Raw genomic sequence first — 72,089 nt, 5'->3', positions numbered from 1 at the left:
TACTTGTTTGAAAGGTTTATATTTCATTTCAAATAAAAATATAGAGTCAAAAACATACCTTAAGGCTCTCCAGGGATCAGGCTCTAATTTTCTTACCTAGTCTTATCTTTCACTATTTTCAAACATATATTTTCCTACCTCTAGGCCTCTGCATTCTCATTCCCCGAGCTTAACTACTCCTCATTGCTCTTGGAATTCTACTTAGCCTGCATGCCAATCTTGGTTTAAGAATCATTTTCTAATTTCCCTGGATAGAAGTAGCTACCCAGCCTTAGAAATGTCAACAGCTTTTGTAAGCTGTCTCAGGACACTTATCACAAAGTGTCTTACATCATTTTATTGCTGTCTGGTCTTCATGTGTATGTTTTCCTTCATACTAGATGATTACCTTGAGAAAAGTAATGGTGTTCCCCAGTCAGCCAAGTACAAAATAAGTGCTCAGTATTTATTTATTGAACAAATAACTGGATATATGGGGGGAGGGGGAAGCCTGGAATGGAGCCTTTATTATATTTACCCAGAAAAACACACACAACTTCTCAGTAAGGCAGAGCTACATTCTCTTTATGCACTTTATGGGATGATTCTTTGTATATTTCTACTAGTTTAAGAGTTAGATATTATTTATCATTAAATGGCATTTAAGTATTTTGCAAGTTTGCATGATTTGAATAACTAATGTAGATCAAGTAAATGTTTATTTCCAATAATTAAATTATTAAAAATGTTTACTATATCCTTATGTAGGTTTATTCAATATTCCTAAATTATTTGATTATGGCTGTCATAATTGGTAGCTTTGATATTTATCTTTCTCATCATAGAATACAAACCAATTTATAAACTATAAAAATTCTATGATGGCAAAGATAGTTTTTGAACTCAATATATGCTGAATGGTTGTGAATATATATTAAATATATGTACTAGAAAATTTTATGAAGGAACTTAAATAATTTTGAAATGTGTATAATCTAAATCATCTCCAAGATTTACATGAATTGTGAAAGTATTTTCAGTAAATAGAATAATCTATAGCTCTGAACATAAAGTATCAAGAAATGTTTTGATAACTGCATGGATAATTGAGTCAAAATGGGCCATTAAAGTGTAAGCTTGGAAGGCTTATTATGCCTTTTAAATATTTTGAGACTGTTGTAATAAGCTAAGATTACTTGCCTGTAAATTATCTGTGATCATGGTTGAAGAAAGAATTTGAGATTCAATGGATTGCCCTGTCTGATTCAGAGGCATGTCTCCATTAAGAAAATATTTTAAAAGAAATTTCTATTAAACACCTTCCTTGAATTAGGTGACATGTGTTTAGTGAAATGGAAATGAATAATACATTGGATTTGACTTCTGGAAGCCTAAAGTACAGATGACACTTGAACAAGGAGACTAATTATTTCTTTAGAAGATACTCTTGCTTCATAATTTTTATCTATGTTCCTACTTTGCTTTTTCATTTCATTCACTACTACACAGGAAAATTACTCTAAAAGTGACACATTTATATTTCAAGTTTAAAAGAACACAAAATTTCTCACAAATGTGCATTCTGTAAGTTTGACATTTCCCCCCCAGTGGGCACCATGTAGGATCCAAATAATTAGGTACTAGAAGAAATGCTAATGAAGATGTAGGTACTTATTACATTTTATTCCTTGTTTTTCTTTTTCTTTCTTCTTCCTTTTTTTAAGTGATTGAAAATCTGACATAGCAAGGCATTGTAAGTACATGTCCTGTAGGGAATCTGTATCATCGCTGTGAGGGGTGATGATGTTCAGATGTTGATTGATTGACATTAATAAAGAGCGTGATCCCTTGGGAATAGATTTCTTCCCAACCCTTGGATGTGCCTCCCAGGAGTTCAACACTTGCTTGACAGACAAATATCAATTGTGAATAGACACATGTAACTGAAAACTCAGTGAGGAAGGAAGCTGTCTGCAATTCTGATACAGAAGATAGAAAAAGGAGAGGAGAGGGGAGAGGGAGGGGAGGGGAGGGGAGGGGAGGGGAGGGCAGGGGAGGGGAGAGAGGATTGTGTGAATTTCATATCTTTCACCATGGTGGATAGAACATGTGGTTTCTGAAAGAAGTCCTCAAAAAGATATTTTTTACTGCTTGTCATTTAGATTCCTTACCTATATGTTAACCCTTTCAAGTGTCATTAGAAATGAGCTTTGGTTATTATTATCCTGAGATAGGTATGCTTCTGAATTAAACTCAGATAGAGGTGTAAACAAATGATAACTGACTTTCTCCCAGGAGAAACTTTTGGCCACAGGAAGGGTAGAAAAGACATAAGAGAAACAAGGAATTTGAGAACAGAGGAAGCTGCAGGGCACAGACAGAAGGCAGAAAATGAACTGTGCGATATACAAGCCAATCCCTTCCTACTTACATTTTCTCAAGGCCCCAGAGCTCCAATCCATACATTATCATGAAATTGCAGGAGATGGAATCAGAGACTGAGGGGACTATGTGATTCAAGTGCTATGAGTGAGCTCTTGGAAAGGCTAGGTATTTTGCCTTAGGCTACATAACAGAGTGAAAGAGAGCAATTGGAGAACAGTATAAGAAAGTGAAGAAAGAAAAGACAAAGCAGATTCCTAATGGAGATTTAGGGACTTTGGAAAATGGACCACAGCCAATTTTTGAAAAATATGATGTAGGCATTTGGGTTAGACTTCCCAACTATCTCCTTTTTTTTTTCTTTTCTTTTTCTGTTGACTGTAGGTGAAATAAATATCATAATGATGGGACTCCAGTCTACATCTAGAGATAATTCTATGGCTAGCCAGATCCTAGTTAAAGTCAAATACTCATCTAATTATATTTCTTTCTATCACAATTGCTTTTTTCCTTTTTAAAGAACTCATTTCAGAATTTCTCTCTCTGCATATGTTACCTGTGCACATCATTTTGCAATATGCAAAATCCTATGATTTCATTTCTAGTCACTAGAAAAAATTTTGCTGATATATGTAACTTACAAAGTACCACATAAAATATTATACAGTTCAATTCTGATAGTTTCTATTTCAAACAAACAAAACACAAGGCTTTCTAGTTTTAGTAGAAAACATGAGATTAGCGCTGATTGCTGGTGTTGGTTTTAGTTATGACATACTATCAACTAGTGGAGATATTAATGAGAAGATGTTTTGAGGGAACCACTCTTAACAGTAAGTGATATTATGAGTTCTATAGTTTACATAGTACATTACACATATTAATATCTGACAATGTCTGCATGAGCAAATTCTGCAAAGAAATGAATAGTGCCTTTTCCTAACAATGACTGATGGTAAAAGCCTTCTCTTCAGTTACCTGCAGAACCTGGTCCATGGATCTTCCCAGGTGTGTAGACATTATTAGCCTGTCTGTGGGAAGTATTAGGCTGTTGCAGGAATATCAACTCTGTTAAATAATTCTTCACTTTATTTTTGTTTATAAACTTATTCATTAAAATTATTTCTTATTTTGGTACATTGAAACAGACAAGCTGAAATAGTAAAATATTTCCCATTAAGGTTATTAATACATGTGGATTCTCTGTGAAATGGTGCTAAGTGAAGAACAATGCTCTCACTCTTTTTCACAATCTCACTTTAAGATAAGTGTACCTACCTCTGTAGCTAGGTAACAGAGTTACTGTGTGGTGTGTCTGCCTGATGGGTCCTTAGTGGATTAGGAGTGCCTGTAGGGATGCTTTTGATCAATCTGTCAGCAGGATTCCTTACTGTTCTCTAAATGTACCATGCTCCCTACTGTGGGTAATGATTAGAAAATGAATGTGGAGAGTAGGAGGGTCTAAGATCTAACAGGACTCCTATTAAACGTCCCCCTCCATTGTTAAACTTTCTGATCATTCCGACCCCCTGATCTCTCCATTCTCTGACACCTATAATACTTATTATCACATTCTTTCATTATGGTTTTTAATCTTGTGCTGTCTCTGTCATTTTCTAAGCGTTTCTGGCAACCTATGTTACAGTGTCACTCCAGTAGGAAAAATTGCCCCTTTAACAATTACCCCTGCATAAGGTCTACCAAAGGGCCATTCCATTATTTCAATAAGTTCTAGCCATGTTGAATAAATGAAGTGTAACCACTATTAAAGATTTAAACAGTTCAAAAGTAATGTAAGATTTTAATGAGCAAAATGGTCAAATGCACTAATTATTATTAAACATCTGATAAAATGGATAAATGAGTTATAACAAAGGCAGCACTTCAAATTTTAAGAACATATGAAAGAATACATATTGTTAAAATATAGTGAATTTTGTCTGGTTCAATTGGAAAAGCTGGTTTTAAATGTTACTTTCTTCTCCAGCTGTGCTTCTTTGAAATATTTGAAAACAATTACTGCCTGTCAGTTACACAAGAAAACTGTAAATTGATAGAGCCAGTACCTTGAGAAGTGGTGGACTATTTATGCCTCCTCAATGATATCTTCCTATTTGTGCAGAAGACTGAAACAATTTATAAAAGTGGAGAGTTAGATTCTAGTTTTAGCTATTAGAAGAAAAGGGAAGCATAAAATATGGGGGCAATAGAATCATTATACTTCTTGACTGGAAACTGGAGGGGGAATATTTATGTACTTGCCAGCCAGCCTTCAGTATCAGGACATGGCAGTAAATGCAGAGGAATTCTCTAGCGCATTAGCATTGACATATATTAGCTTTGTCTGGACACTTCAACTTTCTCAGTTTTAAGACAGAGTCAGTGCATCCTATTTTGTACTTACTCATTCACTAAAACATATTTTTCCTGCCTTACTAAGTGCCCAGACCCTTTCTAGGGTTCTGGCAGGAGACAAATGAGATAAAAGCTCTGCTTTCCTGAATCTTACAGTCTAGTGAATTTTTGTGTAATTGTGTGCTGCGGGAGTGGTAAGGCAAGGTGTGCAAACAACCTAGTATACGGACATTCAATAATAACATCTGTCGTTTATCAAGGTGCTATGCATCAAGAATTTTACATACATTATTTCTCATAACATGATAGTCCATATGTTAAACATGAGAAATTTGATTTGATGAGAAATTGATTTGGTAAGAACTAAATGATTTTCAGTAACTCTTAATTCATACAGCCTGGATTAAGTATTCACCTTCCTATATTTACCTTCTCTTTCTCTTGGCATTGCCATTTATGACATATAATTTTATCAGACATATGACAGGTATAGTATATTTAGAAATATAATCATGTACCAAACATTAATTTTGCTCCATTTTGTGGGAGATCATTCATACATCTTGCTTGATCTATCTCCTGTCTCTAACAGGGGTGCCTAAACTCAAAATTATTTCATCATAAATGAATGAATGAATGTATATGTTGGAGGTTCTTTTATCTTACTGTTTACTTTTTATTATTCAAGGAATACTATCTCCTTTACTAATTCAGTCTTTTAGGGAGTGGGTTTAAGCCTCAGCAGAACTGAGGTCTCTGCCACACAAGTCTTATAAAAGTCATGTTTTACTGCCTAAACTCAAATGATGTATTTTCAGCAGGGATACCAGAGGACTTCAGGCTGGCAGCATGTAGTGGGCATGGGTTGCAAGACTGCTCTGCTTCCTCAAAGGATCTGCGCTCTGTTGGGTAATGGTGTTCAGCCTGGCCTGGAGGAGGGCCTTTCAAATCTATAGAGCCTCTAAGTAGGTCCTCCCCATGTATGTCTTTTACTTTCTGATACCACTGCATAACTGAAAAAGATACTTCCAGTTTCTCTGTTTATCCAGTTCCAAGAGTAATTTGTTTCTGACACTTGCACTTTCTTGTTACATTATCCATGAGTCATGTGCCAATGACTAGGCAATTCACGTACACTGTGGGTTTGAAAGTATGACCAGTCTGTACACATGTGCTGTCAGCAAATTTCCCCTCTGTATAAAATCCTGTGGGAACTCAGTGCAGCAAGTTGCAGAGGGCCTCAGCAGAATAAACTTTACTTTATTTACTACTCAGACAACCCCTATTGATAATCATCAATTGCCTAATTGACAGTCTGATGCATGACAGGCAGCAAAATTATGGGCTCAGAAAAAGATGTATTGAGCTCCTACTAAGGTGCGAGGTATTTTGCTAGGCACCTACTGCATAGATGCAGGATTTAGGCCCAAACACTTGAAAAGTTAAAAAAGTTAGATCGAATACTCAGTGCTTTATGAGTCAGAAATCTCTTAGGATGTAGCGTGTGGTAAGGTTTTGATATATTTTAGTGAAACAAATAAAACATAGCATTAGAATTCAAATCTGTGAATTTCAATTGAGTGGATCTTGATCAGTTCTCTAGAACTTTAATACTATCTGTCTGTCTATCTAACTATCTATCTATCTTATCTATCTATCTATCCATCATCATCATCATCATCATCTATCTATATGTCACCTATTTATCTTCTTCATCATCATCAGTCTATCTATCTATCTATCTATCTATCTATCTATCTATCTTTACTTGAATTTTGCAAAATACTTTATCCTTACACAATTTTATTTTGATCTTATTTACATTTCTGGGAGATATGTGGTGAGACAAATAATCTAATTTTGTAGGCAAATCTCAAATGACAACAAGAGTTTAATGTGACTTTGCTCAGCAAAGTTGGGACTCTGCATCAGTTCTTGTTATTCCCAGTCTAGTCCTCCTTCCTGCATAGTACAGTGTCAACTTCCACTTTAGCAGAAACACTGCTACCAACTATAGCAGAATTTCATTAAATTGATGTAGATGCTCTAAAGCTGTCTTCATTTGCTGAACTAGAATCTGGAGTAACATCATTTCAATCATTCTCTCAGTCTTTCAGGTAGGTATCTCTAAACACTGGATATTTATGTCTTTAAAAAAAAATCAGTGTTAATCAATGACAATAATTGAGGAATCTGAATGGGTTTTTCTAGACACTATGGGTCTTTAGATTCAGTGTTTGTGGAATCAGTGAACAGGGAACTAGGTGACGGTGAAAGGCAGGGTAAGCATGCAAAAACAGACAGGAGATAGTGTAAATGACAGCCATCCATCCATAAATAATTCTTGGGCAGTGATTGCATAAACCACACTGAAGGGCATGCAGCCTGCCCTGGTTAGCCTGCCAATAAAAACTGTGTTTTAGTCCATGAGGTAGAGCACACACATTTGTGGCAAGAGTGCTTCCTAAATAGCAGCCCCATTTTAGGGGCCTGGAACAGATTTCACAGATGATAACCTGCCTCGTACCCCAGGGCAGATGTATTATTCTGCAACAAGAAGTTGATGCTTAACCTCTGCCCGGCCTCAGAAACCATTCAGTGGTAGAAGCCAAGCAATTTCTGAGATTTCAACCTAATGTACCTTCAAGCCCCAAGGCTGCCTTGCTCTATCTGTTGAATATCATCTCTTTTGTGCAAAATCAAATCCCTTAATAGTGTGGCAAAGATGCTGTAAGGAAGTGGGCTGATAGAACTCTGCCATTCCTTTTAGGGGAATCACTCTGCTCCCCTGCAAGCTGCCCGGACAGGACTGAGAGGGCTGTGCATGTCTTCGGCTCCCACTAGCCCTGGAGTAACTGTCTGATTGCTCTGCAGTGTTTGTGATTTGTTTGTGCTCCTCTAACAAAGCAAATTTGCATAACTTTGGTTTGGCTATGAAACTTGGAATTTTCAACAAGAAAGATAATGATTGGGAGAGATGGATGGTTCTTTGCATTAGACTCAAAGGTCTACTTAAGCAAAATGAAAAACATCTCTAAAGTATCTAACTTTTTCTCTCCTGTTCTTGTCCGATATCTCTATTGAACTCATCACGAGTTTCTTGAGATATATTCCTAGAAGTGGGATCACTGGGTCAAATAGGAGTTCCATTTTCAGTTTTTTGAGAAAACTCCATACTGTTCTCCACAATAGCTGCACCAGTTTGCATTCCCACCAGCAGTGCACAAGGGTTCCTTTTTCTCTGCATCCTGGCCAGCACTTGTCATTTGTTGATTTGTTGATGGTAGCCATTCTGACAGGTGTGAGATGGTACCACATTGTTGTTTTGATTTGCATCTCTCGGAAGATTAGTGACTTTGAGCATGTTTTCATGCTCTTGGCCTTCCTTATATCTTCTTTCGAAAAGTATCTATTTAGGTCTGTTGCCCATTTTTTGATTGGACTGTTTATCTTCCTTTGTTAAGTTGCATGAATTCCCTATAAGTATTGGAAATTAAACCCTTATTGGTGATAACATTGGCAAATATGTTCCCCCATGTAGTGAGATTTCTTGTTGTTTTATTGATGGTTTATTTTGCTGTACAAAAGCTTTTTAATTTGATTTAATCCCATTTGCTTATTTTCCCTTTAGTTTCCATTGCCCTAAGAATTGTATAGGTGAAAATATTGTTTTGGCATATGGCTGAGATTTTGCTGCCTGTGGATTCCTCTAATATTTCTTTTTAAATCAATCTTTATTGTTCATATTATTACAAAGGTTCCTCATTTCTTCCCCCCTCCACCAGGTTCCCACCCCTCCCTCCGCCCCCTCCCCATCCCCATTGTCCTCATCCATAGGTGTAGTTTATGTTCAGTCTCTTCCTCCCTCCCTTTCCCCGATAGTAAATCCCTTTTCAGATAGTAAATCAGTTACTTAGCATTTTCTCATATCAATAATACCTCCACATGCCCAATGATACATTTCACACAAAAGACATTTCCAAATAGGCCAACCAGCCTCATCCAGGCCCCACCCAAGGCACTCACAGATCAACACCCCAGCCCTATACTAACTCAACACATCCAGATCTAAGCCTTTATCACTTGATTCAGTAGACCCTCAAGTTCCCACAAAAGTTTCCAGCCATGTCTGAGAGGCAGCCGTGGGGCAGGGGCAGGTGAGGAGCGAGCTGTTCCGGGCCTGGCTACTCCGGGCCTGGCCTCTGTTGCTCTGGTTCATTCCACAACCAGCTGCTCCGGGTCTGGTCACTGCCACTCCCGACCTAGTTTCTCTGGACTTGGCTGCTGCTGCTCCGGGCCTGGCCGCACCCGACCCGGCTGCTCTGGGCCCAGCTGCTATGGGCCCGGCCGCTCCGGGCCTGGCCGCTCCCAGCCTGGCAGCTGCTGCTCCGGGCCTGGCGGATTCCTCTAATATTTTTATGGTATTAAATTATTATTTTAGATAAATTCTGCTTCACTTGGTAAACTTTAATTGAAATATTTGGGGGGAGGAATTATTTAGGAGAAGCAGGTAAGATTCCTGTGTTATTGGCCAAACATTATAAACCTTAAACCAGCAAGGTTGATTGAAGCTTAATGTTGAATATCTGATTCTATTTGTCATTATGCCTAAAGCAGTGTGAAAGAAAAAAGCCACATGCTAACCTGACAAGCTCAGGGAAGGCCTGCGTGGCAGTCTTGCAAACCCAGAGACCTAAGATAACCACAAAAGATGGTTTGAAAATTAAATATCTAACAGGTTATAGTAGGTAGTCATGTCCCAGATATTTTCCCAGACAAAGATCAACTTTGATCTTTATACTGAGCCTGTTTGCCTTTTTGCCTCTAGGATAACATATCTGTGAGATGTCTGGGTAACTTGTAACTTCCCTTTTTCCGGAGCCCCTGGGGCACAACCAAATGTGGTGGGTGCCACTAAAATTCCTTCTTTATCATGTTAATTGTTCCTGCACTCACCTGAGTACACGTCCATCATTTTACTTTTTATCCAATCCCAGGAGTTTCCCACCACTTTGCTTTCTCCCACCTCCTTACTCCATCACCAATGAATTTCATGTAACCCACCTATGTCCCTCCTTTGATTTCAGTGTATAAATAGAGAAATGTAATCCACCATTCTTTGGAGCATTATCTCAATCCCTTGAGGTTCTGCTTCCCGGCAATTGTCGACAGTTTTGGCTCAAATAAACTCATTAAAAAATTCTTTACAGGTTTCAATGTTTTTTTCGTTAACAGCAGGAACTCTCTGGTGAAGTTTATATATATATATATATATATATATATATATATATATATATATATATATATTTATAAATTTTTTATTTAGGATAATTTAACATTTTAATACTGAGAGATTTTAGAGTTGACTTTGTTTTCTATTTAGTGATATCACACTAGTTAGTAGATAACTTATAATTTGTTATCCTTGTATTTAACAGTTCTATTCATAGGACTCTCATTTTCAGGAAAATGTGTGTGTGGTTGTTTTTTTTTTTTGTTATTGTTGTTGTTTGTTTTTTAATCTGGAATGTGCAGGTTTACAGGATGATTCTGAGCAGAATTCCAGGAAGCCCATATTTTAGGAATTATTTCCTTAGTGGCTAGTATGGGTAACTTTCCACAGTTCTGGATTCCCATTGCTGTAGGCTTTGATAATGTGCATGTCTATAGTGTCTATGTAAGGCACACACTCCCCTACTCAAAGCTGGTGCTGAATGTCCTGGTTAATCAAAGTGAAATATTTCAGAATTTTCTTGTAGCCCAAGTTATTCATATTTACTAGGCAAACAGTGCTTTGAAAGAAAGGATCATAGTTCACTCACTTCTAAAAAATATATAGACCCTGGTCTGTGCTTTTAGGACTGGAATAGTTCTGGGATGCAGGGCATAAGAGGATATTCATCCTAGTAAGTTGCTACACCTAATGTTTTCTTCAAGGCCTAGAACCTGTTGGTTCTAACATATTCAGACAAGCTTTGGGGAATTTTCATTGAATTAGATTCTTCCTGGTCCCTCTAAAACAGGTGAATCCTGGAATTTTATCTCCATCTGGTAGAGTAATCCAGTATTAAATTATGGTGTAAATATATATATATGCAGGTTTTTTGAACTTTAACCTGTTGAGTTCTTAGCCTTGGTCTCTGGAGTTGATGTGAACTTATGAAGACATGGGATATTGTGCTAGGAGTACAACCCACCATTGTGCATGGAACTGTAGAAGGATTAGTCCCAAGTTAAGTTATTTGGAAGTAGATGCTAAGATAGAATTTATGGTGCAAATGTTTATTAGGATTCTCAACTTCTGAAAGAAAGTAAAAGAATGGAACATAATGGGATTCAGAAAGATGAACTTTGAGGGAGGACTAACGAAGCTCTAGCCTATCCAGTGGGGAATTCTGGAAGGTGTATCACCATGAGACTGTTGATATATTGGGCCATCACTCCTCTTCATCACTGGATATGGACTGCCCTATGGAGGGTTTGACCTTGAGCAAAGTGACTCTGTAGAAACTAGATGGATCCAAGTTCTGGAACTTAAAGGGATCTGTTAACCATGAGTGTCTGCTGACACCATTCTCCACAACTGGGCAATGATGGTCATGTATCTAAGTTTATCTTTCTTTGATATAAATTTTCATGAATAAGATCTACCTAATTATTGGAAATTCTGCCAAACTTTTGCTCTACCTTACAGAACTCTGAGGGTTTTATTGTTTAGAAATTGAGAAGCTGACCATAAATCACAGTATTTTAGAAGCAGAATTATGATCTTAGTATAACTTGCTCATTTTACAGAAACAAAGAAAAGTCCAGAGTGATTGTATGGTTTGGTTCACATCAAATATGTTGTTAAGCATAGGACAAGGATTAGATTTAAGAAGAGTTAGGTTACAATTCAAACTGTACTCTCACTGTATCTTAAAAGTATTTATTCTTAAAACTATTTTTTTTTCTATTTTGATCATTATTGTGAAAGATAATTATTATAATTTGAAGTGATGCCCTTGAGTATTACCCAAGTTGCTGTTTATTTCAATGATGGAGGGAGTGGTGACCTCTGGAAAAGTGACTAAGAGCTGTACAGGCTTGAAATATTCACTTGAGGTGTTTCTCACCTGAAAAAATATCCTCTAAATAAAAAGCCATTTTAGCAATTAGTGTCCAATGTACAAGAGGACATTCTTAACAACAGGAAGTTATAACACATATTATAGTAACATATCAAAGTATCACAAATGGTTTCTTCAAAAGTATAACACCCACAGGTAGGCAGGAACTATTAGCAATGAGGTCACACTTAGGTTAATAGTGTATTTGAATTACAGTTTGGGGCTTTGAAAAGAGATGCATTTCTCAGGACTAGGTTGACCAATCTCACTCAAATACAAAGGAAATAAAACTCTGCTTTTCTGCTCCAGACAATCGCCTTTCTCCATGTGAGTCAAGTCCTAATGAAAAACTAGTTCCGATAAAATGTCCTTGTCATTTTCAGTGCTTGCTACTGCGTTGTGATTTATTTGGGGGTTGTTAGATCCTGGAAGGAGGAACGCAGGAGGCCAGAGTGGTGAGGGTTGAATGCCAGGTGGCTGAGCCTGGATGGCTCCAGCACCCAGTGACAGGAGTCAGTGGCTTTTAAAGGACTTCTGGCTGGCTTCTTTCTGGGCAGAGACTTCTTTATGCATACCCAGAGGGGAGATAATGGAATGTGGTTGCAGCAAAGGGAATGTCTAGAGTGAAATGACCTGAAAAGCCAGTTTTCAGGCGAGGGGTATCAATTCAATTACTCGATCAAACCTAACAGGGGCAGTTGGTCTTTTTGATAAAATAATTTGATAAAATACTTTGTTATTAAAAGATTGTAATGATGTTCAATCTCACATCTCAGAATATGAATGAACATAGGTCTTCATTACTTAGTTTTACTTTACGTATTAAGGAAACAGAAGATTGCTTTAAATGTAATGAAGTTTGATTTAATTTTTTAAATTAAATTAATATACATTTCAGCAATCTTTTTATAACTTTATACTCTATGTGTTATTAAAATCATTCTTTTAAGAATGAAATCACTACATTTCTAGGTCATTTTCTATAAGAAATTTCAGCAACATCCTAAGTCCCCACCCCCAGATATTTATGGTAGCTATACTGTTTGCAAGCATAGACATTTTATCCTATATAATAAAGAGATAATATGCAAATTGACCATCATGCTCTCAAACAAGATGGCTACCCCCTTGTGGTAACAAGATGGCTGTCCCCATGTGGTTATAAGATGGCCAACCCAAGAAGGCTGGCAGGGGAGGGCAGTTAGGGGTGATCAGGCTGGCAGAGAAGGGCAGTTGGGGGTGACTGGGCTGGCAAGGGAAGGCAATTGGGGATGACCAGGCCTGCAGGGGAGGAAGAGCAATTAGGGGGGACCAGGCATGCAGAGAAGGGCACTTAGGGGCAACCAGACCTGCAGGGGAGAGCATTTGGGAGTGACCAGGCATGCAGGGGAGTGTGTATGGGGGAAACCAAGCCTGCAGGCAAGGCAGTTGGGGGCCATCAGGCTGGCAGGGGAGGGTAGTTGGGCATCCATCAGGCCGGCAGGGGAGCAGTTAGGTGGCGATCATGCTGGCAGGCAAGCAAGCAGTTAGGAGCCAGCAGTTCTGGATTGTGAGAAGGATGTCTGACTGCCAGTTTAGGAACCATCATTAAGAGATGGTTCCTAAACTGGCAGTTGCACATCTCCCAAAGGGTCTTAGATTAGAGAGGGTGCAGGTTGGGTTGAGGAACAACCCCCCTACCCTCAGTGCATGAATTTCATGCACTGGGCCTCTAGTAATGTTTATAAACATAAACAATCTTCCCTAGCTGGGTTGGCTCAGTGGATAAAGCATCGGCCTGAGAACTGAAGGTTCCTGGATTCAATTCTGCTCAAGGGTACATATCCAGTCCTCAGTGGGGGATATGTAGGAGGCAGTCAATAAATAAAAATATATAAAAACAAGCAAACAAAGCAAAACAAAACAAAATATAAATAATCTATGAACATTTGAGAATGCTTGCCTGTTCCACAAGGTTGTCCTGGCAGCTTCTCCTTACCTAATACATCCATTGCCTCAACTCTACCTGCCCAGCACTTCTCGATTGGCTTTCAATGGTCTTCTTTATGGTCCTTCATTCTAAAAATAGACTCAGTTTTCAATTCCCAATAGTGAAAGCAGAGAATAAATTATACTTTTTTAAATTATGAAGAATATATAGATCCTTAGAAAAATTACAATAGGTTAAGTTACTCTATTCAAGGTCAAATCTAGGCTCATCTTTGGGATACTTGTGAAATGTTCTTTCATCTTTGCTTTTGACCTAATATCAATTAGGGGAGCCAGTTGACCTACTTTCCTCTAATGAGAGTTTACTTTACCATGTCTGTGCTACTGTGATTTTAGGCATCATCTAATCACAAGACTCCAGACTGAGAGAGGATGCTCTACTGTTACATTAATTAGGAGAACTATTTTCTAAATCTTTATTTCCATTCTTGGATTGACATAATCTTAGTAATATTAATCATATTTCCATTGATTTAAATGAGACTGTACCCATGTGTTGTGGCCTTGCCCTGTAGCTATAAAACAAAATGACTATATACTAGTCCACTTTGTGTAAGTCTTAGATAACATTGTACTTAAGATAACAATTCATGTTTCACTGTCAAATTCAATTCAATGCCTTTTTACATTAGTGATCTAGCTGCCTTTAAGTCTTCCCCATCTCAGTTCTGAGCGTCCTGTAAACTACCACTTAGAGAAATACGTACATACATCTTTATGAACAAATACATTTTATGTGTATATATCATTAACTAGCTTACTGACAAAGCATTATTTTTCCCAATGAACAGTTTTCAGAGTCAATACTCTGTTAAAATTTATACCCAAAAGAAATAATCAGCAAAACTGCTACCTTTCTTAATATGAAGTATATGAATTCAAGTTATTTCCCTTCTTTCAGGTCTCCTTCATAAACAGGAAACAAAACAAAAACAATACCTGAACTTTTTAAATAATAGCTTTTGCAGTCTACTAATTAAAGTTATATGAATGTCTATTTTTGAATTCATTGTTGTTCTGGCTGCCTACTTAGATAACTCTCAAAAAGTAACTATAATAATAAAAGCATAGTATGCTAATTAGATTGGACGTGCTTCCAGAAGACCTTCTGGATGAAGCTGGTGCTGAGAGGAAAGCCTGGGTCCTAGGTGACAGAGGGAAGCTGGTACCAGCAGCTGGGGAAGGAAGGCCTACTCTTGCATGAATTTTGTGCATTGGGCCTCTTGTATATTAATATTTTGATGATTAAAATATTTGTTGAAACTTGCATAGCTATATTACTTCTAAAATTGTGCATATTTCAAATACAGACTTTTAAGATCCTCATACCAAAATAACATTAGTATATCAAAAATTCACAAATTGTTTTTTAAAAAGCATAACACCTTTAAGTAGGCAATAAAATTGTGCACATTTCAAATACAGACTTTCAAAATCCTCATACCAAAAGAACATTGCATTTTGACCTCTTTATTATATGGAAGGGGAGAAAATACCTTTATAAATTACTACAAAATTCATGAAGTTTTATTTGCATTGAACTAATGTCACTTATATAGGCCTTTGAAGTTATAGAGCAATTAGAGCTAGATAGAATAATGTACAAGCATCTGGAACTTTACAAAACTCAATAGGTTTTCGAAACTCATTTAATCTATGTATTGGTTAACTTTTTCTGTGTAACAGAACATCCTAAATTGTAGTGTTTGAAAAATACAGTAATTTACTTCGTGATTCTGTTAGTTGATAATTTGTGCTGGGCTCAGCTGGTTCTGTTAATGTGGACAGGCCCAGTTGATTTCTGCTTGGCTTTCTTGTGTATTAGCTGGTAGATTGCCTGGTAGATTGCAAGGTATAGGAAAACTTGGCTGGGACAATTCATCTCTGTTCTATGTAGTCTTTCATCATCCATCAGGCTACTCTAGTCTTGTTCACATGGTGATGGTAACAGGTTTTCCAACAGCAGGGAGAGAATAATTACTAATTCACAACTACTTTTCAAGCTTCTGCTTGTGTCATGTTTGCTAGCATCCCATTGGTCAAAACAAATCACATGGTCATGCTCAGAATGAGAGTGGCAGGACAAGGTGTCATGGATAAGGGGAAGGGGATTTTTGTAATCATTCTATATAGTTCACCCTAAATGACACATTGCTTAAAATATAAAATTATGTTCATTGCTCATTACACCTAAATAGTTATACTCAATTATTCTACCTAGTAAGATGCTAAATACATCATTAAACCTTCTTGATTCAAATTATTTGATTAGTTAGCCCTGATGATTAAAACCCAATCTAAAATTTTCTTTGTGACTTTTAGATTATGCATTTCTTGAAGAGCACAGGAAAATCCTATATCTGTAGTCCAATTCACATATTCATACTTTTATTATTTGTATTTTCACTTAAAAACTTATAAGTAGATGACTAAAAATATAGTACCTTAAAATTATTGTTCACCCACTATGTTGGCAAGAATGGGCAGCTGGAGAGAATTCTGCTCCATGCTAATAATGGTAATTTCAGAGTGTATCACCTTCTAATAAAACTATTTGATAGCTTAACATCTTTGTGTTTCTTATCTGTAGAGTTGCCAATAATTGTGATAGAAACCCTATAAATAACAAATTATTTCTCTTCCCAGTGTTACTTAGATGGGTATGATTTTATGTCATTTATATTTCCTCCCAATTAGTTATGATTTCTTAATTTTGGAGATTATTTGGAATTGCAATGTGATGGTATGTTTCTAGGATATTTAATCATCACATAAAAAAAGAAAATAAACAACCTCACTCATGAAAGTGATTTCTATATATTGTGATAATTACAGAAATTTCAGCTGCCATGTAAAAAAAGTTTCATTAAGAAGAAACTTGATACCTGTGACAGGATGACTTTATGTTACTATTTAAATTTGTATTAAATTTTGTTTAAGTGAGCTATATTTTTATTTGCTTTGGTTTCAATATGGAAAAGATGATATAAAGTAAAAGAACATGTTTACCTTAACTTTTGTTAAAAGTAGTTAACGTTTTTTAATCAGACTTAATTTAAATGTAAAAATTATGAAAATACATGCTTGTGTACATATATGTACTTGTGTATCTATGTCTGTCTATCAGTCTAATATCTACTTATTATCTATCTATCTACAATATCTATCTATCTAATCTTCTATCTATCTTGACTACTTAATCTATATTGATTACTTTCTCAGTTTGTCCTGTATTCAGATGGACTATAGTCAAATGAGGAGGCTATTTTCAGGATGTGATGTGGTGAAAGTTTGTCCTTTTTTTTTTTTTTTTTGTAATAGTATGCCAAGGAAAATAAAATTAAACTTATATATATAATACTTGAAAATATCAAAGTTTCAAAGTTGGTTATACTGAACTGTGACTTGCCCTATATTTATTTACTCATTCATAAAATTTAGATGCTATGTGCTAGGCACTATGGTAAGCATTGAGAAATCACAGTGCTTGCCCACGTACAGAGTGGCATGCTTCTAATGATCTGAGCCCTCCAATCAACTCTGCCTGTGTCCTTTAGAAAGGAGTTCATGGCCATGTAATAATAACCACATAAATTGGTTCTTGAAAGTGTAATTTTCAAAGAGAATTACATATATCTATTTGAGAGGCTTAAACATTTTATAATTTTAGCCATATCCTATATAATAAAAGAGTAATATGCAAATTGACCATTACTCCAACACACAAGGTGGCTGTCCCCATGTGATCAAAGATGGCTGTGCCATGTGTACACAAGATGGCCACCACAAGATGACCATCAGGGGAGGGCAGTTTGGAAGGACCAGGCCTACAAAGGAAGGCAGTTGGGGGCAATCAGGCTGGCAGGGGAGCAGTTAGGCATCAATCAGGCTGGCAGGGGAGTGGTTAGGGGGTAATCAGGCTGGCAGGCAGGCAAGCAGTTGGGAGCCAGCAGTCCTGGATTGTGAGAGGAATGTATGACTACGCGTGTAGGCCCGATCCTACCAGGATTGGTCCCAAACGGGCAGTTGGACATCCCTTGAGGGGTCCCAGATTGGAGAGAGTGCAGGCTGGGCTGAGGGACACCCCCATGCATGAATTTCATGCACCATGTATATATATGTATATATATGTATATATTAGTATATATCATATCATATCAAATTGATATTGTACATTAAAGAAGTATAAAACCAAAGAAAAATATCAGGTATACTTTTTTTTACATGAGCTTTTGCAATTCAGGTATGTGGAGTGTATTTATCCACTCTTCAAACTTACAATGGCTTTTCTTTGCCTCAGAATAAAGTCTTAAGCAAATACCAAATCAGTAAAGATTTTCTCTGAACTAATCTCAAACTTTTCATTCTGTTCTTCTACATCATTTTATAAACCTTAAACACATTCATATTAAAATTCCCTACTTATCACATGATTTTCCTACTCTTCAATTTTGACTGTGTTCTCCACTCAGCATGGTCTTTCTTCTAATTTTCTACCTGTCAGTCTCCTGTTTATGATTAAAAGCATAGTTCACCTGAATAAAAATTCTTTGCTTAGTTCACCTTCATAGAGTTTCTCTCACATAGTAGGTGTTCATTAAATATTAGCTCAATGAGTTAATTATGCTAAATTTTAACTTAGTACTTATTTAATTTTGGGTTATATTATAGATAACTACTGCATCTTCCTCTTAGTCATTAGTTTGCAAGTTCTATGAGAGATAGGAGCATGCATTAATCATGTTTTTGCAAAGATCTAGCACAATATCCCCCTCAATACAAGGTTAAGAACTAAAATGAACTTGGGGGAATTCCTAAAATTAAAGTATTGATAAAGTAGCATCATGTGACTTGATAAAGGCAAGGGAAATTCGGATACCAAGACAGAAGGCATTCTACTCTATTAGGACGATTTTACTTTTCCTTCAATAAAAAATACATTTCTGGATGGCCTAAAACATTTACTTTGGGTCTCTGTTGAATTCTCTCTCTTCATCTGTGAAATCGATTTGAAACATGATCCATAAGCTAGTCACAGTTTTTCCTTCTGTACATATGGATGATAATGTTCACTTTGATGACCCCACTGGTTAGCTCTGAGGATCAAATAGAACAGAATACTCACAAATATTTATAGATACAAACAAAACTGAATTATCTCAAATCTCCTTAGAGCTGACTTTAACTTTTCCAAGGTTATAGCAAGAAACCTGGGTTTTAACATATTTTTTTTTTAAAAGGTAACTTGGAGGAGGGGGAGAAAGTTCTCCTCTGAGAGGGCTCTCCTTATCTGCTTACTTGGATTCCTGCCTTTTCCTGTTTTTGTGATGCACCCTTTTTTCTTCATAGAAATGATCATCAATAGATTTACTTGTATACTTACTCATTTTATATTTTACAAGTCTATAGGACGATGAGAGTAAAATTGCCTGTGACTCTCACTATTGAATAAATAGTATCTGTGAGCCTAAAAGGTGAGTACCTAATACATTCTTGTGGAATGATAAAATAACCCTGGACCAGTGGGTCTCCTATTTCAAAGTGAAGAAGAATCATAGAATCTGCTAAAAAAAAAAAAAAAAAAAAAAAAAAATTTAGAATCTGAATTTTAACTTGGGAGATTTTGATTTTATGGTCTTGTCTGGGGCCTGGAAATCTGCATTTGCCAATCCTCTTGCTCCCCTCTGTGGCTCTAATGTGAATGATGGACAGATCTCCCCTTGGTAAATAATGACACGGTGGTACATTTCATGCATTTTGTGTGATAGTCACTGCTGCCTTCAGTGACTTGGAAAGAATTAGAGCTAGTTTCTTGATATAACCAGAGGATCCATTCTGAAAATGTACACTGTGAGAAGAAGGCAGGTTAGACTTTAATTTGTCTCAGAAAATGGCAATTACAATTCATACTTTTGAAAGAATAGAAACTAAGGCTACTTCAAGTCTCAATTTGATAGACCACAGCAATGCTGTGTCTTTGGGCATTGGATGCCTGCCTAACACACTAGCCCAGCTCTAATTAGAGAGCACCTGACCTTTTATCCATCGTCTGTTTAGCAGCACAGAAAACTTGAATACCTCGATGAATGGTTTGCACTCTTTCCAGCAGCTCCAGGAGAGAGGAAATTCCTTTTATTAAATTGGGCTATTATTTTTCATTTTAAGCTTCAATAGAGACCCCAAAACAGGTTCCAGATTCTCTTCTTCCCTAGGCCTAAAGAAACCAGAATAACTGCTACTGAGCAAAGAAAGCAGATAAGGCCTCAGCAGCACTGCTATTAACTTGCTTCTACCAGAAGCAGACGTTAGTGACTAAACAGTACAGCCCCAAACTGAAAACAGCTTAATCACTGTTGTGGCTTTTGTTGATTACTTGTTAATCCTTTCTGCTGGTTCTTGTGTCTGGAAATCTCTCTGTATTTCCATGTCTGTATCTCTCTCTCTCTCTCTCTCTCTCTCTCTCTCTCTCTCTCTCTCTCTCTCTCCACATGCATGACTATATATCTATACCTACCGGTACTATTTCTACTGCTTTAACAGTTGGGTTTGTTTACTTTTAAAATTATTGACATTACCTCATTAGAGATGATCCTGCACAGGGCATTTTGCTTTCCCAAGGCCATGGTTGGCAACAGAGGTACTGCAACCACTCATCCAGAGGTCTTATCATTTCCTAGTACGAGGCATGGCTCTATATTCCCATCTCCACCCAAGGTTTTCAAGGATAATTTTTCCAAAGCAAGACACAACAAAATAAAAAATTCAGGCATTTACCTGAATAATCTGCTTTAAAATTTGTTTTATTCTATAAAAGGAAGATTTTTGTTTTTACAACTTAAGTTGGATTGCTTAAATTTCTACAGTCTGAGTAAGGAGACCATTAGAGAAAACTGGGAACTGCAATTAAATGGATGGTTGAAATGTTCTGTGGAACTAGAAACATACCCTGCCTTTGATTTGTACTCTGGAATGGATGAATGGGTTAATGGCCATAAAATAGGAGACTGTTAAGGGTAATAATAACCTGAAGTTGGAAAGTGAAAGGTCTGAGTGGGCCAGGTTTGTGCACCTATGACATGAGGCCATAATGTATCCAAAGAGATTTTATTACAGACACCTGAGTGCAGGTGAGCTGAGTCTGACAAAATGGAGTCAGCAAAGAGAGCAGGGAGAGATAGGTTTTTATTAATTTTTGCTAGCTGTAAGCCACTTTGCTGACATAAGGATCTGGTCTGTCCTTGGTTCCTCCCAGCGTCAGATAGCTAGTGGTTATCTGGGCTACATGGTGCTCAAGGTTGCAAGCTTCCTGAAAGATATCTGCTAAGCACAATAAGTTTTTTCTCTGCCCCATGTTATTCTCTTTAACCCTTTCAGAAAGTATTTTAAGATATGTGAGAATAATAATACTGAGACTGAAGGTAAACTGTTGAAGAAGGTAAAACAACTCCCAAATTATAAATAACCAAGGATGGTTGGATTGACTTTCTCAGTGGGAATGTTCTAGGGAAATAGTTTTCTTTTGGCTCAAAAAATTTATCCTGATTTTCAAAAAACAGGGGAGGTAAGCTCAAATTCCTATGGGGCCAAGGAATGATAAATATAAATAGGCAAAGTAGCCTGCATATAACCAATATTTCTGGAATCATTTGCCCTTTTTTGACTAAATTTTCTCTTCTTACTTTTGCTAGAAATATGGACACAAAAATATTTTACTTTTTCATAATATATATATATATATATATATATTTTTTTTTTCCTTTTCTTTTCTTTTTAAAGAGGTAATATGCAAATTAGTCTGGGACGCCGTAATAGTCATGACCAGTTAGGAGGAGGCTGTGTGCAGGTGAGGCCCAGAGCAGAGTCGGAGACAGAGATGGGGGGCTTGCCTGAGCCGGTGGGTGGTGCCAGAGCAGGTGGCTTGGAGCAGACACAGGCAGAGCTGCACAGGAAACACCTTTTTTGACTGCTGGTTGGCTAAGCAGTACACCACTCACAGTGTTCTTGGTAACTAGGGTAATAAGAATACAAGAAGGTTATCTAGGGTTTTTCCACCACACTCCTAGAGGAAAAAATGAAGGTCTACTGCTAGAGGGGCTAAGAAATGTCATATCCTGTCCTAGCCAGTTTGATTCAGTGGATAGAGCTCGGCCTGCAAACCACAGGGTCCGGGTTTGATTCTGATCAAGGGCATGTACCTAGATTCCAGGCTCCTCCTGGCCGAAGCCCAGGTCAGGGCTCATGTAGGAAGCAACCAATCGAAGTGTCCCTCTCATATCGATGTTTCTCCCTATCTTTCCCTTTCTCTTACACACTCTCTAAAAACCAATGGAAAAATATCCTCAGATGAGGATAAAACAAAAAAAGAAATGTCATATCCTATGAAAGAGACATCTTGAAAATGCCTAAAAAAAATTGTCAATTTTTCATGGTGAAGGGATTAAAGTCCATGTTGATGAAAACACCTTGGTGGCTGTAGCTGCTGGCAGTGGCAGCAGCAGCAGGGTGATGGGGTGGCGCCTTCCCCTGATCATTCTGGTCGCCTCCTGCAGAGGAAGGCCAGACTGTGGCTTAGGCCCCTCCACACAGGGAGTGGGCCTAAGCCATCAGTAAGACATCCTCTGAGAGCTCCCAAACTGTGAAAGAGGGCAGGCTGGGCTGAGGGCCACCCCCCTCCACGCACAAATTTCATGCACCGGGCCCCTAGTTTAACCATAAGAAAATAAATGGTCTAAGTGAGATGACAGATGGAAATTGAACATTCATTCCTGGGGAGCCCAAGCAGATAAAGGTGGGGACTGGAGTTCCTAGGTCCCTTCTAAATAGGCACTCTGCTGCCTAGCTAGAGGTTGCCATGTGGGAATGTGGGCACAGGCCTGCCAGTTATTGTCTTTTTAAGAGAAGCTAGAGAACTGAATTTTTAGATGGAAGCTCCCAATTTTTAAATTGTGGCTGCTAATTCAACTTTTCATGCAATATTTTTCTCATATAGATATTTATCACTTCAATAGTTACATAGCTATCTCAGCATCCTCTGTTTTTAGCCTAGAGCAAGCTTTCCAGAGGCAGAGAGTAGGGTGTGATTTATGTTGCCTTATGCCCTGGAAGAAAGTTTCCTAGTGAGTTGATAAACTCTGTTTTCTTTTACCTAGAGCTTAATTATTTTTCCTTTGCAATTGGCTTTTGAAAATTTCCCTCATATGCATCATTTGAGGAATGCAAGAAGCATAGCAGTAAGGCTTATTACAAGTAGATTTCAATATCCCTGTGTCACTTCACTGTCCCCCAAACATAAAATGTATGTGACAATAAGTGACCACTAGTCATGCACAGCGATACTTTTTAGAAAAGAGTTCTGCTCTGGTGACATGTTTCTGAAATATTTGGAAGATTTTCAACACTGTAATTATGGAGCAAAATAGGAATTATAAGGATGATAATCTTTTACCAAACCACCATTTATAAAATTGAAGAAAACTTGAATAAACCAAACACAAAATGAAATAACAACAACAAAAAACAAACAAATAAGCAATTCACAAATATTCTCAAAAAAGACTAAATGGCAGTGGGGCAAGCCATGGTGTCATGGTTCTGAAGGTTATTTGGGTGTATAATCAAGAGTCATATTTTATAATAAAAACAGTGTGTTCTTGAGGAAAATACAGAATTTAAAAAAATAATGTATAATGATATTTAGGAAAGTCTCAAACAGCTTTAGATTCTATTTTGGTATTTAGGAAAAACTTTCAAATTTCAACAGTTTCTTTGAGGGAGAGTAAGATTTCATATTTTATGGTTACTTTTTCTGTATTCAGAACATAACTTTCTTCTGTTACTGATAAAATTTAGTGATGGCAAAGTAGTTTTATGCTATGAATCTTATTTATGGTATATCCCCAACAGGTTAATAAGGATCTTTCCTAAAATGTTGCTGCTTTCAAGAATGATCAAAATCTATTCTTTACCTTCTGGATTAGAAATATGATTATCATCTGATTTAGTGAAACATGCAATCCTCCTCCTCCACCTGTGCTATCATCTCTCCACCTAACCAAAAGAAGTAGCCCATCTGCTCCTCACCCATCGGGGCCCTTTCACAAATCGCCTATGTTCCAGTTATTTATGGCTGCATACAAACTATCCCAAACCTAGTGGTTTAAAGCGATAAGACATATTTATTTTTCTTATGAATCTGTATTGTTCATTGCTCTAAAGAGATAGCTCATCTCTGCTCCATGAAGGATTTCTTGGAGGCATATACGAGGGTTGAGGGTCCACCTTCAAGTGACTCTTTTATATGGTTGGGAACATTATGCTCATTATTGGCTGGAGCTCAGCCTGGATTTCCTGTTATAAGATTGGGTTTCCTTGTAGCATGTGCTATAGACAGTGATCAGCAAACCATGGCTCACAAGCCACATGCTGCTCATGAGTCCCGGTTTGCTGCTCTGTTGACTAATGAGTTTGCCAGCCACTGCTCTAGGAGCAGACAGACACAGGGAGTTCAAGATACCAATGTAAGCTCTGGCCTTGTGTTCTGTTGGTCATGTAGTCACAAAAGGAGGGTATATAGACTGCACCTCTTGGTGAGAGTTAAAGAAATCAAATGTGTATGTTTGCCTATCTTTTTTATTTGATCTTCTGTAACTATCATCCCTCACCATTTCTACTCCCAGACCCCAAATTCCAAACACATAACAATCCTGGATTGCAACCACAATAGACAAATTTAATTTTACCAAGCAAGATAAAACAGAATAAGAAATTAATATTTACATGATTAATTGGCTTGAAATTTTATTTTATCAAGTAACAGAAAGATATTTATTTTCATTACTGAAGTTGGATTGCTGTCCTCCTTTTTTGGCTCTTATATGTAGACGTCTTGGACTGCTCTTTCTTTCCCAACCTGAGCCCAGAATGCCATTCACCTGGTAAAATGTAATCATATTTCATGAATTAACTAATGTATCTTTTTCCTCTATGAGGTCTTTCCCAACTCACCCCAGGGAATAACTACATTTGGCACTCTTTACCTATAGATTTCCAAAGAGCCACCAGTTGTAAATTTTTTGGGGAAAAAATGTTATGTTGCTGATGTGTACAATATAGTTAAGCCTAAATGGTTGTGTCTGTACTGAACATCTACAGACTTTTTCTTGTCATTATTTTCTAAAGAATGTAGTAAAACAACTGTTTACATAGGATTTGCATTGTATCTAGACTAATACAAGAGAAACATGCAAATTGACCGTTCCTCTGCTATACCCACTAGCCAATCAGATCTAGTATGCAAATTAACCCAACAAAGATGTCACTGAGTGAAGACTGGAGACAGTATAGAAGGAAGCCAAGTGCTGTAGAAGGGAATGAGCTGAGGCACTTGGCAGTGGAGATGGGAACTGAGCCAAGGCAGTGGATACAGGAGGGGAGCTTAGGCAGCAAAGCTGAGGCAGCAGAGACAGGAGCAGAGCCAAGGCATTGGAGACAGGAGTGAAGCCCTCCTCAGAAGGCTTTTCTCCCTTCTCTGATTCGCTCCAGCTGCAGGAAGCCCTATTCTTGCACGAGTATTTCTGCAATGGGCCTCTGGTATATATATATATATATATATATATATATATATATATATATATATACCCTAATATGCAAATAAATTGAATGGCAAAACAACTGAACACCAGTTGCTATGATGTGTACTGACCACCAGGGGATGCATGCAGAAGATGGCAGGCATTGGCAGCAGGCAGCAGAGCTCGGGTCATGGTGGACATCGGCCATGGAGGGATTGTGGAGCAGGTGAATGGAGGTGCCAGACCAAGTCAGGGTGCCTGTCACTGTCATTGGGGTGAGCCTCTAGTGGTTACTAAAAATCCTTTGCTCCCACATGTTGCAGCCCCTGCCAGTCCCAGCCCCACTAGCACCTGCTGCTGGCACCAGAGCCACTGCTCACACTTGCTGTCAGTGCCTAGAACTGGCCCTGGTCTCTCAGCACCATCAGTGGGTGTGAGAGGTGGCTGCCAGGCCCAATTGCCCCTCAGGCTTCTCAACCACCTCTAGCTCCCAAAGGGTGATTGAGGCTATCAGCTGCTGCTTGCACCCACTGCTGATGACGGCCCTACTCATACCTGCTGCCGGTGCGGAGCCAATGCTCACACCTGCTGCTGGCACCCAGTGCAAGTCCCAATTGCTCAGTGCTGTCAGTGGGTACAAGCAGCTGCTGCTGGCCCCGATTGCCCTGGAGGGTTTCTCCACCTCCCCCTGCTCCTGAGGGGCAATCGGGGCAGCAGATGCTGCTTATACCACTGACAGCACTGTTCCCTTTCTCACCTGCTGCTGGCACTGGCCCCAATTGCTCCATGCTATTCAGTAAGTGCAAGCGGGGCCAGTGCTGCCAGTGCATAAGAGCAGTGGCAGCAGGAGTGGGGCTTCCAGTAGAGAAGAGACCTGAGGCATTAGCAGGAAGGGCTGGATGAGGGTGTAGAGTAGGGGTGTCGAACTCAATCAGAGGAGGGGCCAAAATCTAAAATCCAGCCAAAATCGCGGGCCGAATGGTTTACTGAACAGTCATAAACTGACAATGTCATAAACTGACAGCAGAGTGTAGTGATGACAGCGCGGTGCGGGCCACATTGCAAGGCCTGGCAGGCTGGATTTGGCCCACGGGCCTTGTGTTTGACACATGTGGTGGAGGATGGCCAGAGACCCGCCAAACAACTGAACATTCTCGCCACCCACAGTCCCTTTCAAGGTGCACGAATTCATGCACTGGATTCCTAGTTACACATAAAAGCACTTTAAATATACAGAACACTTGTGAAATGCATAATTTTAAAAATCAATTAAGTATTTATTAAAAGCCTATTTTACTATATGGAAGAATTGAGCCAATGGGATAAATATGACTTCTGCATCCCTTTTTGTCCAAGTAGTTATTGATTTAAGAGCATTTTTTTTTTTGCAAGTTGCCATGGTGCTGAGTGATTTTAGCCCCCTTCCCCAGCTTTTTTGAGATATAATAGGCATATAACATATCTAAGTTTAAGATATACGATGTGACATCTGCTACACATATGCAGTATATTGAGTAATGATTGCCTCAATAAAGCTAGTTAATACCTCTATCACTTCACAAAATTACTTTTGTGTGTGTAGTGATAACAGTTAAGATCTACTCACTAAGCAACTTTTAGTACGTAATACAGTATTGTTAACTATAGACACCATGTTATACATTAGATTCCAAGAAGTTATTTATCTTATAACTGGAAGTTTGTTTTCTTTAGCCAGTATTTCCCCATTTCCTGCACTCCTTTACCCCTGGCAACCATTCTACTCTCCATTTCTGTGAATCCAGCTTTCTTACTCTCCATGTATAAGTGAGAACATACAGTATTTGACTTTTTTTTTCTTACAAAATACACATTGAAAGTTACCATCAATAGAAAGCTAATTCACTTCTTGTAGAATGCTTCCTCAAACTGTCAAGTGCTGATCTGAAGACAAGTATTATTCAAGGAGATAAATTTTTATATTGTTTCACTCCCCATTTTACTGAGGTTTTGGAGTTTTAAAATACCTCCCACAGAAGCAAACATTTGAAAAAGTAATTAAAATCCAGATTCTTAAATTTCTCCTGTTGTACAGTTATCATAAGAAAGCAGAGCCCTGACTAGATGGTTCAGTTGGATGGAGTGTCATCCCACATGCCAAAAGGGTCATGGGTTAAATTCCTAGTCAGGACACATACCTGGGATATGGGTTTGATCCCAAGTTGGGGCACTTACAGTGGTTGGGGGGCGGGGGGCAGTTGAGGGTGGCCAATCCATGTTTTTCTATCACATGAATATTTCTCTCTCTCCTTCACCCCTTTCAAAAATGAATGAAAAGATATCCTCAGCCGAAACCGGTTTGGCTCAGTGGATAGAGCGTTGGCCTGTGGACTGAAAGGTCCCAGGTTCTGGTCAAGGGCATGTACCTTGGTTGCGGGCACATCCCCATCTCTCATCGATTTTTCTAATTCTCTATCCTTCTCCCTTCTCTCTGTGAAAAATCAGTCAGTTATATTAAAATAAAAAAAGCAGAGCATGCTGTGCTATTGTAAACCTATAGTTGTTCCCTACATTTATAGGAGAACAATTGGTTTTCCCAGTTCTGAAATGTCCACAGAAAGAAGTTTAATATACATTTGTCATGTAATTTGAGAAGAATATTTGAAAATATCTATTCTTTTGATGGTCTTTCTGGTGATATTGAACATACAGGCCAGTTTTCTAAGTCTAAGGTGATGTTGCTTTATTCAAAGGTTAAGTAGCTTCTTTTCTTATGTGGAAAAAAAAAGGGAAATATTTTTAGAGAAATAAAAGACCTGACTGGCCTGGGGGCTAAGGTTAGGGGAGGAAAGTGCCAACACAGATAGCCTGCCACAGACTAAAGATGTTTTGCTGCCAAGGGAGGCAAATCCATAAAGAAAAGCTCAGAGCTCAGAATGCACAAGCACAACATAAGGAGACATACAGTAATTTAATTCTGTGAGAGAACATCTAAGTGAGAGGGTGTTTGCAGTAAGTGCAGGGGGAAGCTCTGATAATAAAGCTAGGCAGTTTCAGACAGTGTTATGTGTTGGTGTGCAGTATACAGGAGTGGAAGAGAGTTCAGGCATTGTGGTGTGACACTGCTAAAAAAAGGAAAGGTGATTCTGTAAGAGGGTACAATCAGGGCTGTGAAGTCCTAGTTATAGAACAAAGGGGAAATGCATAAATCCAAAAGGAATGAATAAATTCTCAGCAATATTCATGCAAAAAAATAGTAAAAGAATCCTATATAATAAAAAGGTAATATGCAAATTGACTATCATTCCAACACACAAGGTGGCCACCCTCATGTGGTCAAAGAAGACTGCCCCCATGTGGACACAAGATGGCCACCACAAGATGCCTGGAAGAAGAGGGCAGCTGTGGATGATCAGGTCCGCAGAGGAGGGCCATTAAGGGGAACCAGGCCTGCAAGGGAGGGCAGTTAGGGGCAATTGGGCTGGCAGGGGAGTAGTTACGAAGTGACTAGGCTGGTAGGCAGAAGCAGTTAAGGGCAATCAAGCAGGCAGGCAGGTGAGTGGTTGGGAGTCCTGGATTGTGAGAGGGATGTCCAACTGCCATTTAGGCCTGGTGGGACCCTCAACGGGCAGTAGACACCCATTAAGGGGTTCAGGATTGGAGAGGGTGCAGGCTGGGTTCTGGGATATATTATCCCCCCCAGCACAAATTTTGTGCACCGGGACCTCTAGTCCTATCTAATAAAAACCTAATATTCAAATTGTCCCCTTGGGCAGTTGTTTGAATGGAAGTTTAACAGCTCACTATGACATGTGCTGACCATCAGGGAGTCGTGTGGAACATAGCCGGTGTCAGCAATGCAGTGGTAGCAGTGTGTGGCAGTGAAGGCACTGCTGGCCCTAATGGGCCCCAATGAGAGCAGGACTGCAGCAGGATGGTGGAGCAGGTGAGTGGGAGGCACCAGTCCAAGGTTAGTGTGAGTGGAGGCCCAATTGCACCACCAATAGCCCTACAGATGGTGACCAGTTGTTGTGGTGGGCAGCCTGGCCTTGACCAATCACCTCATAAGCAGGATGGTGGAGCAGGTGAGGGGGAAGCTTCAGGCCAAGGCAGAATATCAGGTGCAGCTGCAAGGCTGCGAGGCTGGGGGTGTGAGCCACCCCAAAGGACCCCACCCATGCACAGTTCATTCACTGGGCCTCTAGTGAATATCTGTAACAAGAAAAGGATAACATGCTAATTAGACTGGACAGCTGAATGACCTTCCAGACGTTCCTTTCGGATGTTCTTCTGGATGACCTCGCAGTCAGGGCTGCGAGGGCCAAGTCCCTTGTGTGAATTTTATGCTCCGGGCCTCTAGTATAAAGAATAAAGATTATAGTTCTTTGACGTGGTCAAAAGACTTCTTCTTTATGAAGGGAATATTGTTTTGAGTATCCCTTATATCTATGACAATTAATACATATCAAAGACATTTCTTACATTAAAGTCTGTTTTAAACTCACAATATAATTGTGTTTGGGGAACTTGTTATTTTTTTAAGTCAAAAATTTACTAATTCGCCAAAACAGGTTTGGCTCAGTGGATAGAGCGTCGGACTGCAGACTGAAAGGTTTGAGGTGCAGGAAACTAACCACCAAGACATATTAAAGTTTATTCCCCAGTAATGAGTGGGACTCATTACGGAGGTAGAGAAATCAGAATTGAAGGAGATTTCTAGAGAGAAAACCAAGATGGCGGCATAGGTAAACGCCTAACTGCAGCCTCACACAACAATTTCAAAAAATACAACTAAAATATAAAGTGGACATTATCCAGAACTACAGGAAAGTTGACTGACTGGAAATTCTACAACTAGAAGAAAAGAGAAAACCAGAAGGAAAATCAGAGGAGCTGTAAAAGCCTCAGGTACGGAGACACGGTGCGCATGTAGGGAGAGGACGGAGCCAGAGAGGAGGGGGCAGCTGAGTTCCTGGCTGGCGTTCCCTATCGGGAAGAAGATAAAAGCTCCGGACTGTGCTGACTGCACTGAACCCCAGTTCTGGGCGAGACCCTGGAGTCCCAGGCTCATACAGAGAAATTCTAGGCTGTAAGGCGGAAACTCAGAATTGAAGGAGTGGGGAGAGGATAAAGGACCCAGCCGGGCTGCCTCCACAGATGGACAAGGAGAGAAGCAACACATGGCAGGTCTGGGGAGTCTTTTTTGAGGGAAAGAACAGGAAAGGGTTGGACCCAGGGCAGAACAGGAAGGGGTGGGCTCCAGGGCACTTCAACATGAGCTGATTGGTGGTTTAATGTCTTGGGGATGTCTCTGTGGCAGACACCTATAATGTCATAATTCTGCCCACCAGTTGGTGGGAGGAAGATCTCACATTCCAGACTCTTTGATATATTATATTTTAAAAATTGAGTGTCTGGGCAGAGGTTCAGGGGCTATATTTAAAAAATTGAGAGTCCAGGCAGGAGGTTAGGGACTGGAGGTCTATCTTTGGTAACTGCTTCCAGCTGAGAAGGGGTGTCGTCTTTAGAGGCATCTACCCAGGGTCTCAAAGATTCTGGTGTTCGGTTCTGAATTCAGTGGCAGATAGATCTCTCCCACCTTCTGGTTGGCGAACGCCTGCATTCTGTTCTGCAACAGACTAGTAAAACAGTGCATGAGACAGGTCCCAAAGAGCAAAATTAAGAGTATAAATACCAGTGAGCCTAATAGTGAGCAAAAAACAGGTAGTTTTTCCATGCTGGTCAAGGGGTGTGCAGCAGCATGATTTCTCCAAGAGACTGGTTGGTGAAGTCTTTTTTTTTTTTTTTTTTAATATTTTATTGATGTTCCACAGAGAGGAAGGGAGAAGGATAGAGAGCTAGAAACATTGATGAGAGAGAAACATCGACCAGCTGCCTCCTGCACACCCCCTACCGGGACCGGGGATGTGCCCGCAACCAACGTACATGCCCTTGACCGGAATCGAACCTGGGACCCTCCAGTCCACAGACTGATGCTCTATCCACTGAGCCAAATTGGTTTTGGCTGGTTGGTGAAGTCTTGAGAGCGATCCTGGTAAGTCACTTGGGAGGTAAAGGCTAGTCCTGAGGCTGTAACAGTATTACTTGCCTAGTTTTGCTGTTTTTCTGGACCTGGAGCTGAAATACAACTTGGGGGGTAAGATTTTTGGGGAGGTAAAAAGGTGGGGCTCCTTGGTGTAGCCAGAATTCCGGTCAGGACCATGGGCAGAAGGTCTGGCTAGGAGCTGCGGATTTCTGCCCGTCCTGCCTTGGGAGGTGTCCCCTTCATTTGATGGGTAAGAAAGTTGGGGTGCATTCCTCCCTGGGGTGAGGCAGCTGCACACGTAGAGCATGAAGAGCAGGCACTCGTGACTGCCTCTCTCTCGCAGTGTGGGTGAGGTGAAGAGGGATGAAGGCCATCTCCAGGGTCTGCTCAAGTGTTGCAAGATATTGAAAACATACTGAAAGAAATAGTGTCATAGGAGGCTTTTCGATGTTCCTGGGGGTTTATATACAAGCTTCCATCCACAGAGTTAAATCAGGATTAGAGAGAGGAATCTGAGAGTCCCACCCGAGGTTGAGTGAGGGCCTCTGACGACCTTGAGCAGGAATGTTTTGCTGCAGTTTGGGTGGAGGCAGCAGGAAGGAGAGTGGCTGGGTTCAGGGCTGGGGACTGGGTCAGGGAGATGTCAGAACTCTCAAGGACTAGGAAATGGAGTTCCTGCATGTGAGAGGGGGCAAGGAGAGATCAGGATCGGTGTGACAGAAGATCCTGTGGTCTATGGATGGAGAAGACCTATAAGGGTTGCTGGAAGCAGATCTTCTGGGCCTCCTTGATGAGAACAGCACCTGCAGCCAGAGCCCAAAGGCAGGGCTGCAGCCCCCAAACTATGTAATCAAGCTGTCAGCTGTCAGGTAGGCTATGTGGGTGAAGGCTGGTCCCAGGGGCTGGGTGAGGACCGCCATGGCTATTCCCTGTCTTTCATCAGTAAGTAGTTGGAAAGGCTTAGAGATGTCTGGAAGAGAAAGAGAAAGAAAGAGAGAGAGAGAGAGAGAGAGAGAGCAGAAGAGTGCCCTGGAGTTAGAAAAAGCTTCGTAAATGAGAGAGGGTGAGGCAACCTGGTATAAGGGCTTAGCTAGGAGAGAAAATTTGGGACCCAATGATGGAAAAATCCTACCAGCGTAGGCCAGCTGTATGCCTCTGAGATGTGTAGTGCTGGGTTCTAACAAGCATTGTTGGAGGTCTCTGGGTAAGGCCTGGCCAAACAGATGACTGTCTCTGAACCCCTAGGGCAGAACTGTCCAGGTGAGTTGGCGGGATACCTGCTCATCTGGGTCCTCCCAAGTAAATGCAAACAGATGGTAAGAGTCTGGATCCAGAGGAAGTAGGCGTCCTTGAGGTTGAGGACAGAAAAGTGGGTGGTACCAGATGGGATGCAGGAAAGGAGAGTGTAAGGTTTGGGGACCGGGTGAATGGGGACCACTGCTTCATTGATTAGTCAGAGGTCCTGCATCAGCCGATAGGTCCCATCTGCCTTCCTAACAGGAAGGATGGGGCTGTTTCAGGGAGAGTCGAAGGGTATGAGGAGACCCTGCCCAGAAGCCAAGTAATGAGAGGTTTGAGACCTCGGCGATGAGTTAGGGAGATAGGAAACTGGAGACGGGAGAGAGACGAGGTGGGGTCCTTAAGTCTGATCCTCACTGGGGTATGGTGCCTAATAACCACCCGGTTAGAGGTGTCCCATACTTTTGGGTTGACAAGGGATGCAGACAGTGGGGAATCAGTGTTCCCATGAAGGGAGGGAGCCAGGAGCGGAAGAAGCAGGGAGGCTGAAGGACTTTGAGTGAGCTGCAGAGTGGCCCCTAGTTTGATGAGGATATCTCGTCCTAAAAGGGGTATGGGGCATGAAGGCATGACTAGGAACAGTGGGTTATAGAGCTATTGTCTGGTGGCCAGTGGGCAGGTGGATTTGCTGTCAATACCCATGACCGAGATCATGGAAGGGAACAGTGGCCCAGAAAAAGAGGGCAGAACAGAAACGGTAGCCCCCGTATCTATCAAAAAGGAAATCTGCTTACCCGCTACCTTGAGCTTTACCCGGGGCTTAGCCAAGGTGATGGGGGTGGTCGAGTCCGGGCATCTTCAGTCTTCAGCCAGTCTCAGCATGGCCAGCAGTGGGTCATGACCTGGAAGGACGGTCCCTCCAAGCTGAGACTCAGAGGGCCTGTCACTTTTCCAGTGGCCGCTTTGACCACACACCTGGCAAGGCTTGGTTGGAGCCTGGAGTTGTGGGCATTGTTTAGCCCAATGGACTTCATTTCCGCACTTGAAGCATCTTCTAGGTGGTGTTCATCCTTTTGTTGCACCCCCATCACGCACAGCCCTCCTTGGACCATGCGTGGCTGCTGGCCTTAGGGCTGCTACCAAGGTGAGTTTGCAGGTTCACCTTTTGTCGAAGGCGGGCCTCCCGATCTGATTCTGCCTGCTCCTTACAGGCACTGAAAACCTTAAATGCCATATTCACCAGATCCTGAACAGGAGTCTGAGGGCCATCTTCTTCCTTTTTTAACTTTTTCAAATATCGGGCTGACTGCAAAATTAAGTGAGTGGCTAGAACAGTTGCTCCAGCCGGGGACCCAGGGTCCAGATGAGTATATAAAGTCAGAGCCTCAGTCAGCCTGTTAAGGAAGACCGGGGGGTTCTCATCTGGTCCCTGAGTAACTTCCCTCAGCTTGTCAAAATTAACTCCCTTGTGGGAGATGGCCTGTAGGCTGGCTATTGGCATTGGAGCACCTGGTATTGACATCGGTGCCCGTCTCGCCCTTCAGGGTATCTAGTTGGTACTCCCAGCCTGGTTCCTAATGAGGAACGGCCTGGGCCCCCACTGGCATGGAGGCATCCGTAAGGTGGATCTGATCTGTGTGGTCCCTCACTGCTCCTAAGACACTTTCCCTTTCATCTGATGTTAGAGTGGAAGAGAGAATGACTTGGAAGTCATTCCAGGTGAGGTCCTAGGCCTGAGAAAGGTATTGGAATTCCTTGATGAACATGGTGGGGTTGGTGGAAAAGGACCCCAGCCGCTTCTGCTTCTCAATCTGGGAGAGATCTGACAGAGAGAAGGGAACATGAACCCTGACCATTCCCTCAGCCCCCCCCCCCCCCCCCTGCACCTTCCCAGAGGAGGCAGAGGAGAGGAGGAGCCCAGGAGCAGGTGGGGTGTGCCTGCTGACTGGAGAAGCAGGCAGGGTGGGGGAGGGGAAGGTCAGCAGGTAAAGGAGAAGGCTCTGGGGGAGGGGACGGCGGAGGGAGGTCTGGGAGTGAGGATGAAGGAAGAGAGGGAACTGACTGCGGGGCAGAAGGAGGCAGGGCAATAGGAGCCTGGTCATAGGGAGGCGGGGGAGAAGGCTGGGAGCAAGGAAACGGGTGAGTCAGAAGGAAGAAAGATTCTCAAGGGGTTTAGATAAGACAGAAAGTGGAGGGGTGTCAGTAGGCAAGGGGAGTTTCTCATGAGCTAGGAGAACCTGGGCAGTGGAACTAGAGGAGAAGAGGGAGGGACAGGAGGACAGATAGAAAAAGGCCTGGACATATGGAACCTTCAGCCACTTCCCTGCTCATTGGCAGAAATTGTTGAGGTCAATCTGAATGTTAAAATTGAAAGTCCCATGTTCAGGCCATTTGGACCTGTTGTCCAATTCATACTGAGGCTATGCCACGTTACAGAAGTAAATGAGGCGTTTAGGACGCAGATCCTGGGACAGGCCTACCTTAGCCAGATTGGTGACAAGATACCCCAGTGGCATTGTTAGATCTAATTTGGTTTTTTGGTTTCCCATTTTGACACCTATGGTCAGTAGCAGAGGCCCAAGGACTGGTGTCCCAATCGTTGATCCAAGGCTATGGACTGGGGACCCGAGGGATGGCAGGGGACATCTCCCTCACCTCCTGTGTTCTGGAGTGAGGCCAAAAGTCCAGAGAGCCAAGGGGAATAGGAAAGTCTTCACTACCTCCTCAGTCTGGGAACCTTCCTGGAAGGTGCGGAGGGCTATGCCCGGAAGGCAGTCTCTGAAGTGGGCCACTGTTTAGAGACAGAGATGCTGGAAGAACGATCACTAGGAATCAATAGGGACTGGGACTCACCCACTGACTCTGATGCTGCAGAGCTGGAGAGAAGCCTGAGGGGCACCCCAGACCAGGAAAGGTCACACAGAGCATACACCCTGTGCCCTGGTTTCGCACCAAGGTGTAAGGTTCCAGCTGAGAGGTTTGTGACGCAGAAGCAAGACAGAGTCCAGGCGATTAAAAGTGGGTGAGGTTTTAATCTTGTGCTCCCGGGCGAAGCTCGTTGGTCCCACAGTGGGCCAGGGACGTTCTGAACTCCTATATGGGAGACCCTTCTTGCTCAACCATCGTCTCCCTACTGACCTTACTCTACTGACTACTTATCTTCCATACCTGTCTCTGCTCAGGTAGCTGCTCCAGGAACATGCTGACAGGTTTCTGCCCAGGCCAGAACCAGCTGACCAAGGCTCCTCCAGCCCGGGAACTCAGATCTCCTTAAGAATCTACATCCCAAAGCCTTAGAACCCAGGTGGACGGGACATCACACAGTCATCCTCACAACCCCCACCGCGGCCAAACTACTTGGCGATCCATCGTGCCATCACCTCTCCAGACTCAAGAGGACCCCGGAGCAGCATGACTTCTATAAATGTGAGGTGTTGGGCCCCACTACGGTCCGCCTTAGTCGCTCTCCCCCTCCTCCTTCTGCTCCCAGCCCTGGGTAGCCTACACCCACCCCCTCCTGCTTATGTGTGGAGGTTCAAGGTGCGTGAAACCTATGACCAGGACAGCACACAAGTCACCCGGCAGGTAGGATCTCAGGACTGCCCTCTGGCCGGATGCCAGGCGGAGATCCTGATTGCTGTTCACCTCCGGTCAGTGTCCAACAGTGGCCGACCATATGCCTGCTTTGCTTACGACCAGCGGAACCCAGATAGGTGTAATCGAGATGTCAACACCTATGGGGGTTGCCGCTGGTCAGGTTGTGTCATCCATGATGCCTACAATGAAGTCAGGTCTGGCCCCTTTTTCTGGAAAGACGGGACCTTCAACATCAGGGTCCGGGACCCCTGGAACCAGCGATGGGTTGCGGGCGTTATGGGAAAACTGTATTGGAATCGTTGGAGCTCGACCCCTTCAGGGACCATCTACATTTCCCGGGAATATGTCCTGGCCCAGGAGGCCCAAATCCAGGTATCCAATAGCATCCTACAGGCCGAACAGTCCCTTAAAGGGCAGCTGCCTCATTCCTCCCAGGTAGAAGTCCTGTCTTCTTGGCTCCAACTTATCCAACACACTCTACTATTTCTTAACGAGACCCACACCCTGCCCAATGTCTCGCACTGCTTTTTATGTGTCTCTCTCCGAAGACCTTTGCTGGCTGCTGTCCCACTCATGACTCCTCCAGGAACCCAAGGACATGGTGAGTGTCAGCCTCCCCTGGCTGGCATTCCCCTTTGGGAACCCGAAACTCCACAACCCAGTTTGCCCCCGCGGATATGTTACCAGACTAGCAACCCAGTAACTGTGGAACGGGTCACTTGGAACTGTACCCAAAACTACACCGCAGCCAGTCCCACCAAGGCCAGCCCGGGTACCTTCTTTTGGTGCAATGGCACCTTAAGCAACTGCATAAACTCCTCTGACCCCGGGCCTTGCTTCGTGGTCACAGTAGTTCCCCAACTAACCTTGTATGGAGAGTCTGAGCTCGCCTGGCTGCTCCCTTCATCCCACCCCCGGACCCGCCGGGGCGTCTTCCTTCCTATCATGTTGGGGGTAAGTATCGCTGCCTCAATAGCCCTAGCTGGGGGGGCCCTGGGTAACAGCATAATCTCTGCTCAGGATTTCAATGACAAACTCCAGATTGCCCTGGAGTCTACCACTAACTCCTTAGCTTCCCTGCAGCGGCAAGTAACATTAGTGGCCCAAATAGCCCTGCAGAACCGAAGGGCCCTAGACCTTCTTACTGCGGAAAGAGGAGGAACCTGCATGTTCCTTCAAGAAGAATGCTGCTACTACATCAACGAGTCAGGAGTGGTGGAACAGAACGTGCAGACCCTGGCTAAGCTGAGCGAAGAATTACGTGCAAGACACTCCCAGGACAATTCTCTTTTCGGCTGGCTCCAAAGCCCTTCAGCTACCTGGATCCTACCCCTGATAGGGCCCCTAATTCTCATCTGTGTCTTTTTTTCCCTAGCTCCCTGCCTCCTCAAATTCATCCGCTCCAGGATCGCTGAAATGTTTCGGGTGACTGTAAATCAGCTCCTGCTCCATCCCTACACTCGGCTGCCCTTCAACTCATCTCTGCCTGACCCTGGCCTTTAACATCCCCCACCCTCTTCGCCCCTGGTCAGCAGGAAGTAGCCAGGATGATTTCGGCGCCCCCTATCACCAAAAGGCTGGGATGTTAGGTCGAGGCAGGAGGGAAGCCCAGAGCTGATGCAAGCATCTGCAAGGTAGATGGTGACAAAGATAGCTGGCTAGCTGGTGCCTTCCTAGGGCCTTCCTAGATGGCCATAGGCAGGAATTCCACACCTCTCATGCCATCCAACCTTCCCTCACTAAACAGCTGTATAAAAGAAGTACCTATGCCGCTTTTTGGCTTGAACTTCCCTGGCCCACCCCGGGACCAGCGAGCTTTGCCCAGGAGCACAAGATTAACCCCCCCCATCCCCACCCTTTGTAAAACTTTCTGTGTGACTTCATTCAGAGATTGGAAAGAGACATCTCCTTCTGGGCTTTGAGCACTACTCCTAATTAATTGGGTCATTAAAGCATCTTGTTTAAACCACCTGGACTCTGTGTCTTGCTTCTGTGTCACAAACCTCTCAGCTGGAACCTTACAGGTCCCAGGTTCAATTCTGGTGAAGGACATGTACATTAGTTGCTGGCACATCCCTGGTAGGGGGTGTGCAGGAGACAGCTGGTCCATGTTTCTCTTTCATCTATGTTTCTAGCTCTCTATCCCTCTCCCTTCCTCTCTGTAAAAAAAAAAAAATCAATAAAATATATTTAAAAAATTACTATCAATAATTCAATAGAACCATGGTAGGGCAGACACACTCACTGCACATTCATTTATTTTATTTTCCTCACATGGAAATCACCCTTAAATTTCATAGGTGAAGATCCAAAGGAGATAAGCAAAGATGATGTGATTGACAGTGATGAGAAATCACCTAAAATCAGTTTGCCCATCTGAGCTAAGCCTCTCACTCAACTTGATCACTCAATTGGCACGAGGAAGGAGACTAAAGGCAGAGCTGATAGGTCTATGTATAGTGCCTCTCAGGCCCTGCCTGCTGCCCATCGCCACGTTATAGGATTGATGCTATTTATCGAGGTTCTCCTATTGAAGCATAGTAACTTCCATCTTGTATAAAAAACTGCTGTTTGAAACTCTCTGCTATTGTTAGATAGTTCCTAGTCCTGTAAACTCTGTCATTGTAAACTCTGTCACTTTAAGACAGTCTCTTATTCTATAAAATGACTTTGTTTTTAGTTCAAATAATACAAAAATGATAAACTTGATTGTCTAACCTTGAAAGTTAGCCACCTAACATAATGGACTAATACTGATAATAATTCCCATATTTCATGCCAAATGTTTGTTCTCTATGTATCTAAGATTACAAACTGTAACAATTACTCATACAGAGCCCTTTGTAAAACCTGCAGACAAAGAAGTTCAAAAGGTATAAATATGAAAAACTTCCTGTGTGACTTCACTCAGAGATTGGAAAGAGACACCTCGTTCTGGGCTTCGAGCACTACTCCTAATTAATTGGGTCATTAAGGTGTCTTGTTTAAATCATTGTTTAAAGATACATGCATATAAGTACAACCAATGGACACAAAACTCTGGGGAGGGAGGGCATGTATGGGGGGGCAATGGTATATGTACAAAGATAATAATTTAATAAGAAAATAAAAATCAATAAATAAATAAAGATACAGCACTAGACTCTTACTTTGCATTTCCCCGTGTGTCAGCTTCCTCAGCACCAAACTGTCCTGAAATAGTCTTCAAGTGAAAGACTACCTGGAGATGAGTACGGTTCTCAACAACCTTAAACAATTTTTCAAAAGACTTCCATGGAATAATCGGGGAAATAATAAGGTTCTCAAAAGCCTTTTCAATTCTTTTTTTGAAATAAGAGTAGAACTTTCCTTTTTGTTTCTCCTTAAAATTTCAATGATATTGAGAAAGAGATTGAAAATTGTTTTATATTTCTGATTTGACTGTAAGATCTTCTCTTGATTTTGTCTGTGGCAAGTGTTGTTCAAATCCACTTATGTATGCTTATGAAACATCTTATAAAATACAAAGGATGTTGAATTATGTTATACTTATTTCAAGTTTTCTTGAATCAGACTTTCCATTTCTGTTTGATACTACTCCTTGGAAGTTCTATTTTATAAAAAAAAAAAAAAAAAAGAGTTTCTGATATAAGAGACAATTTTAGTACATCACCATTAAAGTTAAGTGAAAAGGAATCAGAAATTTGTTTTTTTTCATCTATTACCTACCTCATTCTTTGAATACTTTTTCTGTTATTGATTGAATTACCTTAGAAATTCATTGATTCATACAAATACAGTATTCTCAGATTCCTATGTCCTTGAGCAAATTGAATTAAATCTTAACAACATTAGTCTCCAAAGTCATGTGCACTCACCCATGATACAGTGGGAAGTGAATGAAGCCACTATAACTTATTTTTATATTGTTCTGTAATTCTCAAAAAGTTTTGTATATATTTAATATTATATCATATCAATACAATTACTTTTATAAAATGCATGGACAAATATATTCATTATTTATATTTAAAATATGTATTGGATAAATATATTTTATATTTAACATATATACATATAAAGAGAACATATATTCTATGAATCTATGAATATAAGGTATATATATATTAGAGCTACATCATCCATTAAAGTAGCCTTCAGCCAGAGATGCTGTTGAATACTTAAAATGTAGCTTTATGACATGTTAAAATGAAAATATTATGTATGTATTTGGTTACATTGAATATATTATTAAAACCTATTTATTTTTACTTTAAAGATGTGTGCTATACAATTTAAAATAATATATATTTATAAAATATTTTTATTGGAAAGGGCTTTTAAAAATACTTTTTAGACAGATATTCTCTATATTACAAATATATAAAATACACACTGGGGAGATATAATAGTTTAAAAATTTTATAGAAATATTCCTACATGATATAATCACTATTCTGCAGTACTATAAAATGTAGTCTATTAAAATAATAAAAATAGTTTATTAATTGAAGATGATTTAGTCATTAATTAGAAATAGTGTGTTAATTAACCTATGTATTTACTAGAGGCCCAGGACACAAAATTTGTGCATTGGGGGTCCCCTCAGCCCTGCCTGCACCTCTCCAATTCAGGACCCCTCAGGAGATGTCCCACAGGGATTGGGCCTAAACCGGCAGTCGGATATCCCTCTCACAATCTGGGACCACTGTCTCCTAAATGCTCACCTGCCCGCCTGCCTGATCATCCCTAACTGCCCCCCAATGGCCTGGTCACTGTCATCTGCCCCCCCCCCCCACTGCCATCCTGGTAGCTCCCTAGTGCCCCCCCTGCTGGCTTATTCACCCCTAACTCCCCCACACCACTGGCCTGGTTGCCCCTTACTGCCCCCCCCCCCCCGCCAGCCTGGTCACCCCCACCAGCCTGGTTGCCTCTCACTGCCCCTTCTGTTGGCCTGATCACCCCTCAATGCCCCTTCTGTTGGCCTGATCACCCCTCAATGCCCCCCCTACTGGCCTGGTCACCCTACACAGCCTACTCTTCAGTTGTTTGATCATCCATCACTAACCCCCCTGCAGCCTGGTCTTCCCATGCAGCCCTCAGTTCAGTTGTTTCATCATCCCTCACTAACCCCCCTGCCAGCCTGGTTGCCCCATGCAGCCCACTGCTCAGTTGTTTGGTTTCTCTCACTAATCCCCCTGCTGGCCTGGTTTCCCCATTCAGCCTATTTGGTCCGTTTGGTTGTTTTGGTTGCAACAGTCACTTAGGCTTTTATATATATAGATGGTTATTTTACTTGACATATTCTCTTCAACATCTCATTTCTGAGAGTTTCCCTCTTTGATTCTCTCAGTTCTGTGAGTGTGGTTTTCTGGAAGCTTCCTTATTAATTTTCTGCTAGCCACAAATAAATGTACCTGATCCAAATTAGATTGATCAGCATCTTTCTGAATTCTGAAATTGAGTCAGAGAATCCTACTCTGCCATATTAGTCAGCATCCTATATATAAAATGCAGTGACCTTGATGATAGAAATGACCATTTGACTGGTCACCATGAGGTGCATTGAGCACCTCTTGGTCCCTTCCCCCTATACCCCTGGCCCGCAGTCTCCAAACACAGTTTGGCAAAGCGGGGAACCACAGGGAACCCAGATGAGTGGTAGCAGGGTAGGACTGACAAAATGGGCAGAAAGGTTAATCTCTTAGCCCCTCCCGCAGCTCTCAGGCTCCAATCGCAGCTTGGCAAATGGGGAACCACGTGAACCCAGGTGAGTGACAGCAGGGTGAGGAGAGGGTGGAACAGCGACATCTTGGTCCCTCCCCCCCTCATAAGCTCTGGGGAAGCGGAACCATGCTGCAATCAGGGAACCACGAAGAACTAAGGGGTGGTGGCAGGGACTGGCAAGCAGGTAGAAGATGGCCTAGGACCCTAACCATACACTATTTTGTGTGTGCTGGGCCTCTGGTAATAACATCAGAAGCTCTAGAGTAGGGGTGTCGAACTCAATCAGAGAAGGGGCCAAAATCTAAAATCCAGCCTAAATCACGGGCCGAATGGTTTACTGAACAGTCATAAACTGACAATGTCATAAACTGACAGCGGAGTGTAGTGATGACAGCGCGGTGCAGGCCACATTGCAAGGCCTGGCGGGCTGGATTTGGCCCGCGGGCCTTGTGTTTGACACATGTGCTCTAGAGCATGTAGTAGGATGAGTTATGTCCTTTGGATAGAGCCAGGCTGCTTTGTAAGACTCCAATGAAGAATGAAAGAAGCAGAGATATGTAGAGAATACCTCCCCCCCCCCCCTGTATTTTCCACCCATTAAGTTGAATGTCGCAGAGTTCTAATAACACATTTTGAGTTTCTGTCACTTGAATTAATTTTTTTTAAACTAATATACTCATCAGTAGCACAGAGAAGCATCATTTTACTAATGGTTTATCTCTTAGGTGCTTTAAATATTGTGGTGCTTTAAATATTAGACTAAAGCTTCAGTCTAACTCCTAATTTAAAAGAAAAAGAACATAGAAATTTGATTTTAATCTTTAAAAAATAGTTTTTTTCTAATATATAAGGAAAATATATGTTGATTAGATGTATAAAATGCAGGAAAATATAAATAAGTAATTAAATATCACCAGATATCCTATTATTCCAAAAGATTTGTTAATAGAGTATTTTATTGCATAAATGATTTTTGTATTGATACATTTACAATCTAGGTATCTATTTTTTTTTTTTTTTTACAAAATTTATGCAACACTAGAGAGTTAATATTCTATTTAGTATTTTTTTTATCTGTTTAAAATTATATCATTAGAATTTTATTATTACACTAGAAGCCTGGTGCATGGATTCATGCACTGGTGGGGGAGCATGGCCTGCAGGGACAGTCCTGTTGTGGGAGTAGCAGCTCATCTCAGTCATCTGAGTGGTGCTCCCACTGTGGGAGTTCACTGACCAACAGATGGCAGATCCTGTATTGACTGTCTGCCCCCTGGTGGTCAGTGTGCATCATAGCAACTGGTTGACCAGTCATTCTGGTCATAAAACTTTATCCAAACATGCTTTTTAAGCAACAACATTATTTTTATAATATATATAGGTGCGTTATATTTTATTTTCCAAGCCTGTAAGTTCTTTAAGCTTTTTATTTTCAACTTTTACTGGAAAAATAATTATGAAATGAATATATTCTCTTGTATTAGTGTTTTACTGGATCTCTGGATATTCCCATAGAAATAATAGTGAGGTACAATATGGATAAAAAAAAGTATGATCATTTTAACATACTAATTTGTGTTGCAAAGTTACTTATGGAAAATTTTGTAGCAAATTCATATACTCAACATCAGTGTTTGAGTACCTATCTCACTAGAATTTTACTCATATGGGATATATTTTTAAAATTACTTAAATATTACTTTATATTTTATTATTAAACAAGTAATTCAATAAGTTTATATTGGTACCAATAAAATATTTTCAAATAGAATATATTTAAAAATCAAACAACATTTAGATTTCAGAATTTGTGCAAAACACAATCTCAAACAATCAAATAATGCTTAACTATAAAATATCACAGGGATATAGAAATGAAGGTATTTTAACCTGTAGAGATGAGTTTGCAAAGAATTATATGCAAATCTGTATAAGACATAAAAGTGTGCTCAAGCAATTGAGAATCACAGTGTCAGAAAAATGTACTAAAGAAGTAGAAAAATAATATAAAGAAGAAGAAAATGAGCATCCAATTATGATTTTGAAATGTTTAATGTAGATATGGAGAAAGGAGGGACATATGAAATTGAGAGTAAGCCAAGCACTGGGAAATATGGAGATAAAAGAAAAAATATTCATCATGCTTATTTTTTCTGTCTACCATGCTGCACCATGTTTCTTTGATGATTGTCTTAAACTTGTCTTTGCCCTTGTAAACACATTTGAAGAGAATTCTCTAAACTCAAAGAGGTGATAGATAATAAGTGAAGTAATAGAAAGTGAGAGGAGGTTTTTACTTTAAAAAACTACTCTCTTGAGAAGCAGGTTTTATTATTTGCAACCAACTTGCCTTTTCCTCCCTTTGATGTGTTGTCAAAAAGTCTTACAAATTAAGATATTGCTTCTCTTTTAATATTCTAAAACTTTGCTGATGCAAATAAAATGCTCCAAGGTTAATAAGCTAATCTTTTATCACATAGAACTTCATATATATTCTGGGATCATGTTCCAAAATGTGCCTTAAAACACTTCATTAATAATAGCTGATGTCTTTACATTTTAGGTAGGTCAATTATATTTGACATGATGGTTGAATATTATAAAAGGTAGAAAACATTAATCTTCCAAATTTAAGAAACACTTTTTTTTTTTTTTTTTGCTTATGAAGGAGGACATACCATATTTGACTTAAGAGGAAATTCTATGTTTTATATTAAGTATGTGTCTTTTAGAATATAAACTCTAGAGAATAAAAGTGGGCATTTGCTGCCTTAGCTTAGACTCCCCCAAAGCAGTGCTGAGAACACATTTTGTATGCAGGTAGCTTATTTGGGAATAGGATCTCTCAGAGCAGGAATGACTGATAAGAGTGTACAGTGTGACCTTCTAAGTAGACTAAAAAAATGTGTTTTAGAATTCCCTGACTAAAAGAAGGACATACATCCATCAGCTCCTGACCCCAATGGTCAAGCTTGCATCCATGGACAATAACTAATTCATATTTCTAGGTTACATGTGTGTGGGGGCTAAACGAGGTCCAATGAGCATCCCACACCATACCAGAAAAGGTTTGTGGACTATAGGAAGTGGTTGGTGGACATGATGGGTCTGTGGTGAGGTGCAAATGGATTGTACTGGTGTAAAAATGGTTGCAGCTGCCACAGGCCTGGTTATCACCCCTGGAGTAGGGGCTGAAACTGGGAGGTTTTAAAATAAGGCTCAACAGATATATACTAAGTGGCCAGATTATGACTATCCCATCAGTACTTTGTTGGGCCAACTTTTGCCTTCAAAACTGTGGCAATTCTTCTTGGCACTGACTCCACAAGATGTTGAAAGGTGATGCAAGGAATCTGACACCATGCCTGATGAATAACACTGCCCAGTTCTGTGAGATTTGATAGTTGTGGAACCAGTTGCCTGATGGCTCTTTTAACTTCCTCCCTCAAATGCTCACTTGGATTGAGATCTGGTGATTGTGGGGGCCACCTAAGCAAGGTAAAGTCTCCCTCATGTTCTTGAAACCACCCCTGCACAATATAAGCAGCATAACATGGCACATTGTCTTGTTGGAAGAAGCCATCTCTATTAGGATAAGCCATCAACATGATAGGATTAACTTGATCAGCAATGATACTTAGGTATGTTGTGCTATTCAGACATTGTTCCACACGAATTAAAGTGCCCAAATCATGCCAGGAAAACATGCCCCAAACCATAACACTGCCCCCACCAGCTTGAAGGGTTGTACTCATGCATGTGGGGTTGCATGCTTTCATGCTGTTTCCGATAAATTCTCACTCTGCCATCTGCATGATGCAACTGGAAACGTGATTCATTGGACCACATGACTTTTTCCCAATGCTTGACTGTCCAATCTGTGTTCTTTTGCAAATTGGAGATGTTTTATCTTGGTAATTGCAGAGAGCAAAGGTGTTTGAACAGGACTTCTGCTTCCATATCCCTTATGATGCAGTGTATGGCTAATTTGCCTACAACCATCAGGTGGTCATAATAATCTGGCCACTCAGTGTATATGCATTCCAACACTTGCTTCACACAGATCTATTCATACTCTCTGTAAATCCATGGTATTATTTGAACAAGGTAATGTTCCCAGTAGTACTTCTTTTCCTGAGGTCATAATAGATGTTTATTCTTTATCTCTTTAAGCATCCATTCTAGATTTATCTCATCTTTAGTCAGAATTTCAACTTGTCTAGGTTGCTTACCTAGTGAAATGATACTTCAGTCCTAAAAAAGATGAATCTTTAACTGAATCATTTTATTGTGCCACAGTTGCAATTGCTTGTTCACATTTATTATTAAGCACAATGTGAAGTATGTCTAAAAGACACGAGATGCACCAGACTCATTTGTCTTTTAGACATATTCCTCATTGCCCATATGTAGTGCCAATCCTAGGTCCTCATAGTAGTCACAGCCAATATTCTCTAACATAGTAACTACTCTTTTTTAATCTTCACCAGAGGACATATTTTTATCAATTTTAAGGGAGTTAGGGGATGAGAGAGAGAGAGAGAGAGAGAGAGAGAGAGAGAGAGAGAGAGAGAGAGAAAGAGAAAGGAGAGAGAGTGAGAGAGATTGGTTGTCTCACATAGTGTCTCTACAGGGGATTCAAAACTCAACCTACATATGTGCCCTCACTGAGAGTTGAACCTGCTGCCTTTTGGTGTACAGGATGATGGTCCATCAAACTGAGCCATCCAACCAAGGAAGTCACTCCTTTTTTGTTATAATTGATTGATCTTTTGATATAAGAATCCTATGATAATAGTTATTGTTTCAGTTCAGTGGCACCCTTACTGAATTCCCTGGTAGAAGAACCTCCACCAGGAACTCTAATGTGGGAATTGGAAGCACAAATTCTGAAGTGTGTTAATGAGAATTGAAAATAAGGGCAAATTATATTTCTTTTTCTAATTATTTTATTGATTAAGGTATCACATATTTGTTTTCACCGCCCCTCCATTCTTATCCCAAATCCCTCCTCACACATGCCCCCACCCCCATTGTTTGTGACCACTAGTTAGGCTCATATGTATGCACACAAGTCCTTTGGTTGATCTCTCTCCCTTATCCCCACCCTCTCCTACCTTCCCTTTGAGGTCCCACAGTCTGATCGATGTTGTTTATCATTTCCCCTGGACGAGTGAGCTCATGTGATACTAGAAGTACACTTATAAGAACTGAAAATGAGACAAGCAATAATGAGTATGCTGAGAGGCAAATGAATTAATCAGTCTATAGTGAGTTTCTTTTTGGACCAACAGTTCTTTTGAATCCCAATTTCTATGTCAAATAGTTTCTTATGTGTACATGTCAGCAATGATATTTCAGTTCTGGATGGTTGACAAATGATGGTAATGCACATCAGACCCTCTCTGGTTTGGTCCTGGGCAACCTACAATGATTCACAGCTACTGACTTCTAGTATGGCAAGGCATCATCAGCGTCTTCCATCTCTGGACTGTTTCTTTTTTCTCTTTATGGCTGGAGCAGTCCTGTCAGTTCCTCTCTGTTGCAGGAATCCACATGGTCTCAGAGTTGTTTTCTGAAAATATACAAACATATTCTCGACCAAAAGTTAATAAAGGAATCTTTTCTATAAATTTGATTTGTGATCCTTTTTCATTTTTTGCCCAAATGATATTCCTTTAGCTTGTTTTGACACCATTTTGATATCTAAACTCAGCCTAGCACCAGGAATGCTCAGGGCCTACTCAAGAAGGCAAACAATCCTTTCCACTAATATTTACAGGGTAAAATAAGATGGTTGTTAGAATACTGAATTAACAGTAAAATAGTAGTCAAGTTTTCCGGCTAATTTAAATTGGCTAATTGAAATAAGTGAATATTTTAGAAAAATCAATTGTACTGGACAAAAAAGCTGTTTCTAAAGTGTTAACTAAAATTTTTATTCGTAGTTCATCTCATGGTAAAATTGTGTAACATGTAATGAACTTAAAGCAGTCATATTTTAGTGCAAAAGATTAAAATTTAAAAGCTATCAAGATTACATTATAAAATTTCCAAAAGCCTCCTAATACTTACATCAAAAAAGGGATAGTAGAAGAATATCATGTAAGGAAAAATATCCTGTAAGTAAATTTAAATTACATCTAGAAAATTTTTACTTTAGAAAATTAACTTTCATTTGTAATGATAACAGCAAATTGTATTTCAACCTCTTGACTTATGGACCCATGTTTTTCTACTTATTGGGGCAAAGCTTCAGGTTTTCATTTTGGTTCAGCACCCTAACAGTCTGGAGAAAGAAAAACAACCCCACAGAATATTGTTCATAAACTGGCAATTTAGCTGAGCCTTTAACTGGATATAGCATGTTTCTATTAGATTGAATGTTCTTGGTGGCAAAATTTATCATAAAATGGAAGAATCCATCACCTTGTACCTATTGTTCCAACTTTTTCCCCCTGCCATAAATATGTCCCTTATCCTTTCAGTTTAACAGAAATGTGAAGGAGTGATGGTGCTAAAAGACATATTTTGGTAAGAAAAGACTGAATCCTATTCCAGAGTAGATATTATCCTTCATGATATTAAAGGTCAAATGTATTTAAACTGTCAAAAAGTAGGTAGCTGTTCTTCTGAGGTATGCTGCCATATTGAAGTGTAATTTCTGCTGCTGGTAAGCTGGTTATTCAGCAGCAGCAGCAGCAGCAGTGGTCTGATCAGCCTGGTGAGAGGGAACCCATGCTGCTGGGTCTATGTATAGCCTTCTGACCTTCTCCATGGCTCATTGGGTGGCCAAGGAAAAGGTTGCTAGGTTGCTACCATTCCTAGGACATATGATCCTGCCTGTTTGAATGCTTAAGTATGTCCTCTGCAGAGACTATTTTCTTCTGTGTATTGTTGAAGACATGGGAATCTACATACAGAGTTAATGACCAAGTGTGTTGCTCACAGGTCTGATACTAGGTGGTTTTCTCTTCATCATTGTCACTTAGAGCCTTCCCTGAACAGGAGTATAGATTGGCAACAATCCATTTGTGGCCAGTATCAGTACCAATCCATCTGTAAACCACATGCAAGCATTTTTCTTCTTGGTCAGTTAGTTCTAGAGCCCTTCTCCAGGACGACCAAATGCTATCAGTGTTAGCTGAGATGGGATCTGAGCCTTCTCTTCTTGTAATTCACTTGCATCTTCTGGATCTGCTCAGGAGACATCCTGAATATGTCACTTCTCCCTTGTAGGTGCCTGCTGTGTGATGGGGCAGCTCTAATCCAGTCACCTAGCATCTCACCATCAGGTCTTAAGTCTCTCCTAGTGTTCATTAGCACAACAGGAGTTATTTCTCAGGGGCTGTCAAGGGCTGGTAGTTCTGAACCAGTGAGAGCATGGCCCTGCTGCAAAATTCTTAGAGTTCATGCAGTGGCTCTGTATTGTGACTAACCAGAGACTCTGCAAAGCCTTTTCCCCCACCCACCATGGATACTTCTACCACCATCACAGCTGGTAGGTAATCAGACCTGGGTGTCAGAACAGCTTGCAACCAGCTTAGACTTCCTACAGGACCTTCTGTTGCTTTGGAAAGTAATCAAAACCATCAGTATTGTAAATCACTTAAACACAGATTAAAATAGAATGTTCAAGCTTTCTACAAATGTCAAAGGGACCACCAAGTGATGCGCTTCTTTTTTCAGCATAGATATGAACAATGCAGCTACATGTCCTCACCTGAAACAGAATGTGCCAGCATTCTCCTGCCCACTGGACACCTGTAAACATCACAATATAGGAAAACCTTGAATCATCATGGCATTTATCTTCTACCCTCTGGTGATTCTGTCTTCCCAGATTACTCACTGCTCTTGAGTTCCAATTAGCATTATTTCACATTCTAGTCAACCAATAATGTTGTTCTGCAGAATGTCAAGATGATGAATTCTTTGCGAAACAGGATAGTTCCCCGAGGAGAGAGACTGGGATATGTGGGAAAAGGCAGTCAATGTGTACTGCTATATCTCTCATGTAAAAGAGAATTCTTTTGTATCTTCTAAACTGGCAGCGATTGGAATGTATCCATAGATGAATATCCACATACAAAGAGGCTTTGCTGATATGTGTCAGTAAAGAGCTACTTCCAAGCACAAAACCAGCTGTGAGTAAAGCTGCCATTTGGTTAAGTTTGTAATAGTCCATCTTCATTTGCTATAATCCATCTGCTTTTTCAGGGACAAAGAAGTGAATTTAAAAAGGGTTTGATGATAAGTAGCAATGGTATCTAAAATTCCTCCTGGATAACAACATTGCTTTTGCTCTATAATCTCTTGACAGAGTTTTGTGTCGGGTTAAAGTGCTTTTATTTATTCTTTCTAGCCTATGGCTCTTGCACCATAGGTAAATGAGCTAAGGTTAGGGTATGCCAGCTACTTCATATATAAAGTCAATTCTATACTTAGAGACTGAAGAATTGAATCATCAGTAGGAATTGCGGATGATTGTAATTTGGATTTGGACCAAAATTCCCTTTATCACCTGGTTTTTATAAATTCTCTCAGAGCAGTAGTCGGCAAACTTGTTAGTCAACAGAGCCAAATATCAACAGTACTACGATTGAAATTTCTTTTGAGAGTCAATTTTTTAAACTTAAACTTCTTCTAATGTTACTTCTTCAAAATAGACTCACCCAGGCCGTGGTATTTTGTGGTAGAGCCACACTCAAGGGGCTAAAGAGCCTCATGTGGCTCACGAGCCACAGTTTGTCAACCACAGCCTCAGAGGACCTATGATGGGGTTGTAGGTCCTCTAGTATATGTTTCTTAAAAAAACTTTGAGAACTATATTTTCCTCTGTGTGGGGTCACAGGTATTTTTAGAAAATTAAAAGCATGTTCATCATATATGTTTGTAGAGTCCTTTTCTAAAGAAAATCTGACTTCCTGAATTGCTTTCCTTCAAAATTCATGTTAAAATCCTAACATTCAGTGCCTCAAAATGTAACTGTATTTGGAGAGAGGGTCTTTAAAGAAGTAATTGAATTAAAATGAGGACTTTGGAATGGTTCTAATCCAATACGACCGGTACCCTCAAAAAAAGAGGAAATTTGGTCTTGGCCCATGTTTCTCATGGTTAGAGCTTCGGCCTATGCACCAAAGTGTCTCAGGTTTGATCCTCAGTCAAAGGCATGTACCTGGTTTGCAGGTTCAATCTCTGGCGTTGGTTGGGGTACTTGTGGGAGGCAATCAATTGATGTGTTTCCCTTACATTGATGCCTTTCTCTCTTGCTCACCCTCCCTTCCATTCTCTCTAAAAAATTAATGGAAACAATATCCTCATTGGGTGAGGATTAAAAAAAAAAGAAGAAGAAAAGAAAATGTGGACATAGGCAGATATAAAGTAAAGATCAGTGAGGACATAGGAAGAAGACAGACATCTATAAGCCAAGAGAAGAAACCTCAGAAGAAACCAAGCTTGCAGACATCTTGTTCTCAGATATCTAGCCTCCAGAATTTTGAGAAAATAATTTTTTTTTTGCATAAACCACTCAGCTTGTAGTACTTTGTTGTGGCAGCCCTAACAAACTATACACTCTTCAATTAATTCACTCTAAGTGGACTGACTTAGATTGGGTATTCGGTGAGGGATTGTGATTTTGCAATATAGCAGTTCATCTCAGCCTTCAGATTTCCAGATCTTGAACTTATTGTAACACTATAAGCAGTTGTACATCTATATTGACTTTTGAAGTACCATAATCTAGTAGCCAACCATTACAACTAATTTCTGTGAGTTAAGTTACTTGGCCAAGCTGGCCTTACACTGACATTTAAATGCTGCAACTGGCCTCTGGAATTCCATTCTGGAATTTTTATTTTATTTTTTATTTAAAAAAAAATGTATTTTATTGATTTTTTACAGGGAGGAAGAGAGAGAGTTAGAAACATCGATGAGAGAGACATCAGTCAGCTGCCTCTTGCACACCCCCCACTAGGGATGTTCCCACAACCAAGGTACATGCCCTTGACTGGAATCGAACTTGGGACCTTTCAGTTTGCAGGCTGAAGCTCTATCCACTGAGCCAAACCCGTTTTGGCCATTCTGGATTTTTTATAATTTCTATTGGAATTTAGTGAACCTAGTAGGAAGCATCTCCTATTGTTATTTGCTGTTTGCAGAGGTTTTCATATATGCCAGTGCCTCTCTCACTACTACATTTCTTATTAGCTGTCTAAAGATATGTCCTCTGGGGTCTCCCAGGGAAAATAGTCAGGTAGTGGGTTTTCCAATATCCCATAGTAAATTCATTTAAATATTGTTTTGTTATTTTCCCCAAGTCTTCTGATATCTTTCTCAGTAATATTCTAAGGACATTGCAAAATCTCTATCTTATTTAATACAAACTCATTGAATCCAAGCTTCAATGAACCATCCTTTTAGTGCCTTAGGGCAAAAAAACAGGTGCCCTTACTAGTACATTGAACTCTAAGTCACACACTTCTAAACTAATAAATCATTCTCTCTTTAGTCTTATATTTTTCTATATCCCCACACTGATCACTGACCAGTGTGTGGCCCTCAAGAATACTTCCTCATACCTATATTACTCTGGTTTCTGCTGATACATATTAGCATTCCCTGAAATTCCTCCGATGTATAAGAAATTTCATTTCTCTGTTTAGATTATACTGAGATCTAACCTTGCTTTTAGTCCTGAAAGCAATGAGGAGTTGTAGGTATACATTGTGAAGAGGACACACAAAATCTGGTTAAGCATCTGGCTTAGAAACTTTGCAGAGTAGTCAGGAATGGGAAGGCCATTTTCCTTTATCAGAGTGAGGAAAGCTGCTCTACTTCCTTGAAGAGTTCAGGGACATCTGCAGATTCAAGATTCTTAGAATTTTCCACCAAAAAGTCTCCACTTTTTTTTTTAGTAGGGCTTTTTGTGTGTGTGTGTGTGTGTGTGTGTGTGTTTTGTTTGTTTTATTTTGTTTTGTTTTGTTTTTTTAGCTCTTACCTAGCAGATTTATCAAGGCCAATCTTGGGCATGATGTTTAGTAGGGTGTATTCTGTGGTTACAGGAGGTGTGGCTTTCCTTAAACACTTTTCTAGAATCCTTCTTTATTTTCAGGAATGTTTTTAGTTAATGGTAAGCCAATTTGAGCCTGTTATTATTTTTTTTTCCCATAGCTTTCAAAGAAATCAATGTAAGGCACTTAAATCTACTCCATAGATTGTGTCTTGTAAAATGATATCCTGGTAGCTACATATACCAACACCTTAACCTTCCATCTGTACCTCATTCTAACCACCATAGGTGAGATTTTTATTATTTGTAGTGCTCTTGTAAGCCAGGTTTGGACCATATATACCATCAGTTGTCTGACTGAAGCTTTATCTGGTTTCCCAAACCCATTCTGAAGATTTGTTATATAGAGTTGACCTAAGTAACAACTGTGTTAATATGGGTATCCAGGAAAGCAGAGCCAGAGACAAAATAATATATTCAGTGTCGGAGTGAGGGATAGGAGAGGAAAACAGGGAATGAGGAAAAGCTAAAAAAAGAGATGCATTATTAAGTTGACAGTCACTATGAGGAACTGCAGGTGGATTCCGCTGCACTTTATAAAATGCTTTATGAAATGTGTCTTAAAGTAATCTGCCTGGGGGATGAACGGAGGAACCATTTATCTTTTGACTTTCATCTCCCATTAGTTTAGGATGGCTCCTGGGCATTCACTCTCCCGCACCTCTAGATTGGTCATGCTTAAATGCTGAGCAGGTGTCTGCAGACATCCCACACCGTGGCATTAGAAAAATTCTGAAGACAAGAGATGTGAAGCAGTCACTTAAAGTTCTAGGTATGTGAAGCTTATTAAAATTTGTGAAGATAGGTGACTGAAATGCAGCTGAAGAAAGAGGTGGGGTCAGGAGCATTTACTGAAAATTGGATTTGTAGGACATAACTGGCTTGAGTGGTAAATGTTACACATTCAAATGCTATCTTTGTTGAAATTATTATGTATCTGAGGAAGTTTCATAAAATTTGATTTTGAATATAATATAATCATTTTAGGTTAATTATAAATAATAGAAAGAATTAATAAAGGGAAATAATTCTGCCACTTCCCTGTGTGCAAATTGTGTCAATGGATTCCAGTTTGCTGGATATGTCTCATCATAGGCTTTTTAGTCCTTCCAGTTTCTACATTTGCTTTTGCCTTTAACTCTATTTGCCAGTGATTTGTTTCTAGTTTATATTACACAACAGAGTGTTGTTGCTGCCAATGAAATATGTTGTACTATATTACTCATAAATATTTTCTTAAATTGGATCAAAGCTCACTTGAAACTACAGGCATACCTTGTATTTGCAGTGTGCTTTACTGAGCTTTGCAGATACTATAGTTTTTACAAATTGAAGGTTTGTTGTGAGCAAGTCTATCAGTGCTGTTTTCCCAACAGCATTTGTTCTGTGTCACATTTTAGTAATTCTTGCAATATTTCAAACTCTTCATTATTATATTTATTATGGTGATCTGTGATCCATGATCTTTTTTTTTCCTCTTTTCAATTTTTTTAAATTACTTTATTGATAAAGGTATCACATATTTGTCTTCATCCCTCCATTCTCATCCCAAACCCCTCCCCACACATGCCCCCATCCCCCTGTTGTCCATGACCACTGGTTAGGCTGATATGCATGCAATATAAGACCTTTGGTTGATCTCTCCTTCTTCCTCCCACCCTCCCCTACCTTCCCTCTGAGGTTTGACAGTCGGATCGATGCTTCCCTGTCTCCAGGTCTGTTTTTGTTCATCAGTTTATGTTGTTCATCATTTCCCCTAGATGAGTGAGATCATGTGCTACTAGAAATACACTTATAAGAACTGAAAATGAGATAAGCAATAATGGTTATGCTGAGAGGCAAATGAATCAGTCTGTAGTGAGTTTCTTTCTGGGCCAACAGTTCTCTGGAGTCCCAATTTCAATGATCTTTGATGTTATTATTGTAAATGTTTTGGGGCTCCAGGAATTGTGCCCGTATAACATAGCAAATATAACTGATAAATGTATGTTCTGACTGCTCCAGCAATGAGCTGTACCCCAGCTCTCTCTCTCTCTCCTTGGGCCTTCCTATTACCTGAGACACAACAATATTGAAATTAGGCCAATTAATAATCCTACAATGGCCTCTTAGTACTCAAGTGAAAGGAAGAGTCACACATCTCTAATATTAAACCAAAGGCTGGAAATGATAAGCTTAGTGAAGAAGGTATGTTGAAAGTCCATATAAGCAGAAAGATAGGCCTCTTGCACCAAACCATTAGCCAAGTTATGAATGCAAAAAAAAATGTTGTTGGAGTAATTAAAAATTCAACTCCAGTGGACATACAAATGATAAGAAAGTGAAACAGCCTAATTGGTGATATGGAGGAAATTTTAGTGGTCTGGATCAGGGACAAACAAGGCACAATATTCTCTAAATCAAAGCCTAATACAGAGAAAGGCCCTGAGACTCATCAACTTTATAAAAGCTAAGAAAGGTAAAGAATCTGCAGAAGAAAAGTTTAAAACTTGACAAAAGTTTAAGAAAAGAAGTCATCTTCATAATATAAAAGTGCAAGGTGAAGCAAGTGTTGATGTAGAAGATTTAGCCAAGATAATTAGTGGAGATGGCTACATTAAGTAACAGAATTTAAATGTAGACAAAACAGCCTCATATAAGAAGAAGATGTCATCTAGGACTTGACTTTCATAGCTAGAGAGAAGTCATTGCCTGGCCTCACAGCGTCAAAGGACAGGCTGACTCTCTTGTTGGGGGTGATTGCAGTTGGTGACTTTAAGTTGAAGCTAATGCTCATTTATCATTCTGAAAATGGTGGGATTCTTAAGAGTTATACTAAATCTACTCTACATGTGCTCAATAAATGAAACAGCAAAGCCTGGATTACAGCATATATATTTACAACATGGTTTCCTAACTATTTAAGCCCACAGTTGAGACCTACTGTTTTCTGTCTCTCTGTTCTCTCTCTCCCTCCCTCTCTCTCTCTCTCTCTCTCTCTCTCTCTCTCTCTCTCTCTCTCTCTCTCTCTCTCTCTCCCTCCCTCTCTCTCCTTTTCTTTCTCACAAAAGATCCCTTTCAAAATATTACTGTCAATTGACAATGCACCTGGTTATTCATGAGCTTTGCTAGAAATGTACAATGAGATAAATGTTGTTTTCATGCCTGAAAACACAGCATACATTCTGCAGACCATGAGTCAAGGAGTCATTTTTGACTTTCAGCTGTTATTATTTTAAGAAGCATATTTTGTAAGGCCATCACTGCTGCAGATAGTGATTATTCTGATAGACCTGGGACAACTACATTGTTCTATTGAGAACCTTCTGTACAGGATTCACCATTATGGATGCCATTAAGAACATTTATGATTTGTGGAAAGAGGACAAAATACCAACATTAAAAGTCTGGAAGAAGTTGATTCCAACCCTCAGAGACTTTGAGAAATTCAAGATTAAATGGAGAAAGTGAGTGGAGATATTGTGGAAATAGCAAGAAAACTAGAATTAGAAGTGGGACCTGAAGGTGTGACTGAATCTCTGCCATCTCATAATAAAACTCGTAACACATGAGGAGTTGCTACTTATGTATGAGGAAAGATAGTGTGGGTTTGTTTTTTGTTGTTGTTGTTTTGTTTTGCAGTGAAATTTCCTGATGAAGATTCTGTGAAGATTGTTGAGTGACAACAAAATATTTTTAATATTACATAAACTTAGTTGATAAAGCAGTGGCAGGTTTTGTGAGGATTGACTCCAATTTTGAAAGTTGTACTGTGGGTAAAATGCTATCAAATAGCAACACACGCTACAGAGAAATCATTAGGGAAAGGAAGTCATCAATAAGGCACAGTTTATTGCTATCTTATTAAAAACTAAAGGCCTGGTGCATGAAATTCATGCACGGGTACAGTCCCTAGGCCTGGCCATCTTGCCTGGCCATCCACCCCCAATTTCCCTGTTTGCCATCAGGTGATCAGAGCCTGCTGACTGGGGGTAGGGACCTAGAGGTTGGCCATTCCCACCCTCTGTGTGGGGGTTGACTGGTGGGGTAGGGGCCTTGGCCTGACACTACCCACATCTGCTGTCACACACCCCTGGTTCCCCACTCCCCATTGGGTAATTGGCACCTGCCTGCTGGAGGAAGGGACCAAGAGGTTGGTTAGCAGATCCCAATCAGGCAATCAAGGCCTGCAGGCTGGGGACAGCTCCTGCGTTGAACGTCTGCCCCCTGTGGTCAGTGCACATCATAGTGACCGGTGGTTCTGCCATTTAGTCAATTTGCATAGTAGCCTCTTATTTTATAGGATTGCCACAGATACCCAAACTTTTAGCAGCTGTTACTCTGATCATTCATTAGCCCTCAACTTTGAATCAAGACCTTCCTCTAGCACAGTGTTTCCCAAAGTGTGGTACGCGTACCCCCAGGGGTATGCATACGAGGGGTACTCAGCATTATGAAAATTATAGAAGGGGTACACATATGTCAAAAGTTTGGGAAACACTGCTTATGACTTGCCTAAAGTTCAGATGATGGTTAGCAAGACATTATTTTTAAAATAAGGAATATACATTTTTAGACATAAAACTATTGCATCTTAGTAGAGTACACTGGAAACACAAATTTCATATGCACTGGGAAACCAAAAATTTTGGATTCACTTTCTTATGACATTTGCTTTATTGCAGTAGTCTGAAACTGAACCTGCAATATCCTCTACTTATGACTGTATATGAAAGATGAAGTAACTTCAGGGTTTTTCCAGCTCCTTTTAGAAACACAAATATAGTTGGAGTTGAGAGGAGTTTTGAGCTTTTCCCCTTCATTGTTTTATGGGACTGTTTTTTAAATGACCAGTGTCAAATGGGAAATCCTAAATGATCAAGGATAATGATGATGGCTGTGTCTTATTTATCATCATTGTTAATGTTTCTGGCATATTATAGATATGCAATAGTTGAGTGTTTATTTAAGCTTATTTTTATTATTTGACTTTTCTATTCTATAAGTTATAGCCTCACCAAAATATCTCCTTTCATATTTATTATTATCTTATGTTTTCCCCATGTTTTATCATTGCTAATTTAACTTTGCTTAATTTTCCCTAAACCAGCTCCTTTTTCCTATGGTAAAAAAATTTCCTAGTCTAGTTTTTATATTTATAAATCAATTAATTACCATTTTAAAACAGATTTAGCCCTAGCCAGTTTGGCTCAGTGGATAGAGCTTCAGCCTGCGGACTGAAAGGTCTCAGGTTCGATTCCAGTCAAGAGTGCATGCCTGGGTTGTAGGCTTGATCCCCAGAAGGGGACATGCAAGAGGCAACTGATCCATGATTCTGTCTCATCATTGATGTTTCTATTTCTCTCTCCCTCTCCCTTCCTCTCTGAAATCAATAAAAATATATTTTAAAAAACCACACAGGTTTAAATTTGTTTCTTGTGGCTAAAAACATTATTTCAGACATAGCTCCATTTTCCTCTTATTTCACTTCTTTAAATTAATTTTTTAAAAATAATTTTATTGATTTTTTTTTTTTTTTTTTTTTTTTTTTTTTTTTTTTTTTTAGAGAGAGAGAGAAAGGGAGAGGGAGATAGAGAAACATCGATGTGTGAGAGTGAAACAATGACCGGCTACCTCCTATACACCAAGCCCACCACCTGGGCATGTGCCCTGATTGGGAATCAAGCCAGAACTCTGGGAGGATGCCCAACCAACTGAACCCTACTGCCCAGGGCCAATAAGTCACTCATATTTTGTCATATGTGCATACTGCTAAAAATTGGTAAGTTTTGGCATATGTACATGTCAATAAAAAGATCGCCATAATCAAGATAATGCACATATTCATCATCTCCGGAAGCTCCCTTGTGCCTCTCTCACCTACCTGCCAGACCACCATTAATTATCTGTCATCTACATTACATTTCTTAGGATTTTATGTAAATGGAATCATGCATTCTGAATTGATTTTTATTTGGCTTCTTTCATTCAGCATCACTATTTTGAGAATCATCCATTTAGTTGTGTAAGTAGTTCGTTCCTTTTTACTGTTGAGTGGTATTCAATTCTGTGGGTATGCCACAAAGTTTACCCATTCACCTGTTGGTGGATGTTTGGGTTCTTTCCAGCTTTTGCTTGTTACAAATAAAGCTTATATTGATGTTTTTAAATAGGTTTTTTTGTATGGATAAAATTTGTCCATACAAATTTCATGCATATATATTTACCCATAATTTTGGATGAATTAAATTAATTTCTCTTGGATAAAATTTAAGAGTGGAATGGCTAGAATTTATGTATAATCTTTTACAAACAGTGCTTCCCAAAATGGTTATAACCAGTGCACAAGAGATCTGCTTGCTCTACATGCTCAGCAATAGTCGGTATCGTCATTATAAAATGGTCACCCAGCTCTAGCCAGTGTGGCTCAGTTGGTTGGATTCAATCATCCCATGCACCAAAAGTTTGCTGGTTTGATTCCCAATTAGAGCACATGCCTGGGCTCAATCCCCAGTTTGGAGCATGCAGGAGGCAGCAGATTGATGTTTCACTCTCATATCAGTTTCTCTCTCTCTCTAAAAAAAAAAAAATCAATAAAAATATTAAGTAAAAATGAAATGCTCACCCAAACAGATCAAGTCTTAATCTAAAAAAACCTGTAAATGTTACCTTATTTGAAAAAAGAATATTTGCAGATGTAATTAAATGAATATTTTTTAAAAAATATATTTTTAATTGATTTTTCACAGAGAGGAAGAGAGAGGGATAGAGAGTTAGAAACATCGATGAGAGAGAATCATCAGCCAGCTGCCTCTTGCATACCCCCCACTGGGGATGTACCCACAACCAAGGTACATGCCCTTGACCGGAATCGAACCTAGGACCTTTCAGTCCGTAGGCCGACACTCTACCCACTGATCCAAACCGGTGCTGGCTAAATTAATATTTTTGAAATGAGATTGCCTTAAATGATCTGGATGGGTCCTAGATGCCATCACAAGTATTTTTATAAGAGAGAAGCAAAAGAATTTTTGAAAGACACACAGAAGAGAAATTAATGTGGAAGTGGGGGCAGAAATTGGAGCCAAGGAATGCTATAAATTTCTGTTGCTTTACGTTAACAATTTGTGATAATTTTAAAAAATATATTTTTTTACTGATTTCAAAAAGGAAGGGAGAGGAAGAGAGAGAGAGAAACATCAATGATGAGGGGGAATCATTGATTGGCTGCCTCCTGCACACCCCCTACGAGGAACCTAGCCCACAACCCAGGAATTTGCCCTTGATTGGAATCGAACCTGGGATCCTTGAGTCCGCAGGCCCACCTCTATCCTGCAAGCCAAGCCAGCTAGGGCATGTGGTAATTTTTCATGGCAGCCTCAGGAATATAATACAATGGCTTTGCAGTACTCACAAACATGACAAGGTCTTGATCAATTGGATACATTTACCCAGGACTTCAATGCTTTAATGAGTGATTCTACAAAATGAAATAGATAAATTCACAGAGGCTGTAGTCATGTCAGTAGTTGGTGGACATATTGATACCATTGTAATAACCTTTTATCATTTAACAGGAAATAAATAAAAGGAAAGACTAGATATAGACATGCTATTAACATGACTTTGTGAAAGAGCTGTATTTAACATTATCCACGTCTATTCCCTGCAGATCCATGGGGGAAGGGACTAGAGAAAAGCACTTTAGATATAAGCCAAGTAAAGTCTGAGCAACGTGGGAAGCTAATTGCTAACCTGAAAATGAGTCAGTGGCCAGGATGGGCATGGTCACGGCAAGCTCACAACTCTAAATATATAAACTTCTAGACAAGGGAACCACACTCTCTTGGTTCTCTTGCTGAGCCCTCTGGGAACTGCTGCAATTGGCTGTGCTCTCCTGCACCCCCGGCACATGGCCATGCTGGACTCCACACATGGACTAATGGATTTTAATGTGGCCTAAATTCTGAACTTCACCAGGCTGCAACAAGGAATGGAAACTCTGGACCCCAGCCCTGTCTCTGATCCTGTTGAAGTCTGCTCCTCTTCCAGGATTGGCTTAAGGGGCGGGGGACTTTGGAATAAAGCCTTCTTCCACATCCCATCCTTCCCTGGGGGCTTCTGAAAACATTTCAGCTGTGCCCCAAGAACCTTGCGCCCCCAAAGAGAGGGAAGTTTCATCCATTTGCATCAATATGACCCAAAGTGCTTGACTTCTTGCAGTGCTGATGTACTATCCTGCGAGTTGTGCTTTATATTTTTTGCGTGTTAAGATCTACCTTAGTTTCTGTCTATTTTCCAGGCCTGGTTCTCTACAGTCCTGTGAATTTAATGAGACCCCTATCTTCCCCCCCCCCCCAAATAAATCCTTTGAAACCATAGTTGATTTATATGAATTGTAATTCTAGGTTTGTAACAGATACAGGGAAAAATATTAAAATGCTTTTCAGTTTTTTTAAAAAAGAACAGTTTTTCTTGTACTCAAGTCTGTATGTTGATTTTTTTTTAAATAGTAAATAAACATACAGCATGCTTTGGAGTTAATAGTTCTTGGGATACATATTGATGTCTTTTACTTTCTCAGAAGCCAAAATTTAATAAAAACAACTTTTTAAATCTTGTGACAATATTATCCCCTAACCTTCCAATACACAAAACCAACATCAAATTTCACGTGGAGTAATGTTAGGAGTTCAGTACAGGTGGATCTGACAATGATATGGTACTCTTTAATATCCTTCCCCACTCCAGTGTTTATCTTACCCTTTGGGCCACATCCTCCTGCCCTCAAAAGACCAGTGCTCTGTTGTTCATTATCAAAGTAACAGGTTTCATGTCACACTCATAGATGCCACCATTATCCGCCTCATTCTCACACAGCCAAACCTGTTAACTGAAGTTTAACATGCCTTAGCGACACAGTGTACTTTACAGTGATTAATTGAAAAAGTTTTGTGTTTACACAGGACATTTTTCAAACTATTTTCCCATTCAAGAAATGTTTGCAGATTAAATAAATAGGATATTTGCATTATTACAAACCAAACAAACCTCAACTCGATTTTCTGTTTAGTGTGTTCAGCTTCTCTTAAGCTCTGTTTACATAACGCCCTATAAACAACCTGTGCTCTGGGGGAAAATCAGTAAAAATATTTGCTAATTCTTAGCAAAATTACTGCCTGATTAATTAATTTTTTTCACTACTTAGTTATACTTTTATATGGAAACTAGAGGCCTAGTGCATGAAATTCATGCACAGGTAAGGTCCCCAGGCTTAGCCAGTGACCAGGGCCAAGTGGGGCCTTCTGGCTGCTGGCCAGGGCCTTCCTTCCAGCTGCCGGCTGGAGCCTCGCTTCGTTCCACACTACTCCCAGGTGGTCAGCACACATCATAATGAGTGTTTAGTCTCCCTGTTGAAGTCCCGTGGGGGCAATTTTCATATTAGGCTTTTATATCTATATCATAAAAGACCTGTGGTTGTGTCACGAACAGCTACCGGATTCACCAGGAAGTGCATTGATAGGTCCTGTGGCAGCTGCAGCAGGAGGGCTTCTGGAGCGTCGCAGGGTGCTTGCAGTGTCTGAGGAGTATTGAGGGCCAGTGGCAGCATCCACAGAGCATTCAAGGCTTTGCGGGGCGGGAGACATGGCCCTGATGGCAGGTTAGGCCTAGTGGACCCTACACGTGAACAATTTAATTGTGCTCTGCATCTCTAGTATATAGATAACCTAAGGGCTGAATTTTAGTTTATTTCTCTATCAAATGGAATTCATAGAGAGCTAATTAGAATTTCCTATGCTTTTTATCTTTTTTACTTAAATGAGTTACACTTGAAAAATAAAATGGAATTAAAATCTATCCAAGAGACTAACTACATGTCAATTTGGGACACTGGGCCAAAAACTAAAAATTTTGTCTTTACCTCTATAATTCTCTCTGACAGTGAATGTAATGTACATCTTTAGGTGTTTACAAAAAGCAAAATATATTTCTTGTGGACTCAATACAGGTGGTTGATCATAAGAATGATTAAAATAAACTTAAATTTATTACTAATTTATGTACAAATAGAAAAACCTGTCATTCTTGGTACTGGGCCAGCACCTCCAGCTACTAGTTACTATTATCGAAATCACCTCAAAACACATTATCTTTGTCATGCTATCCATTGCTCCCTAGTAACAAGCTTTTATGTTTTTAATTCAACTTAATTATTTTATTCTCAATGTAACCTTTCTTATTATTGTTAGTGAATATCAGGAGGATGATACTTTCAAAAAATTAAATAATATCCATTTGATTATTAAATGTGTAATCACTATATATTTGCCTCTCCTAGAGAAAGACATGTTGATCAATCTCCTTTAATATTATTATGAAAGAAGAATATAACAATAATATAGATATATTATAGGACCATATTTTGCATTTTTGGAAAATTTTACTTCTTCAGAATAATAAGGTTGACAGGATTTAAGAGATTAAAATATTTAACCCCATATTTTTAGAAGAAAAAGGATGAGTTAGCACAGTGTTTTTCAACCTTTTTTGGGCAAAGGCACACTTGTTTCATGAAAAAAATCACGAGGCACACCACCATTAGAAAATGTTAAAAAATTTAACTCTGTGCCTATATTGACTATATATAAAGTAATTCTCTTGAATAAGAATCAAATAAACACAAAGAAAGTATTTTATAATTACTTTATTATGAAATATTAAGTAAACAAAATAGTGAAAAATTATAAAATTCTTGTCTTGTCTGCACCTACGGCACACCAGGCAACATCTCGCGGCACACTAGTGTGCCGCGGAACAGCGGTTGAAAAACGCTGAGTTAGCATATGAGGACACATAGAAAGACATGCAATTTATGGTGGAAATAATACTAGTGAGTAAATCTTCTAATTCCTAGTTCTTCTGTGCCTTACCTGTGATATAAGGTTTTACAAAGGACACACAGCAGAATCCTTTTAGGCAGTGCATTTGTTTAATACATATCAATATCAACATATTTGCAAACATTGCATTTGATGATCTTTTTTGGACGCACATCTAGTTAATATCAATAGTTTCCTAGAAAGAGGAATCTAGGAGTTAGTCTTGCCTTGGTCATTTCTAGTTATAAAACATTAGAGGCCCAATGCACGAAATTCGTGCATGGATGGGATCCCTAGACTGGCAATAGGGCCTATCGGGGCCCTCTCACCCAGTCCCAATTAGGGCTGGGACAGCCAGGGCCTGCTGGCCACTGGATGAGGCCTGCTGGCCAGGGCCTGCCAAATGGGGCCTGGTGGACAGGGAAAGGGACGGCAAGAGGTTTGCCAGTGGTGGGGAGGGAGGAGGTAGGACTGGGGGAGATTGGCTGGCTGTGGGAAATTGGCTGTGGCAGCTAACTGACCACCACGAGGAAGCTCCTGCATTGAGTGCCTGCTCCCTGGTGGTCAGTGCACATCATAGCAACTGGTCAACTGGTCTAATCACTCGGTCATAACGGTCACTTAGGCTTTTATATTTATAGAGAAGGTAATAGTCACTTTGGCCTCACATTCCTCAACAGGTGATCAGGTTATATGACCTCTAAGGCCTCTTCCAGTCCTTACTCTTTTTTTTTTTTTTTTTTCCAGTCCTTACTCTTATTCTAAAATACACATTTATATTATCTACTGTGCCATCCCATATCTATGTGGAATATATATTATCCTGTTAGTTGAAAGGGCAGAGTTTGTGGTGAACAGTTTGGTTTCTTACCATTCTTTGTAAGAACCAGAATCAGCCCTGCTGTGCTCTGTTCCCATGTGCTACCTCCCATTGGCTCCTGACCAAGTCCTCTCCCTGTGATACCACACAGCCTGGCACAGACCGGTGGGAATTTCCAGCCCTTCCAGGGCTCAGACCCCTTTGAAGTGCCTGGATGTTACTGTGAGGGGCCAAAAATATTAATTTGCTTTGAAGACTGTCTGAGAGTTGGACAAATATGTATTCCATAAACATAGCTATACATATAGTTATATTTAATTATGTTAACAGGCTATTATGAATAAGAAAAAATATTTTAAGACACTAATAAATTCTGAGAAAATCTTTATCTTTTATTTTCTTAAATATCAAAATTAGCTAATATACTGCATGAATACTCTCAGATGGGGAGTTGGCAGTTCCTTTGATCTTACCATTGTCCTCATTTAGGATAAAGTTTGGAACCTGAACTTTAATATCTCCCCATTAACGTTATCTTTTGGTAAGAGTTTCAGTGCAGTAGTTTCAGGGTGAGATAATCAGATAAACCAGTATGAGCTGAGGCATTTATGATTGGTAGTGGTTTGGTAACTAATATCTTCATGAAAATATTTTTAATTTTTCTCAGAGGCTTAAAGTCTTTATCAAGTCAGTGGGGAGATCAAGATGCTATGACAGGGATCTAAAGAACACATTTCAGGGCAACCAGGTTTTTGTTGCCTCTCTAATCACACTTGCTCTGGTGTTGGGTATTACCTATGATGCATACTCATTTTAATCTTCAAGTGCCTTGAATTATTAGGAATTTTCATGCTTGAGAGGCTGGCTCTGCTACTCCTGCACAGAGTAAGGGAGGGAAATGGCACATCTTGCAAATTTCAGTGATTTTGAAAGGAACAATGAAAAGGAGGTGGTGCTGCTTCAGAAGGCGGGCAACAGATGGAACAAAAGGTTAACTCACATTTCAGCTGAAAATAGAAAGTAAAAATAGTAATGATGATCTATAGAAGAGCAGAAAACACAGCAAAATGAAGTTATTCATTTTGAATCAGCAGCTTCTTTGAAAACATCCTCTGGTTGTTCAAAGGGTTTTATTGTACAAATTGGCATTCAGGAGGCACGTCTGACAACTGGCCCATTGTGTCTCTTTTACCAATTGTCAGCAACAGTCTTTCTTTGGATCCACAGGAAGAGGAACTTCAATGTTCTAAGGCAGTTTCTTTGAGGACAAATGATTAAACTTCCCCACCCCCCCATATTTGAATTAAATGATTTTAAAGCATAACCTAGCATTCAATAGCTTCTCTATAATATTTCCACTTCCCCATGGTCAGGAATGGGAGTTTCCTTGCTTTTAGGTACCAGTCTTTTGTCTGTCTGACCTCACCTCATAGAAAAAAGTGATCCATCTTCATGGAGGTTGTATTATTTTAAAAATAAACTGCTTTTACTACAGACGTCAGGAATGTACAACTGGTATATGTATAGGAATGTGACTGAAATACAACAATCCCTGCTGAGCAGTTTGTATGCATGGCTGTGAAGAAGTACTGAGCTATCCCACAGGATTGGCTGCAATTACTTTTTGTCAAACCTTAACCCCAGCCCACGCTTACTGTCAAATAGTTTTAGAGCTCTTGAATTAGGAAAAAAAGCCCTCCTGGCTAAAGAGAAAAAATAGGGAGTGATTCTTTCTCAAAGAAGTACAAATGACAAAAGACGTACATTAAATCTAGTGATTAAACTTCAGAGTCAATTTTGTAAACAGAATCCTCAAAGCCATATTGAAAAAGTAATGCTTTAGTAAGTGTTGACTGTAGTCCAAAGTGTTCAATTTCCATCAACAATGCAACAAATAGCCCCTTTGCAGATTTTTTTCTATGCATGGACTCCTATGAACAAACTAGGGGTCCAGTGCATAAATTCGTGCACCTTGAAAGGAACTTTGGGTCGTGAGGCTGTGGTGGGCACAGATGTGTGTTTCGGCCCATCTTTCACACCCCCACCCAGCCCCTTCTGCTATGGCTTCTTGTCTCATGTGTAGAGGGCCCCCTGGGAATGCACATGGATATTCTTTAAATTGATGTCAGCTGAGTCCAAGGTGACTGGCATGGCTGTTCCCTGGAAAAGATCTGCCCCCCAAATAGCGGGAGACTTATCAGTACCGACTTCTTATCTTTATCCATGTGCTGGGAATGAGGGGTTGAATAGAACCTTGGCCCACTCAGGCCTTGATATGTTAATACTAGGAATGAGGGAATGAATAGGACCTGGGCACACCCAAAACGCCTTTGATCCTAAGCTTTTCAGGGAAACCTCCCTTTATTCTTTTGGAAATAAATAAATGTGCTGTGCAGCTCAAGTCCTCCTCTGTCTCTCCAGCAGAAGAGGGCAATGACCCACCTGGGACCCAGCTTTGAATCTATTTCTGTGTCGGCTCTCTTTATTTCATGTATTTCTCAAACCCCTGCCGCCTCTACCAAGAACCTGTTTCATCTCTGAATGTGGAGAAGGGAGATCCCCAACAACTCAGACCCCCGCACTCATGTCTGCTAGCAGCCCCGCTCCAGCTGCTGCTGCTTCCACACCCTGATAGTGCCAGTCCTGCTTGCACATGCTGATGGTATGGAGCAATTGGGGCTGGCACCAGCAGTGGGTGCAAGCAGGGCTCTTGCCATCAGCAGGTGAAAACAGTGGCTGCTGGCCCCAATCGCCCCTCAGGAGCAGGGGGAGGTGGAGAAGTCCTCAGGGGTGATCAGAGCTGGCAGCCGCTGCTTGCGCCTGATAAAGGCGTCGAGCAATCAGGGCCGGCACCAAGCGCCAGCAACAGGTGCAAGCGGCAGCTGGGCACTGGCAGCGAGTGTGAGCACCACGTGGGACTGCAGCACATGGAAGCAAAGAATTTTCACTAGCCACCAGAGGCTTGCCTTGATGACAGTGACCAGCACCCCACCTTGGTCAGAGCACGTCATAGTGACCGGTTGTTCAATTATTTGGTTGTTCAGTTGTTTGGTCTATTTGCATATTAGGGTTTATATATATACAGAATAGATAATAGATTAGGTCTATATGGGACTTATGCTTCTTGCATAAAATTACTATGGCAGAGACTGCTAGTTTTATATAAATATATAGCCATGGACTTTTGGTTATGTGTATAACCATGAATATAAAGTACATTTTCTGGATTGCTTTATAACTTTGACTAAGTTTTGGCTAACATAGCAAGTATACTATGTTATATGTAGGGCATGACCATGTTTTCTCTTTTTTTCTAGTTCTAATGGTGTCTGCTTCTGGGATCTTGAGCAGCTAGTGCAGACACAGATGCTGACATGACAGAAGATAAGATAAGGGGAGCTTTCTCTTTAATTAGCTTACCTTTACATAAGAGAAAAAAAATTATGTTTATCTCAGATTATTTTTTAAAATTTATCTTGTTGAAAGTATTACCCATGTTCCTTTTTTTTCCCTTCTGCATTGACCCCCTTCACCTCATCCTTCCAAGCCTTTACCACACTATTGTCTGTGCCCATGTGCTATGCATATATGCACATAAATTCCCTAGTTAATCTCTCCCCATCCACCCACCCACTTGCCTTCCTTCTGAAATTCAACAATCTGTTCCAGGCTTCTATGTCTCTGGATCTATTTTGTTCATCAATTTATTTTGTTCATTAAATTCCACATATCAATAAGACGTATGATACTATCTTTTTCTGACTGGCTTATTTTGTTTATTTTTAATAGACGTAAAAACACAATGGAAAGATAAATGGAATTTAATCCCATATTACCTAAACCTAGCCTGCATTCTTTATCTTAAACACTATACAACATCAGTACACCTGCCATGCATCAATATTGGAGATCTTTGATCACCACCTTGGATATAGACTATGGAACCAAAGTTTCTTTAACACTGTTAAAAATTATTGTTTTATTACAGTTTATGGTATACTAGACTACATTATAATATTAACTCATGTTTAAAATGCTTAAAGTACTAAGAATTTTAAAGTACTTTTCAAGAATTAATTTTATGTAAGTAAAAATGTCCATATTATAACAGTTTATACAGCTGTAAACGAAGATATTAAAATATTTTACAAATGGCATTGAAATTTGTAAAACCAATTGAGAGTTGGGATTAGAAATGGAGAAGTTATACTTGATTTTCCTCTCCTATCACCAATCTGCCTTATTTGCTTCCTTCCAATGGATTCTTTTAGTAAAACTCCTATTTTCTGTGAACAGCTGGTAGTAGTCTTATCTCTTAATGATATACATCACATTAAAAAAACAGTCCGAATTTGAAAGTTTTACTCTGTGAAGATAAGCATATGGTTTGCAAGATGAAATATGCTGACTGTATGATTACATTCCTGTTTTCTTGTATAATACATGATCATTAAGCCATACATCATTCTTTCTGTGGACTTAGATTTGGGGCTGGGTAAAGGGCAGATAAGGAAAACAAAGAACAAATTAACTTTAGCAGACAATAGTTTTTGTCCCCTGATATTCTATTTGTTCCTTATTCTATTTTTTTGAAGGAGGGAGGGGTTCTGATTATTGTTTTAATTTCTTTTTTAAAATAATCTTTATTGTTGAAAGTGTTACGTATGTTCCCATTTCCCCCCAATTAACCTTTTCTAACCTGCCCCACCCTCACCCCAGTCCTTCACACTATTTTCTATTTCTGTGCATTATGCATATGTGCATACAAGTTCTTTAATTGATGTAATCCCACCCATCAACCCTCCCCCACCTTCCCTCTGAGATTCCACAGTCTATTCCATGCTTCTATTTTGTTAATCAGCTGATTTTTCATCCAATTCTAATATGAGTGAGATCCTGTGATACTTGTCTTTCTCTAATGGACTTATTTTGCTTAGCATAATACTCTTCAAGTCCCTCTGTGTTGTCTCAAAGGGCATGAGATCCTTCATTTTTACTGCTGCATAGCATTCCATGTTGTATATGTACTATAGGGTGTTTTTTTTGTTTTTGTTTTTTTGTTTTTTTTTTTTAATCCACTCATTACTGATGGGAACTGTTTCCAGATCTTAGCTACTGTAAATTGTGCTGCATAGGGGTGCATACATTCTTTCTGATTAGTGTTTCAGGCTTCTTATGATATTTTCATAGAAGTAGGATCACTGGATCAAATGGCAGTTTCATATTTAATTTTTTGAGGAAATTACATACTGTTTCCCATTATGGCTGCAATAGTTTGCATTCCCTCCAGCTGTGTACGAGGGTTCCTTTTTCTCCACATCTTTACCATCATTTGTCATTGGTTGATTTGTTGATAGTAGCCATTCTAACAGGTGTGAGATACCTCATTGTTATTTTAATCTGATAACCAGTGACTTTAAGCATTTTTTCACATGTCTCTTGACCATATGCATGTTCAATTTAGAGAAGTGTTCATTTAGGTCCTTTGACCATTTTTTGATTGGATTGTTTGTCTTGTTTTTGTTAAGTTGTGTAAGTTCCTTATATTTTTTTTAATATTAACCTTTATCAGATGTATCATTGTGAAATATGTTCTCCCATACAGTGGGTTTCCTTTTCATTTTGTTGGTGGTTTCTTTTGCTGTGCAGAAGCTTTATAATTTTGATGCAGTTCTATTTGTTTATTTTCTTCTTAGTTTCCAGAAGATATATCTGCAAACATATTGCTACAAGAGATGTCTGAGATTTTGGTGCCTATGGTTTCTTCTAGGATTTTTATGGTGACCAGACATACATTTAAGTCTTTTATCCATTTTGAGTTTATTCTTGTATACGGTGTAAGTTGGTGGTCTTATTTCATTTTTGTATATGTAGCTAGCCAATTTTCTCAATACCATTTATTGAAGAGATTGTCTTGACTCCATTGTATGGTCTGGCTTCCTTTGTCAAATGTTAATTGAGCATAATAGCTTGAGTTGATTTCTGGGTTCTTTGTTCTGTTCCATTGATCTATATACTTGTTCTTGTGCCATCACCAGGCTATTCTAATTATAGTGGCTTTTAGTAAAACTTGATATCTGGTATTATGATTTTTCCAACTTTGTTCTTCTTTCTCAGGATTGCTGTGGCTATTTGGGGTCTTTTTTTATTCCATATAAATTTTTGGAGAGTTTTTCTAGGTCTGTGAAGTATGCCATTGGTATTTTAATGGGGATTGCATTGAATCTATAGATTGCTTTGAGTAGTAGGAACATTTTAATGATGCTAATTGTACCAATCCATGAACATGATATATTCTTCCCCTTGTTTATATCTTCTATTACTTTTTTCAATGTCCTGTAGTTTTCTGAGTACAAGTCTTTTACAATAACTTCTTGGTTAAGTTTATTCTTAAGTCTCCTAATTTTTTTGTTGCAATGGAAAATAAGATTTTTTGTTTACTTTATGAGAATTCATTATATATATATTATATATATATATATATAAGCCTAAGTGGTTATTACAACCAAACCACCGGAATTACTGGTCGACCAGTCGCTATGATGTGCACTAACCACTAGAGGGCAGTCTCTGAATGCAGGAGGAGCCCACTGGTGGTCAGTATGCTCCTACAGCCAAACTCCCATGATCGACCAACCTCCTGCTGTCCCTACCCCTGGCCAGCTGTGATTAGTCCTGATCGGGACTGGGTGAGATGACCCTGATTGACCCCGATTGCCAGCCAGGCTGAGGAACCCCACCCATGCACGAATTCATGAACCTGGCCTCTAGTTGGCTTATAAAAATGCCAATTATATGTAGGTGTTAATATTTATCCTGCTACATTGCCAAATTCATTTATTAAATCTAGTAGTTTCTTGGTGGAGTCTTTAGGATTTTCTGTATACAATACCATGTCATCTGTGAGTAATGACAGTTTTACTTCCTTCTTTCCAACTTGGATGCCTTTTATATTTTCTTCTTGTTTGATTACTGTGGTTAATACTTCCAGTATATGTTGAATAAGAGTGATGAAAACGAACATTGCTGTCTTGTTCCTGTTCTTAAGGGAAATGGTTTTAGTTTGTGCCCACTGAGTATGATATTGGCTGTAGGTTTGTCATATATGGACTTTATTAAGTTGAGATATGTTCCTTCTATTCTCACTTTACTGAGAGCTTTTATAAAAAAAAAAAAAAGGGTGTTGGATTTTGACAAATGCTTTTTCTGCATCTATTGATATGATCATGTGATTTTTGCCTTTTCATTTGTTTATATGATGTATCACATTTATTAATTTGCTAATATTGTACCAGCATTGCATCTCTGAAATAAATTCCCTTGATCATGGTATATGGTCTTTTTAATATATTGCTGACCAAATTTTCTAATATTTTGTTGAGGAT

At 39.8% G+C, this 72,089-nt stretch overlaps 1 protein-coding gene across 5 annotated transcripts; it reads left to right on the top strand.

Moving 5' to 3' along the window:
• Positions 1 to 32,121: 32,121 nt before the first annotated feature.
• Positions 32,122 to 39,305, top strand: ERVFC1 (endogenous retrovirus group FC1 Env polyprotein). Of its 5 annotated transcripts, none has more exons than XM_084875468.1 (4): positions 32,128 to 32,278; positions 34,193 to 34,367; positions 35,831 to 37,199; positions 37,621 to 38,468. In XM_084875468.1, the coding sequence occupies exons 3-4, from the start codon at positions 36,060 to 36,062 to the stop codon at positions 37,672 to 37,674; spliced, it is 1,194 nt and encodes a 397-aa protein (XP_084731594.1). In that variant the 5' UTR covers positions 32,128 to 32,278; positions 34,193 to 34,367; positions 35,831 to 36,059; the 3' UTR covers positions 37,675 to 38,468. The 5 variants fall into 5 exon arrangements, 4 of the variants coding, with proteins under 4 accessions (XP_084731592.1, XP_084731594.1, XP_084731593.1 ...); XR_014794248.1 differs by adding an exon at positions 39,102 to 39,305 and having other exon boundaries at positions 32,129 to 32,278; positions 35,831 to 38,324; XM_084875467.1 differs by having other exon boundaries at positions 32,129 to 32,278; positions 34,193 to 34,270; positions 35,831 to 38,468.
• The last annotated feature ends 32,784 nt before the right edge of the window (positions 39,306 to 72,089 follow it).

This window comes from Pipistrellus hanaki, assembly GCF_964339955.1.
Source record: "Pipistrellus hanaki genome assembly, chromosome: 2".
Lineage (NCBI taxonomy): Eukaryota > Metazoa > Chordata > Mammalia > Chiroptera > Vespertilionidae > Pipistrellus > Pipistrellus hanaki.
The sequence above is the reverse complement of the archived record's forward strand: the minus strand, read 5'-3'. Positions and strand labels throughout refer to the sequence as shown.

Bases quoted from the DNA above. Each gene is read 5' to 3' on its own strand.
- ERVFC1 (XM_084875466.1), top strand. From the start codon at position 36,060: ATGACTTCTATAAATGTGAGGTGTTGGGCCCCACTACGGTCCGCCTTA.